General features: G+C 37.1%; 2 protein-coding genes and 1 long non-coding RNA gene across 7 annotated transcripts; all 3 read left to right on the plus strand.

The window, feature by feature from the left end:
• The first annotated feature begins 9,875 nt into the window (after positions 1–9,875).
• On the plus strand, positions 9,876–11,041 carry LOC102729466 (microtubule-associated protein RP/EB family member 1). Its single transcript, XM_081822035.1, has one exon. The coding sequence runs from the start codon at positions 9,927–9,929 to the stop codon at positions 10,731–10,733; it is 807 nt and encodes a 268-aa protein (XP_081678161.1). The 5' UTR covers positions 9,876–9,926; the 3' UTR covers positions 10,734–11,041.
• Positions 11,042–13,714: 2,673 nt separating this feature from the next.
• On the plus strand, positions 13,715–48,113 carry CPSF6 (cleavage and polyadenylation specific factor 6). 5 transcript variants are annotated; one of them, XM_031039525.2, is made up of 11 exons: positions 13,715–13,861; positions 21,493–21,702; positions 23,446–23,549; positions 26,917–27,062; positions 27,963–28,136; positions 28,267–28,377; positions 28,826–29,330; positions 31,676–31,791; positions 32,497–32,650; positions 36,378–36,573; positions 43,277–48,113. In XM_031039525.2, exons 1-10 carry the CDS (start codon positions 13,802–13,804, stop codon positions 36,565–36,567), a joined length of 1,770 nt encoding a protein of 589 aa, XP_030895385.1. In that variant the 5' UTR covers positions 13,715–13,801; the 3' UTR covers positions 36,568–36,573; positions 43,277–48,113. The 5 variants fall into 5 exon arrangements, with proteins under 5 accessions (XP_030895385.1, XP_030895387.1, XP_081678162.1 ...); XM_031039527.2 differs by having other exon boundaries at positions 36,381–36,573; XM_081822036.1 differs by lacking the exon at positions 43,277–48,113 and adding an exon at positions 36,654–39,049.
• On the plus strand, positions 13,869–20,930 carry LOC145721837 (uncharacterized). Its single transcript, XR_014145768.1, has 2 exons — positions 13,869–19,288; positions 19,466–20,930. It is a non-coding gene; the product is annotated as an uncharacterized LOC145721837 (long non-coding RNA).
• Positions 48,114–72,089: the final 23,976 nt, after the last annotated feature.

Raw genomic sequence — 72,089 nt, forward strand, 5'->3', positions numbered from 1 at the left:
CCTGAGGTGAAGGCAGGTGATTAACCGACTGAAGCCACCTAGGTGCCCCAACAGTTCTTTTTTTTAATTTAAAGATTTTATTTATTTATTTGAGAGAGAGAGCACGTGGGAGAGAGCACGAGCAGGGTGAGGGGCAAAGGGAGAAGCAGACTCCCTGCTGAGCAAGGCTCGATCCTGGGACTCTAGGATCATGACCTGAGCCAAAGGCAGATGCTTAACCAACTGAACCACCCAGCCGCCCCTTCAATAGTTCTATCATACTCCAGAACAGAATCTTAGCACAGGCTATTTCCAGCTTTCCATCTTTATCATGCTGGCTTTTGCCCACATTTATTGTCTCATGGTTGCAATACAATTGCTCTAACTCCATTAGGTATCAAGTTTACATTCAAAACAGAAAAAAGGAGAGGGGAAGAAAGGTTATATCTATCCTATTTATTAAGAAAGCAAAACTTTTCCCATATTCTACCGTGGAAATTTCAACTAAGTTGCCTTGGCCAGAACCAAGTCACGATGCTATCCTAGCTGCAAAGAAGTCAGGAAAACTAAGGCAACAAAGTGTTTGTCAATAGATCAGGATTCTAGTCTCACTTTAGGCAAAACTTGAATATGAGTCTTAAAGGGGGAAGAAAATGCATCCCTTCTACCATGTTCTGGAGCAAGTCACTTTCCTCCTTTGTAAAATTAGCACATTGGATTAGATTATCTATATTGGATATTTGTAGTGATGAAGTCTGCATCAGGATAATAATAGCAGAGGGACGCCTGGGTCGCTCAGATGGTTAAGTGTCTGCCTTCAGCTCAGGTCATGATCGCAGGGTCCTGAGATCGAGCCCCCCATGGGGCTGCTTGCTCAGTAGGGAGCCTGCTTATCCCTCTGCCTAAACTGCCTGCTACCCACCCTGCTTTTGCTCTCTCTTTCTGACAAATAAATAAAGAAAATTTAAAAAAAAAGGATAATAATAACAAAATAGAAAGTATTTGAGAAATATTGAAAGGAAGCAGAGCCTGGGTGACTCAGTCAGTTGGGCGTCTGGCTCTTGATTTAGGCTCAGGTTGTGATCTCAAGGTTATGAAATCAAGTCCGCTGTCAGCTCGTGCTCAGCTCCGAGTCTGCTTAAGGTTCTTCCTCTCTCCTCCCTCTGCTGGTGCTTCTCAATAAATAAATAAATAAATAAATAAATAAATAAATAAATAAAATCTTAAAAAAAATTTTTTTTAAGATTTTATTTATTTGAGAGAGAGAGAATGAGAGACAGAGAGCATGAGAGAAAGGAGGGTCAGAGGGAGAAGCAGACTCCTTGCTGAGCAGGGAGCCCAATGCGGGACTCGATTCCGGGACTCCAGGATCATGACCTGAGCCGAAGGCAGTCGCTTAACCAACTGAGCCACCCAGGCGCCCCACAATCTTTTTTAAAAAAGAAATATTTAAAGGAAAATTCAACAAGACTGAGATTGAATGAACCTAGGCTTTTCAACAATTTGCATTTTTTCCCTTTCATTTTTTTTTCAACACTACCTAGTAACACTTATATCTCAGTTCCAATTTCTTTCACTTGTTTACTCAAGGATTTGTGTGGTGGGACCAGCACTGTTTTACCACCAACCTGTTTAGGATTAGGTTTCCTCTTCTGCAAAAAAAAAAAAAAAAAAGAAAGAAAGAAAAAGAAAAAAAAGCCGCGGGGAGGGGGGTACTTGGATTCATAGGTCCTTCTTAGTTCTGAAATTTGTTGACTCTTTTTAACAATTCAATTAAGCCAACATTCATTAAATACCTTATTCAACTAAGGCATCCTTCCAGATGCTATGGAAATATAAAGATAAGAAAAATGTGTTCCTTGACCTCAAGGAATTCAGAGTATAAGAGGTGTGATATAAGGGTTTATCATCATTATTATCACTACTACCATCATCATCATCACTTATGTTCATTTTATTCAAGCCTGCTTCTTCCAAAGCCAATCTTTTTTTTTTTTAAAGATTTTATTTATTTATTTGAGACAGAGAGAATGAGAGAGAGAAAGCACATGAGAGGGGGGAGGGTCAGAGGGAGAAGCAGACTCCCCGCCGAGCCGGGAGCCCGATGCAGGACTCGATCCAGGGACTCCAGGATCATGACCTGAGCCGAAGGCAGTCGCTTAACCAACTGAGCCACCCAGGCGCCCCTTCCAAGGCCAATCTTAACATTGTTGGAGCCTAGTGCAGAGACAGTTTGTAACTTCACCCCAGGTATTTCTGTTCCTGGATCCATGTAATTGGGGTTGTTTCTTGATGAAGGGAGACAGCATACAGAAAACGGAGTGAATAGGAGAATTAGCTTCATTTTAGGAGAGTTTATGAAAATGAAATGGAGTTGGAAATACAATAGCTTGCTAGTCAGAACCCAAGCTCCATAATAGCTTACCTAGCTCGTGAGATGAAACATTTCTTCTTGACTCTGAGTGAGGAGGAGACATTTTTTAAAAACTAGTTATGCTCACTATTGAACAATTTAATCACTGAATTGGCCATGTGGAAAACTTAACCAGAGTTGACTAATACATTTTAAATCTCATCACTTTTGAGCTTAGAATTTAGAACAAGACTGGTTCTGAAGTAAGCCTGGCCTAGAAAGATGCCTTCTCTGAAGTCGCTGCTCTCCACAAAGGTGGATGACAGCTTTTTTTAAGAATTTTTTTTTTAAAAGATTTTATTTATTTATTTGAGAGAGAGAGACACAGCGAGAGAGGGAACACAAGCAGGGGGAGTGGGAGAGGGAGAAGCAGGCTTCCCGCTGAGCAGGGAGCCCGATGCGGGGCTCGATCCCAGGACCCTGGGATCATGACCTGAGCCTAAGGCAGACGCTTAACGACTGAGCCACCCAGGCGCCCCGGATGACAGCTTTTTGATCCCATAGGTGAACATACATGGGAGGCAACATTCGCTCATTTCTATACTTTCTGTGCTAGATATTCTCTTTGCTTCTCCAGACCTACTTCCCACCCTTTCCATCCTGCTCTCTGCTCCAGTGGGTGACCTTTATTGGCCATACCAATAGTACTTCCTCCCCTCTGACTTCCAGTTGGGTTCAATCAGTGGGAGGCCCCACCAGGAGATCTAAGGTCAAGGAAGATGTAATATCAGGATTTATTTTCCAGGATCTGTCCACTGTATGCCTGAAGGCTACAGCTGATTCAGGCAGCCTTCTCCAACAACTACAGATCTCTCTGAGTTTTAGTAATTGATTACTCCCTTATCCCTTCAGGCTTGCCCTACAGTGCTTTGTCATCCTCTATTAGTTTCTCTTAACCCTGTCTGAACCCCCATAAATGGTTACTCCATTACATTCTTCTCCATTTCCCCATTGAGTGTACCATCTCTTTCCTGCGAGGTTCTGACTGACACATTCCCAGAGATTCCAATGTAATACCTGTACCTCTAAGGATTACCAGCTCCCCCATCTCTCACACTGTATATACACTTTCTAATTTGAGTTGATGCTTATAAAGCATATATCTCAGGGGCTGGTGCATAATACTATGTGCTCAATAATTGTTGGCTTCTTTCTATTCCTCTATTTGAGGTAGATATTATGATCTTTATTTTTTTCAACAAGTCCCATTGAAGTTCAGTAACTCTTGCCCAAAATGGCACAGTTGAGTCTCAAATGACAGAGTTGGGTCTCAAACCAAGATCTGTTACATTACACCTTACCATGCCACTTCTCACTATATGATAATGAAATCTTACATTTGTATTATTCATTCCTACCTACCACAGTGGCCCCCATGCAGTAGTTGCATTAAAAACATTTGTGGGATAGTAGAATGAATAAATTCTGTCATCATTTATACATTTATTTAGTTGCTGTATAAGTTGTATGGAAAAAAACGGTAAGATTACTAGTTTTGAGTCCCATTAGCGCCATAAAAAGCAGTTTTTGAGGTGCCCATTGGCTAAGCATCTGACTCTTGATCTCAGCTCAGGTCTTGATCTCAGGGTCCTGAGTTCAAGCCTGAGGTGGGGCTTCACGCTGGGCATGGAGCCTAGTTAAAAAAAAAAAAAACCAGTTTTTGATACTGAAAAATATTTTCACTCATACTAATGTTATTGTATTTTGCTAAAGTCCAGCTCTTCACATGGATTTTATCTTCATCTTCAGTAATTTCCAGAAATAAATCATTCAAAACACAAAGATGAATGCATTTTACATAGCACAAAAAAAGACCACTTGTATCAAACAATACACTTTAAAACCATGGTGAGGGCGCCTGGGTGGCTCAGTTGGTTAAGCGACTGCCTTCGGCTCAGGTCATGATCCTGGAGTCCCTGGATCGAGTCCCGCATCGCGCTCCCTGCTCGGCAGGGAGTCTGCTTCTCCCTCTGACCCTCCCCCCTCTCATGTACTCGCTCTCTCTCATTCTCTCTCTCTCAAATAAATAAATAAATAAATCTTTAAAAAAAAAAAAAACCATGGTGAGAAATGTCTGTTTTTTAAACACAATTCACACAAGTGCTGAAAAATAGTTTATGGCAAACCACAGTGTAGCCTTTATGTTTTTATTTTTCAGTCAAGTGTGTGACTCATTATTATTACAGGTTTCCAAATGTCAAGCTCCAACCTGAGTCCAAGATAATGGCTATACTGCATTAAAAAATCTTAATTTTATGCTTTCTATTTTTTAAACATTTTACTTTTACTTTTTATTGTTTTATTTTATTTTTTTTAGTGGGCACCATGGGGCCTGAACTCACAACCTGAGATCAAGACCCGAGCGGAGATCAAGAGTCGGCCACTCAACCAACTGAGCCACACAAACGCCCCTATTTTTTTTTTTTTTAGGTAAGCTCTATGCCCAATGTGGGACTTGAACTCACAACCCTGAGATCAAGAGTTGCACGCTCTATCGCCTGAGCCAGCCAGGTGCCTCTATGCTTTTCTATTTTTAAAAATAAGGTTGAAATTCTGTCTTGATTATAAAGTTAATAAATACCTGCTGTAGCAATATTAAAAACACAGAAATGTATAAATAAGAAACTAAAAATACTCATAATCCCACTGTTCGAAAATGATATTAACATTTGAACATGTTTCTATGCAGTATTTTGTCTGTACGTAATTGAGATGAACTTTTTTTTTTTGGCCAGTAGCTGATCACCCCGGCAGTGCGTGCATGACCATGTGCTATAAGTTTTTTTTTTTTAGATTTTATTTATTCATTTGACAGAGAGAGACATAGCGAGAGAGGGAACACAAGGCAGAGGGAGTGGGAGAGGGAGAAGCAGGCTTCCCGCTGAGCAGGGAGCCCGATGCGGGGCTCGATCCCAGGACCCTGGGATCATGACCTGAGCCCAAGGCAGACACTTAACGACTGAGCCACCCAGGCGCCCCGAGTTTTGCTTCTTTTACTTGCAGCCGAATGCATTCCAAATGATATATCTGGGTGAAGACCACATATGCAATGCCAACGATATGCCAATGTTAGACAATTTATGACCTATAAAACCTGCACTTTTATATGGTACAGTCTAACAGAATTTGGTAACAGGAAGTGCAGTGCTTGAAATGTGGAACCGGGGGCACCTGGCTGGCTCAGTCACAGAACATGCGACTCTTGATCTTGGGGTCGTGGGTTCAAGCCCCGTGTTGGGCATGGAACTTACTTAACAAACAAACAAAAAAATGTGGAACTGACTGATTCAAGGAGGGGCAGTGAAGGGTGTAATGCCCCATTTCTCTGGTGTTGCAATAAGTCTTTCTTATTTAGCCATAGCAATTGGTTTAACTAATTATTTCTGGAGAATGTACATATATTCATTGGGATATGGAAAGATAATAGAGCATATATTTTTATATTTTTTTATTTAAAAAACTGAAAAGTTAAGATTAACTAATATTTAATATAGGAATAGTGTCCTTGCTCAATTCATATGTCAAATGATTTCATGTTACTAAGGTATGTGGCAGGCATAAATCTAGGTTTCCTGGGGATTGATATATCCATATTTTGGGAGCTTTCTTAAAGAAAAATAACAAAAAATTATGAACATAAGGTATGAAAGCAAATTGTTATTTAGAAGAAGAAAAGAAACACAGGAATTTCAATTTCATGTGATTTTCTCATTAAAAGAATATATAGCAAGTTGAGGGGCACCTGGGTGGCTCAGTCGGGTCATGATCCCGGGGTCCTGGGATCGAGCCCCATATCAGGCTCCCTGCTTAGCGGGGAGTCTGCTTCTCCTTCTACCCCTCCCCCTGCTCATGCTCTTTCTCCCGCTCTCTTTTTCTCGATCACGCTCTCTCTCTCTTGAATAAATAAATAAAATCTTAAAAATATATACATATAGCGAGTTGATATTTTTATATACCCCATTATGTAGTGTTTATGTAGCATTAATGAGAACCAAATCTTTCATTTGTAATTTTGCACGTCTCTTTAGACTAATTTTCTAAAGAATAGTATCTGATTCCATACATTTCAAACTTTGTTTCTCCTCCAGTACCCACATATTTCTATTGCCTAGCATGGTTGGACAGACTCAGATCACCATATGACCTCTGGCTTTGCATTTTCATATCACAGAATCTCTTGGCACAGTGGCAGTAAATATATTTCTGGAAAGCATTCCTATGTCAGGATGGTTAACAATAACTTATACATAAATATTTTCCATTAAATCCAAACTAAATGTAACCCTTTATTCAATTTCCACTTAGATGCAGAAATATGGCTGCTGCCTCACCAACCCCTATCCAACACAAAGGGGAGTATGTATGACAGAGAGGAAAGTGGAGTGGAAATTTAGATGAATTATGGAAGGGTCCCATGGAAGTGAGGGATTTTGAATCATTAACTTTTTTCACTTCCCACATTATTGTTCCTGTTGGGGGTAGTCCTGAGGAAAGAGGTGGACTTTCTCCCCAACACAGAGGATTCTAAAGGGATTCCTTCACATGGGCACTTAATACACTTTACTTGCTGTGTATTATGATACATGGCAGTTTATGAGAGTCCAGTTACATAGACTTAGAGATTTTATTTTCTCACTTTAAGTTAACCATCACAAAATGCCCAGGTGTTTTAAAAAAAATCGTAAGAAACCATGGTTCATTGCTAATACTAATAATGAAAGTACAAGTGAAAGACAAGAAAGCAGAGCCAACACCTACTTCTAGTATGAATTCTTGTCAGTCCCATCATGAGATGAAAACAAGGATGATGTAATCAGATTTGACAAGAGCAGGACCAAAAATTTCAAGACTATTTGAAATATGGATTTATATCCACTAATGATAATATAAGGCCATTATAATAGCCATGCATTTAAAAAATCTTATTTATTGGAGTGCCTGGGTGGGTCAGTCAGTTAAACAACTGACTCTTGATTTCTGCTCAGGTCATGACTTCAGGGTTGTGAGATCGAGCTCCACATCAGGCTCCATGCTCAGCATGGAGTCTGCTTGAGATTCTCTCTCCTTTTCCCTCTGCCCCTCCCCCTGCTTGTGCTCTCTATCTCTCTGTAAAATAAATAAATAAAATCTTTTTAAAAACCTTGTTTATTTCATCCTTCAAAATTATATATTTGCTCCAAGAAATAAAAAAATAGAAAGAAAACAAAATTATATATTTGTATGGGTGTTCATGATATAAAAATGTTAATATAAAATGCCTTATAAAATAATATTTACATTTATGTATATTATGGCTGCATGTTTAAAATGTTAGGGGTATTTTTTAAAGTTTGAGGAGCAGGGGCACCTGTGTGGTGCAGTTGGTTGGGTGTCCAACTCTTGGTTTCAGCTCAGGTGGTGATCTCAGGGTTATGGGATCAAGCCCCATGTCTGGCTCTGTGCTCAGCTCAGAGTCTGCTTGAGATTCTCTCTCCCTCTCCCTCTGCCTCTCCCACTCGTGCTCTCTCTCTCAAATAAGTAATAAATAAAGAAATCTTTAGGGGCGCCTGGGTGGCTCAGTTGTTAAGCGTCTGCCTTCGGCTTGGGTCATGATCCCGGGGTCCTGGGATCGAGCCCCGCATCGGGCTCCCTGCTCGGCGGGAAGCCTGCTTCTCCCTCTCCCACTCCCCCTGCTTGTGTTCCCTCTCTCGCTGTGTCTCTCTCTGTCAAATAAATAAAATCTTTAAAAAAAAAAAAAGAAATCTTTAAAAAATTTTTTAAAAATAAAAGTTTGGGGAGCATAGACCTAAACTATAACCTACAGTATTAGGACCAAAATCATATTCCTATGGAGATTATGGCATGGACTGACTTGAAGTAAGTCAGAATGATAATATGTGTTAAATATTTATGGATTTGGATTTGCCATCTCCAACCATCAGGGCTTTGTCTATGTGCTGTCCTCTAAGAGGGGGGATGCGTTAGACAAGCTTTGGGGTATCTGCTTGGCTCAGAGCAACCGTCTTCCACCGACAGTTTTCTACCCTTTCCTAACTCACAGGGTAGATTTTGTAAGCTGTGTTTTTACTCTGTGACTCCTTCTCCTTAAACTTGATTGGACTAAAAGTAGACTCCTGTAAAAATTGAGCTATCAGTTGCTCTCTTTAGATTTTGTGATTGAAACTAAGACAAGATCACCATTTTCCTGAACGGCGCTTGTTTGAACGCAGGAGCTGAGGTTGCTATTGTTGCATAGACATGTGCATGGAAAAGGAGAGAAAGTTCTATATAGAGAAGAAGGACATATACAGAGACCCTTAGAACATTATTTACCTCCTTCTAACCTCTTTGTTACTCTTCTTGAATATTTTGATTTTATATTGTTTATATTGTTGGAGTGACGTCATTGTGGGAAGGAGGGGGTCGCAGACAAAGAATGTGGGCAGCCTCTAGGAGATGGAAAAGGCAAGCAAATGTATTCACCTCTAGAGCTTCCAGAAGGAATGCAGACCTGCCACCCCCTTGATTTTGGCCCAGTGAGATCCATTCTGGATTTCTGATCTCTCGAACTATAAGATAATGAATTGGTGTTGTTTCAAGCCACTACATTTCTGGTAATACCATTGTCAAATTGCTCTCAAGGCACTCTGGACTTTGAATTCTGTGTAGATTTGAATAACAGGATTTCAAAACTGAGAGGGACCTTCATGGAGGACTTGAGCTAAAGGACTTGTCTAAGGTTACCTAGCTGGTCAGTTGTCAAGTCAGGATAAAAATCCGAATCTCCAATCTTTCATCTATGTACATTAATAACCATAAGATGTCTAACAAAGAGGGTGGTATATAGAAGTACTGAATAAGTATAGAGTTTTTGCTTGTTGTTTTTATTATTATGCATTTTCTTTTGTAATCTACAATAATATTTCATTTCTTGAACGTTGCCAAGTAAGCAGATACCCTGTAACAACATTTTATTTTTTTATTATTTTTTTTGGGGGGGGGAAGAGAGAGAGGGAGAGAACCAGCGCAGGGGTGGGAGGGGCAGAGGGTGAGAAAGAATCTTAAGTAGGCTCCCCGCCCAGCCCAACACAGGGCTCAATCTCATGACCCTGAGATCGAGACCTGAGCTGAAATCAAGAGTCAGACGCTTAACCAACTGGGCCACCCAGGTGCCGCTGTTAACATTTTAAAATCATCAAAAAGCCCGCCAGGGAGTGAGGAATTACCTGGCCAAGATGTAGAAAGGCTAGGCCTATACACTCAGAGTGCTTTTGCATTTCAGATTCAAAAGAGTTGGCTGAGAGGTCACCTGGATGAGGGTGATCTTGTTTATTAGTGTCCGGAGATGCCTTGCAGAAAATAATGAAAATCCTCCTATGGAAAAAAAAATTATCCTAGGACTCACATTATTTCTTCAAGTATTACAATTATGATGTCCAGCACACAAAGATAGTCAGGTAATAAGACAACATGAGTGAGGGGGCGGGTTGAACGAGACGAAGACGGAACCGAAGCCGGGCACAGGCTGTGGACGCGGTCCTGCCAAGAGCTGAAGATGGCAGTGAACGTATATTCAACATCAGTCACCAGTGATAACCTAAGTCGACATGACATGCTGGCCTGGATCAATGAGTCTCTGCAGCTGAATCTGACAAAGATCGAACAGTTGTGCTCAGGGGCTGCCTACTGTCAGTTTATGGACATGCTGTTCCCTGGCTCCATTGCCTTGAAGAAAGTGAAATTCCAGGCTAAGCTAAAACATGAGTACATCCAGAACTTCAAAATACTACAAGCAGGCTTTAAGAGAATGGGTGTTGACAAAATAATTCCTGTGGACAAATTAGTAAAAGGAAAGATTCAGGACAATTTTAAATTTGTTCAGTGGTTTAAGAAGTTTTTTGATGCAAACTATGATGGAAAAGACTGTGACCCCGTAGCTGCCAGACAAGGTCAAGAAACTGCAGTGGCTCCCTCCCTTGTTGCTCCAGCTCTGAACAAACCGAAGAAACCTCTCAGCTCTAGCAGTGCAGCTCCACAGAGGCCCATTGCAACACACAGAACTACTGCAACCCCTAAGGCTGGCCCGGGTGTGGTGCGAAAGAATCCTGGTGTGGGCAACAGGGATGACGAAGCAGCTGAATTGATGCAGCAGGTCAACGCATTGAAACTTACCGTCGAAGACTTGGAGAAAGAAAGAGATTTCTACTTTGGAAAGCTAAGGAACATTAAATTGATTTGCCAGGAGAATGAGGGGGAAAACGACCCAGTATTGCAGAGGATCGTGGACATTCTGTATGCCACAGATGAAGGCTTTGTGATACCTGATGAAGGGGGCCCACAGGAGGAACAAGAAGAGTATTAACGGCCTGGACCAGCAGAGCAACATCCGAATTCTTCACTCCAAATCATGTGCTTAACTGTAAAATAACCCCTTTTATTATTCTTAGAGGACTCACTGGTTTCTTTTCATGAGCAAACAATACCTCTTCTTAAAGTGCACTTTGCAGAAATTTCACCCCTTTTCCAATGAGTTTGAGTTAGGAGCTTTTACCCTGTAGCAGAGCAGTATTAACATCTAGTTGGGTCACCTAGGGAACAAAGAGGCTGACCATGGGGCTCACCGTGTGGACGCTGGTAACACTGATTGCTGGAGAAGGTGTTTTTATGTGATACACTGAGGTGGAAACCTCAGTAGGGAAATGTAAAGACTGATTTGAATTTTAAGCTAATGTGAAATCTTGGCAGAGAATGTTTTAATAAATAAATGCCTTAAGAGTAAAAAAAAAAAAAAGACAACATGAGTGAGAAACAGCATAAGGAACACAAGGAATAGGTGTGCCTCTATGGCTCAGTCGGTTAATCGTCCAACTGTTGATTTCAGCTCAGGTCCTGATCTCTGGGTTGTGAGATAGAGCCGTGCTGGGCTGGGCGTAGAGTCTGCTTAAGATTCTCTCTCCCTCCCCTCTGCCCGCCCCGCCTCTCTCTTTCAAAAAACAAAACAAAACAAAACAAAACCACAACAAATAACTAAAACAAAGAACCAACAATACACTCAATGGGACTCCAGATACTGGAATTAGCAGAGACCCAGATTGTATACCAATGATGACTACTACACTCAAAGAGATGAAAGCCACGACTTACTGTTTGGGCAAAGAATAGAATGCTATAAAAATGAACATAACAGATTTTAAAAAGAATCAAATAGAAATTTTAAGTCTTAAAATTACCAAAAACAAACCACTCCAAAACCAAAATTAATAGCTAAATAGATAAGTTTGACATCATGGGAGAATTAGTAATCTATTTTTTTTTTTTAACATAAGCTCTATACCCCATGTGGGGCTTAAACTCCTAACCCCAAGATCAAGAGTTGCATGCTCTACCGACTGAGCCAGCCAGGCATCCCCATTATTTTTTATTTATTTATTTTTATTTCTATTTGAGAATTAGTCATCTAGAAAATATATCAGAAAAAAGGCTACTCAAAATGAAGCAGGAAGAGATAAAAAAGGAGAAGGTAAGAGAAATAGTAGATAGTAATGATTTAACATACATTTATTGGAGTTATAGAGGGAGAGAAGAAAGAGTGGGGCAGAAGCAATATTTGAAGAGGTAAAGGCTGAGAATTTTCCAGAACTCGTGAAAGGTATCAATGTATTCAAGAAGCTCAGTGAATCCCAAGCATCATAAATAAAAAGAAATACACTTCCAAACATACATAGTAAAAGAGCAGAAAACCAAAGTATAAGAGAAAAAAAAATCTTAAAAGCGGCCGGGGTGGGGGGGAACCCCAATGACCTTCAAAGAAACAGTCACACTGACAGCTGCTTTTTCGTAGGTAATGGTAGAAGTCAGAACCCTGGAATGATTTTTAAGTGTACTAAAAGAACATACACTGCTCCTATCATCAAATCTCCCTTCTCCTGCCTCCTCTTTCACTTATAAGAACACTTGTGATTACTTTGGACCTACCAAGAAATCAAGGATAAGTCAAGCTCCTTTTCCAAGGTTAATAAAGTCACAGGTTCCGGGAATTGGGATATGGACATCTATGATGGGCCTATGGTGCCTACCCAAATCATGAATGGCTCTTGTCTTCTATAAAGCCCCATGGAAAAAAGAAAATCAGTATTTCCAAGAAGTAGAAGAGGATAGGGCATTTTGCATATTACCTCATTTAAACTACCATCAACCTTCAACCTTGGTGAGGTAAATATTACTACCTCAAGTCTGAAGATTCTGAAATTGAACGTGAGAGAGAGGTTAGGTAACTCGACTGAGGTCATCTTACTGGTAAACTGACTAGTAATTGTTATCCACATCACCACATTGGTCTCTAAGACTCCAACTTAAGCTTCTTCCAACATACCAAGTACAGGTGGATATTCTTTGGCTTATCACTGTGCAAAAGATTTCTGTATCTTAGCAAACACACTCTAATTTGGTGGGTTTTTAAATGGGTGAAAAAGAAATAAAGAATGGAGTAAGGTTTCTAACTGGAGAGACATCTTTGAATAAAATCCTGGTGGCAAAAGCGGTCTGTATTGATCACGTGATCCCGGTTAAATCACTTACTTCTATCTGGCCTCCGTTCCCTCATTTGAAAAACAGATGTTTGGACCTAATGACACCTTTTCCAGTTCCCTTCTCATTCAGACATTCTATGGTTCTGAGAAGCCCTTTGCCCCAAGATGCCTCTACCTTGTTGGGTGGGCTCTAGGATGACTGCATTCAAGTTAGAGGCGTTTGAACTATTCAGAGAAAAACCAACTGCGATCCAAGCGGGGGGAAAAAACAAAGGGCAACGAACGGGGAAAGAGGAGATGAAAGGAGACGGTGACAGGGGATAGAGATGCAAACATAAATAGCATGCAAATAACCTAAGTAGCTTGCAAATTACTCAAGACAACAATCAACGGGAATCCAGCGTTTACTAGGCAAATGAAACTGCGGGTCTCTGAGGATGCAGGGATAAGAACGTTGTTTTCGCCCTCAAGGCGCTCACAGAATGCTGGGTTACACTTGTATTTAATCATGGATATAAAACTTCCATCTCTCTAGAAGCCTTGGCTTTGAGAATTGTAAGCAAAACTGAGAATGAAAATATTACAAAACGTTTGAGTGTGCCAGAGACAACGTGAAAACACAGTCTCTGGAAACAGCTGGGACGTCCCCCCAAGCCCCAAGCCTAACCTAGACACACAAAAGAAACCGCCTCTGCCAGCAGAGACGCAAGCTTTTTCTCCGCGCCCGCCGAGCGGCCGGGCTGCAGACGCGCTCGCCGCCCCCAGCCGCCCCCGGCCGCCCCCGCCTCGTCCCTCGGGCCTCGGAAGTGACGCAGCGCGCCCCGCCCCCGCCGCTAGATCCGCTGCTGCTGCCGCGGCGGGCAGACCTGCAGGAGGCGGCGGCGGCCTCGGCCGAGAGAAGATGGCGGACGGTGTGGACCACATAGACATTTACGCGGATGTGGGCGAAGAGTTCAACCAGGTACGTGAGGGCCCGGGCCCACGCCACCGAAGCGGGCGGCGCTGCGGTCCGGACGCTGACCCAGGGCCTGCCGCGGGCTGCGAGCCGGCGCGGCTGCAGACCGTACGCCCTTGCCGCCTGTGGGCCGCGCCGTCCAACCCCGGCGCGGCGCCCCCCTCGCCCCTCGTTCTACCGCGTCGTTTCGCGGGCCGCGGATGCTACTGCCCGTCGCAGGGCCTGGAGCGCGGACGCGGGCCGCCGTGCAGACGCCGCCGGCCCCTCCCTCGCCGCCGCCACCTCCCCATTGTTGGCGGCGGCCGGCGGGCGCTTCCCGCCGCGCTAGGCCCGGGCGGTGGGGCCGCGTGTGCGCGGAGGGGAGAACGGGCTGCCGCCGCCGCGCCCCCTCCCCCGCCGCCGGGTCGAGGAGGAAGCCCGGCGGGCCGCGCGCCGGGCGCCGCCTGTTCCCCGACCCTGCAACTCGGGCTCCGATTCCTCTCGTCGCTCCATTTTGTCTCCCCGGCCGCGCACGGTCGCCTCATGGAAGGCCGCATTCATGGCCCTTTGTATCCCGCGCGCCCAGTTTCCTGGGCTCCTGCTCGCGTTTGCGACAGGTTTCGGCGTGGCGCCTTCTTCCTCCTCTCACGCTTTGTGAAGGCGGCTTCGGTGTGGGCACGTTTGCAACAAGTCCTTTGACTTTTGCACCATCGATCGTGTTTCAAAGTCGGTGCGCGGGCCGTGCCTCGGTGGTTGAGGTCTTGCAGTGCATCTGAGGCCCAGTTGTTGTTGGCTTTTGTGATGAAAATACCTGTGAAGATAGATGGCCTGAGCCAAAAGGAAGACTTGGAAGCGTGTTGGTTGGATGGGGGGAGGGGGGAAGATGGTAGCTCACCGAGAGGTAAGAGGAGTGATTAAAATAAAGAACGTTCACCCGAATTCTTTTAGTATAGTTTAAAAGGTTGTAAATAAGACCCGATTTTCAAAAGCAAATGTAAAATGCCCTCCGAGGGATCTGTTAATTTTCGTTTTGAAAGGTTGGAGAAAGTGAGAATGGAAGGTTTTTCCGGTATCTCTCAAGCCACAGTTGCCTAGAAGAACTAGCCGCGGAGCTGTGATGTCTGATGTTGGGCATCCTTGCAGAAGATCTCGTTTGTTACTAGAGTAGTGACGTGTGAGCTCTAAGCCTGCTGTTCACATCTTTACTGCCTTTATGTAGTAACACATTTTTAAAAATTAAATTGTGCCTAATTGTAGTGCACCTAAAAGCTTGATTTTTTATATTCCAGGTCCGTAAGAGAAGCTTGATACAATTTTAGTGGTTAATGTTTTTTCTTTTTTCTTTTTTCCCCCCACTACATTCAGGACTTTATTTCTGACTAGGGGCTCAAGATTTTTTTAAAATGAGGGAAAGCTAGAAATCCTTAACTGTTCTTGTTTTCAGGAATGACTTTGTGCCTCTGGTTTAAGTATTAGAAAAGAAAAACATTTTTCAATTAGCTTTAAATGGTTGCTACTCCGTTAAAGACTGGGTATTGTAATCAAACGTTAAGTTTTAAAATCTTAATTCTTTTTGTTGTGTTTATATTTTAGAACTGTGATGACTGAGTTGTGTCAGTGGCAAATTAGAAAATTATCTCGGGCACTACAATCAGATGTTAATGCTTTTAAGATCAGTAGACAAAAGACCTCTAGGAAATTTCTTTTTATTTATCAAATGGATATAACATTCCATCCAAAAGAGGGCCATACCTGAAAGTAAAGGAGCAGTTAAATGTTCAAGACTGTCTTCATTAGCTTTTCTTACATTTGCTTTGCCTTTTCCCCTATGATAAAAGAAGAATTTGGGTACAGTTTTAGAATTTGAGCTTTCTTCAGGACCTCTTCATGAAAGATTTTTTTTAGGCTTTCCCATACTTAATTTGGGATGGCCATTTGTCTAATACATATAGCTGGAAGGAGTGATACTTGCTTATCCTGTGCAGTAACTAGTGCTGACTGAGCAGGAGGTGGGAAGAGATTAAAATTTTGTGGCCCTGATGAGGAACTATTTTATAGGGTTCTCTTAAAAATGTAGCTTTTTGTTGACTTGAACTTACAGCATTTTATCTCTCACATGGTTGTATATTTTACCAGTAAAATCTTTATAGTTTTGAATAGATTAATGGGATTAAACAGAGGCTTTGTTTTTGTTATTATTTTACATATCGTTGGCCTTTGTAATCTGCTTGCTGTGGTAATTCCTTTGCAAAATATGGCCACAAAAGGATAGTTGGTTGTTTTCAAGGTCGATCCTCTTTTTTTAAAAATGTTACTGTCATTGAAATACTTTTCTGAAAATTGATCAGAATTAGAAGCAACTACAGAATTATAACTGATGTAATTTTCACTTTATTGTGAGCTGGTGACCTTATTTCTCCTGGTTGCTATAGTAAACTATGACTTACTGTAGTTGAGTAAAGCGTTTTGCTAAGTATAACCAGTCGACTTATTTTGGCTTCTAAACTGCTGTAAACCTTAAAAAAAAAAAAAACAAACAAAAAAACCCCAACAACAACTCCTTGTTCTTTACTGTGAGCTGCAGATTTAATTGCATTTGTGTACTTTGAAATTCTCTGTAGTCTGTATTTTCCATTTTCTTCTATTTTAAATGGTACTTTATGAAGGTTTTTTTTTTCAGGTGTGTATTTTGGTTAAGCACAGACAGTATAAACCTATTTCAAAAAGTATGAGACAGTCAGTTGTCTTAGAAGAAACTTTAATTTGGGGATGGGGTGAGAATAAGTTTAGTGAAAATACAGAGTTCCTTTCTTCACGAGATGAATTTAAGAATGGAGAATAAAGTTGGAGAAAGAAGGCACAAGGGACTTGGCTATTCTTCATGGGTGCTCTTTAGTTCTTAAATTAAAGGTCTTTGGATGTAACCAAATTGAGAACAGTTAGTTGCTCCAGTGGAATAATTTGAACTACTTCCAACGTCTACCTTACTTGAATTTTGAGTTGAGAAGAAAACGATTCTGTTTCAGCCTCTATAGTATGTGTCAGTCCAGTTTGAACTGGGATTTGTACTTTAATGTGGTAGTTAATAACCTAATATTTAATAATTCTAGACTTTTTAATTTTGACCAAGACTAAATAAAAAATTTTCAAACTCAGTTGTTCAAAATACATTTCTTGAATATCTGTTATATGACAACAAGGAGGGATACAAAATTCAGATAGTCTCTACTCTTAAAATGCACTGTAGTGGGGGTGAGAGACATCTACATAATTATAACACTCTGACAGGTCATGTATTATAAAACTCCTTTATGTGTATCTTTATCTGTAGAATTTTTATTGATGGGGAAAGTAAAAAATTCTAGGAACCTCAGGAAAGTTTACACTGTATACATTGAGGTGTGTATTTTGCTTGTTTGGAAATCAAAAGCTCTTAATAGCGAATTTAGTTATTGATCTGTCTAGTGATAGGTCACTGGTAACAGTGCTGATTTAGTAATTTGACCACTGAGTTTTAAAATGAAAATATATATAGGTTATGGCTGGGGAAAAAATTCGTTTAGAAATCTAAGGACCTAGACATCCTCATAAGTCAACTTGCCTTTATTTCATGAGTCATTATACTTTATATTTAATCATTACGTATCTACTCTAGCCAGTTGTCTAGCCGATTTTGGAAAGTAAGTTTCCTGGGCAAATGTCAGTGAAACCTTATTTCTGATAAATTTATGTTTAATAGAAAATCCTCTGAGATAAGGCTGTAAGGTTGAGAATGAGGTAGGTAGAGACTGATTCAGAAACTTTGGTAGAAATATTTAGGGGAACTAGAACTCTTCCCACTCAGTTTTATAATTTATGAGTGTAGTTTATTCAGCTGCCTGTGAATTGTCCACCATTTGTGGTTCATGTGGCATATTTTTAGTAAAGAAGTTGGCTTCTTTACCATTAGTTGATCTTTTTACAGGGATTATAAAACTAATTTTCAAATGTATTAGAACATAAGTAGATAAAAATCAGAAAATGATATATTTTCTATAAAGATAAATATGAATTCGATTATCTTCTGGATATTCCATGCTAGTATTTTTCTTCCTTGGTATAGAATACATTTTGTAAATGCAAAATGTAAACCTCCCCCCTTTATATTTCTCCAAATGGAAATGGATTTTAAGTTCCTTTCTCTTTTTTTTCTTTTTCTTTCTTCTCCTTCTCCTTTTTTAAATAGAGGGGCTTTGAAACAGGTGGCCTTTGCTGTACCATTACTGGTACTCTCGTATAATGCAGGGATGCTATTACAATTTAGGATCACCAAAAGCCATGTTGGGCTTGCCAGGGAGAATGAAGAGTGTAGTACAGTTATTCCGTGGTCAGCCCAGTGATGGTATACAGAATGTATATATAGGACATCTGTTACACTAAAATTTTGTGGGAGGTGATTAAGGAAAATATGTCTAAAAATAAGTCCTTGGTGGGAAGAAGAAACATTGCCTTTAAAAGGGAGCTAATAGGATTTTGGTTATTTTACTATCCGTGTTAATTTTAAACTGTTTTCTCTAATGTGGCAACAGCTACTTGTATATCATGTAGAACGTAATCTTGAAGTGTAAAATCTTAAAAGGATGCCTTGCCGTTAGAATGGTTAGTGATTTAGAATGTAGGGAACGAAAAATATTACTGGATTTTTTTTAACAAATCCTGAGTACTGTTATTTTATTGGAAGTTACATGTAATGTGCAGCTCTATCAGTAGATTAGTTACTATGAGAAGTAGATAGTTAGACTGGGCAGCATTTGACACCTAAAATATTTAGAGGGGCATTGTTGATTTTTGTTTGTTTTTGAATGCCATTAAAATTTCCTAAAGATAATAATTGAAAAGATTCTTTCCATAGTAGAACTTGACACTGTTGACCATTTCTCTTTGACAAAGTAGAAGCTATTTTTTGTTCAGTAGATGTTCAGAGCTCACCTTCTTTGTATATGACCTATGGTACACATTTTGCATAATTTCAGAATATGTGTGTTTCCCTCCTTTTTAAAATGGGAACAGAAAGTAGATGTGTTCTGTATCTTTTTTTTTTTTTTTTAATGTGGAGGATAGATATGATATGCTGAAGCTGAAAAGGAAGAGTACTGATACTTCAAGATATGTGCCTTGAGTTTCATTTTTAGTAATGGCAGCAATTGTATTCAGATTCATTAATATTTTTTCACCACGTCCAAATGCATACCGTTGGGGCTAGAAGTACAGGCTGTGGCCTTGGAACAGAGTGAAGCTAACTAGTCCACATGGAAATCAAACCCCAGGACCCTGGTCTCAATTAGCATCATACTTCAACCAATTGGAAGCAGTCCAACTACCAGACAAAATGGCTGATCCTAAATATTGGTAGAATCATATCAATGTGGAAAATTGGTTGGTGTCAACATAGGAATTCGTGGACGGACAAAAATAGTAAGTGATTGTGATTCACCAGGTTAGTGTAGCTGCGATTATGCTTGTAAATTATTGTCTGCTTAAGTAAACATTTTCCTAGATTTACAACTAATGAAAAATCAAATAATGTGTTAACCTGTTTCATGAAAGTGTAAAATTTAAATAATCCTTGCATTCTTTTTTACTCTCCCTCAGACCATATATTGTGATTATAATCTCTGCTGAGGAGGATGGAAACACAACTCCCTTTGAATAATAATAATAATACCACTTGATGTACAGAACTGGATTGCAAGAGTTTAAAATGCCCACTACCGCTTGTGGGAATCTTTTTAGTATCTTAAGTGTATGGAACCACTGCTGCAACCACGCTACCTGAAGCTTCAGCTACACTGAAACTTCATAACAAAACTCATCCTCCTTTTTTCTAATTTTTACTGTCACTGCAATTTGAGCATGTTACTTTGTTTAACAAAAACTTAGTTCTAAAAGATTATTTTGATATTGCTGTACAAACAAAATAAAATCAAGACATAATGTAGTGAGTTGTGGTCTAGTTTCTGCCCATTGCTAAAGATGGCTTTGTTCCGTGACTTAACCTAGAGTTCCTTATAGATAAGTCGTACAGACATTCTACCTCAAAACTAAATGTTATGTAAAGATGCTGTTATATAATTAGTAAATTGGTTGACTCAGTTATGCAGAAGATTACCTGAAGATGACTTTGTAAATTTCAGATTCCTTTGGCTATTTGTATAATTAGTATTTCCTCTTTTAGGTTTTTTTCTTTTTTAAAAAAATCTTAACTCTGCCGCTCTTCTGGATAACAAAGCAATAGCTATGTTCTCTTGGGGCCTATAATAACAAAATTTTGTTGATCTGTTTATAGTCCTATTACAAATGCTTTCTCTGGGTCATTTCTCTGTCCTCGTAATAGTCCTTAAAACTATTAGAACCTTTAGCTCCTCCTTATGTGCCATTTATGTAACACTTCATCCTTAACAAATTATGAGAGGATATAACCCATTTCTGAGTTCTCAAGTTTGTTGTTTTTTAATTGTAGTTCTTTTATTATCTCAAATATTCTACCTTGTAAGAAAAATAAAATAGTTCACATTGATTTTTTTTTTTCTTTTCCTTTTTTGTTTTACTTTTTGGTTCACATTGATTTAGATACTTAGTGATGGAAATGCAGGAAGATAAAAGTAGTTTTTCTTCTGATTCTGGCTAGTCAAGCCTGTGGAAGGGCAATTTAAATGTTGTTGAGTGTTCTGCCAACGTCTGCGTTTCATTTTTCTTGTAGTTACTTATGCTAGAACCCTCCTTTTTCATTTCTCTCCTGTGTACATTTGTTTCTTTTTTGTTTTCCTTTTTCCCTTGCTTACCATTTAGGCATGTAAGTGGCATCCACTAGCATTGTTTTAACTCTGCTGGTGACAGTGGCAGAGCTTTACTAGATCCTTGTTCATACCACTTTTCTCTTGCTAATTGACTAGATACCTCTTGCTAAATTGACTAGAGATCTAAGAAGTCAGGTAAGCATTAACTCTTTGTTGACTGAGAATAATGAAACTTGCTGGATACTAATTTGGATAGTTTTATGAGTATTTTGTTTATTGTTTCTCTTTTCCTTGTTCATTTGTTATGACATTTGGAATAATTTATGTACCCACATTTCTTCATCCCTTCCCTGTGGCTTAGCTCACTGTGCTTTTTTTTTTTAAAAAAACTAATACCTTTCACAGAGTGGGAAACAAGATCCTGAATACCATAGAAAATAATAGTTGTATTTTTCTGCAGTTAAATATTAAAGATTTATAATGGCTCTGAGTTTTGTTTGTGATATTTTTGTGTCATTTTTTTAAAGTCCACCTATTTGCATTCATGTATTGTTACTTCTACTCTTAAGAGTATTGTACTTCCAAGGAAAGTTTTATATTATTACTTTATTTTGTTTCCATATCGTTCTTCTCTCCGAGGAACATTATTTCCTATATTATATATAAGTGGAAAAATAGGATTTATTGTATAGAAATTCACTTTATAGTTACCATTCAAGAATACATCTGTGGCGTGAAGTAAGAGAAGATTTTTACTGAGATCTTTGGGGCTTTATCTTCTACCAGATTTTTAAAACAAAATAGTTGAATGAATTTGTATTCAAGTCTCTTTAGTGGTTGTCTGACTGTTTTATAATTTAGGGCATTATTTCTGTGTCTCAGGAAGCTGAATATGGTGGGCATGATCAGATAGATTTGTATGATGATGTCATCTCTCCATCTGCAAATAATGGAGATGCCCCAGAAGACCGTGATTACATGGATACTCTCCCACCAACTGTTGGTGATGATGTGGGTAAAGGAGCAGCACCAAATGTTGTCTATACATATACTGGAAAGAGAATTGCATTGTATATTGGAAACCTAACATGGGTAAGTAAATTTAACATATGAATTAAATTATTGGTAGTTGGTTTTGAACTATTCAAGTAGTTAATTTCTTCCAGTTTTATAAAATAAAAATTTGAAGATTTGTTGTTCTGTATGCTTGTTTATGCAATGAGGAGAGAAATTCAAGTACGTTTAAACATTATAAATTCCAAATCTAGTTTTGAATTTTGTGGTCATTCAGCTTGTTTTGGTGGAGATTCCAGTTAAATATAATTCATTTATTTTGAGTTTAAATCAGGTATTCTTTTTACTTTACTACTTCTGCCATCCTAGTTTTACAAAGAAAAATACTCACATAAGGTCTGAAACCAGGATTCAGAACTGTAGGAACAAACAGTTTGACCTGGGGTTTTGAAAAGTTTTCATTATTAGGGCTCGCTCCTGGATGGCTCAGTCAGAAGTGTGTGTGACTCTTGATCTTGGGGTTGTGAGTTGGACCCCCATGTTAGGTGTGGAGATTACTTAAAAAAAGTAAAATCTTTTTTAAAAAAAGTTTTCATTATCTAATTTATATTACAAACTTGTTGAATTTCATTTCTGCTTTTAAATTTAAAATCTCATTTATGGAAACTGCTATATGCATGGAAAATGCTATATGCATTGTATTTTAATTTGGGTTTTTTATGAGACTATGAGATTATTAATTGGGAGTTTCATTAACTGGGTGTTCAGTGTATATTTATTATATTTATGATTTTTAGCATTAAATCTTAAATACTTATTGAAATAGTCCTGTAGAATCTTTACATCTTGGGACGCCTGGGTGGCTCAGTCGGTTAAGCGGCTGCCTTCGGCCCAGGTCATGATCCCAGGGTCCTGGGATCGAGTCCCACATCGGGCTCCTTGCTCAGCAGGGAACCTGCTTCTCCCTCTCTCTCCCTCTGCTTGTGCTCTGTCAAATAAATAAAATCTTTAAAAAAAAAAAAAAAAGAATCTTTACATCTCTACTTAGAAACATTTAGAACGTACATTTGAAAGTTTAAAAATTGTCTAGAAATCAAAATTTGTCATCCTTCTTTCCTTGGTAGCATTTTATTTTAAAATGTTCACATTTTTAAAAAAATTAACCTATCTCCAACCACTCAGTCTGAGCAGTTTTATAATACTGGAGCATTATCAGTGTAGTTGGGGGGAGTAATTGCTAAAGAAGACTTTGAATCGTAGCTTGTCCACTTACTACTTTTGTGATCTTGGACAAGCTTTTTAATTTCTCCATAGCACCATGTGAGAAATGGGAGTAATAATAGGACTTAACAGGATCATTTTAAGAGTTAAATATTTGATATAAAGTACATGATATGTACTCAGTACATGTCAGTGCTTTTTTTTAATCTTATACTCAAACATAAGGTGGAATTTATTTCCCGACATAATTTCCTTTAAGGAGAAAAGTGATAAGTGAGATTGGTTTTATTAAAAATTTAACATCATAGCAGTTTAAAATTGGGAGAGACCAGAAACTCTTTAAGAGTTAAAAAAAAAAAAAATGAATCTTATCTCCAAGGATAATATACCTTCTAATTTCTGAAACTCTTATCAAGGGATGAAGTTATGTCCTCAGGTGCTTTTATACCATTTAAAAATTAAAGACTAACTGGCAGTAACTCTGCTTAGATTTCCACTGAGCATTAACTGTCTCTTGTTTGTTCTGAGTTTACTCTTAAGTTGAAACAGTTAAAATCTTGCATATGTTTTGATGGTTAATGAGGGGGAAATGTCTTGCAGTGGACAACAGATGAAGACTTAACTGAAGCAGTTCATTCTTTGGGAGTAAATGATATTTTGGAGATAAAATTTTTTGAAAATCGGGCAAATGGCCAGTCAAAGGGGTAAGAATTTTAATTTCGTTTTCCCCCTAATATGTTAGTAGCTAGTGATTGTCATTTTGGGAGTAACTATTCTTAATGCTAACTATATGCAGGCTTTATTATTCACATTGGCAGAAGGTTCTTGGGCAGAGATTCCCTTCATTTCACTTATTTTGTCTACCCTGTGATCTTACTTACTAAAACTAGTGAAGCTGGAAGTGTGGGCAGATTAGGTCTATTTAATTTTCCGGAGTTTTCTCCATTTGTGGTTGAAATGATTATTGAAAAGACAGTTTGAAGAAGCATTATTATCCTGTGATTAAGTGATGGGGAAAGATGGGCAGCTGGAGAATAATGTAACATGAATGTTTTAACTATTAAATTATATACACGAGATAGGATTATTAGAGCAACATTATAAAATACAGGTACCCAGAAATAGGAAAATAAAAAGCCACAAGCTCGCCATCCATACATGATCACTCTTAAGTGTGAATATACTTGCAGGTTTTCCCCTAGTGCTCATATAATATATTTAGTGCAAAAAACCTAAAAGAACAGGATTATAATTCACGTGTTTCATAACATGAGTAAAACATTTATCCATAAATTCACATCTTCTCTAATGTCTTAATTCTTTCCATCATACCTTATATGCTACAGTAATTTATTTTACTATTCTTATTTTTGGTTTTTTGAGTTTCAGTCCCTATTATAAATAATGTTACAGCAGGCTTCATTTTATATAAACCTTCAGGTGCAGATTTTGGATTTTTTTAAGATAAATTGCTAGATGCAGAATGATAAGGAATATGCCTTAGTATGCTTGTTTCGTGTTCAGTGTATTAACTTACATTAAGAATATTTTCTAAATGTATGTGGAATCCGACCACTTCTTATGAACTTCGCTTCTGTTACCTGGTCCCAAGCTACTATTATCTCTTACTTGAACTTTTGTAATAGCCTTCTACCTGGTGTTCTTGCTTTCACCCTAAATCCCCTACAGCTTATGTTACTGCACAGTGTAAACGTCGGAAAAAAGTGACATCAATATTTGTCTGCTCAGATCTTCTTCTAATGGTCCCCTATCACTTAAGAGTAAAAGCCAGAATCTTACTGTGGCCTAGAAGGTACTATGTGATCTATTCCCCACCACTTGTCTGACCTTAAATCGTACTATTCTTTGCCTTCCTTATGCTGTTTCAGCCACATTATCTCTGCTGTTCTTCAAACACATTTCTACATAGGATTTTTACACTAGTAGTTTCTTATTCTTGGTGTTTCCCCCAGATATCCACGTGGATCTCTCTTTCACTTCATTCAGGACTCTGTTGAAAGAGTTCTCTTTCCTCATCATCCTTTGCAAAATAATTACCTTCTGCTCCTTTCACTCTGTTTCTTTATTATAGTATATTTTACTTACTGGTCTTGTCTCCATTAGATTGTAAGCTCCACGAGAGGAAGAATTTTGTTTTGTTCACTCTTGTGTCCCTAGCCTTGGATTGTGTCTGGCATGTGGGTGATAGTGTTCAATAAATATAGTTAAATTAATGAATTCATTAAATTGTTTCTAAGTGTTGTGACCCAAGATAATCTTGAGTCACACAGCAGAATTGTTTGTTGACTAGAATGAGGGATCTAGTTAAAGAGCCATTTTGAACATTAGGAAGAGAAGGGTTCTAAGTTCCTAAGAGCCCTTCTGAGAATAATCTAGAATATCCTATAACTATATGAAATTGGAGCCATTCTTTTTTTTCTCTCATTTTTTTCTTCTTTCTTTCTCTTTTTCTTTTTTTCTATTTCAAATTTATTTTTCTTAATTGAGATATAATTCACATCCATAAAATTTACCTTTTAAAAATATTCAGTCTGGAACACCTGGGTGGCTCAGTTGGTTCAGTGTCTGCCTTCGGCTCAGGTCATGATCCCAGGGTCCTAGGATCCAGTCCTGCATCGGGTTCCTTGCTCAGTGGGGAGCCTGCTTCTCCCTCTGCCTTCTGCTCCCCCTGCTTGTGTGCACACATGCTCTCTCCCCTCCCAAATAAATAAATAAAAATAATTTTAAAGATAAGTAAATAAAAAATAACAATGTTCAGGTTGATGGTTTTTAGTATATTTATTATCACTTTTTAATTCCAGAACATTTCATCACCCCCAGAAGAAATCCCATACCCTTTAACAGTTTATTTTTATGGATTTGCTTATTCTGAACATTTCATGTGAATAGAATCACACAGTATGTGGTCCTTTGTGCCTGACTTCTTTCACTTAGTGTAATGTTTCCAAGATTCAGCCATGTTATAGCATGTATCAGCATTTAATTCTTTTTATGGCTGAATACCATATGGATGTACTCCATCTTTATTCCATCCATCATTTGATGGACATTAGGGTTGTTTCCACTTCTGCTGTTGTGAATAATGCCCCTATGAATATTCTTGTACCAGTTTTGTATGAGCACATATTCAGTTCTGTTAGGTGTGTGTATGTGCGTGTGTGTGTGTGTGTATGTATATGTATATACACACATACGTACACTCGATATTGGAGTTATTGGATTATATGTCAACTCTGTATTTAACTTTTGAAGGAATTGCCAGATGATTTGTCAAAGTAACCACAGCATTTTACTTTCCTATCAGCAGTGTATGAAATTTTTAATTTCTCCACATCCTCATCAACACTTTTTATCTTTTTGATTATAGCCATCCTGCGGGATATGAAATGGCATCTCATTGTGGTTTTGATTTACATTGCCCTGATAGTGATGTTGGGCATCTTTTCACAGGGCATTATTCATAATAACCAAGAAATGGAAACAACCCAAATGCCCACCAACTGATGGATACTTTTTAAAATGTGCTATATCCATATGAAATACTATTCAGCCATAAGAAGACATTAAGTAGTGATACATGCTACAGCATGCATAAACCTTGAAAACATTATGCTAAGTGAAAGAAGCTAATCACAAAGGATCACGTGTCGTATAATTTCATATATATGAAATGTCCAGAATAGGCAAATTCATAGAGACAGAAAGTGAATTAATGGTTTCCTAGGGTTGGGGGGTGAGAGGAAATGGAGTGACAGCTAACGAGTATGGAGTTTCATTTTGAGATGATGAAAATGCTCTAAAATTGTTTGTGGTGATGGTTATAAAGCTCTGAATATACTGAAAAAACACTGGATTGTACACCTTAAATGAGCAAAGTGTATACTATGTTGATATTTTGAAAAAGTTAAAGATGAAAGTGTGAACTTGTATCATTTTAAGAAATATTTTCATTTTTCTTAGATAAAGGTGAAATCATACCATTTCCTTTTTAATAACAGTAGCTTTGTTAATCTCTCCTCACCTACCCTCACTCCTTTAAACATCTTTTAGGTTTGCCCTTGTTGGTGTTGGATCTGAAGCATCCTCAAAAAAGTTAATGGATCTGTTGCCTAAAAGAGAACTTCATGGTCAGAATCCTGTTGTAACTCCATGCAATAAACAGTTCCTGAGTCAATTTGAAATGCAGTCCAGGAAAAGTAAGCAATCCCTCAGAGGCCTTTATTAAAAGATGTGCATTTTAACCAGTGTTGCTAGTGTTTGTTAGATATTACACTAGAGAAGTCATCTTAATATTTAGTTCATTGGAGAATCCATTTTAGAAAGTCTATCCTTTGAATTAAATCTGGTTTGTGACTATGGTCCAGTGTACTGAAAACCTAGTCGCATTTTTCTCCACCTGTCTCAGACCCAGTATTATATAACAGTGTGCAAGTTCTATAGCCCTGCCATTCTTGTCCTGTCATTCCCATCCTAGAGAAAGGAGGAAACTACATTCTAATCCTTAGATTGAAGGAAGGTTATGTGGATGTGTGTTGTGGTGGGGGAGAAACAACTGGTAACCAGAAAATACTCGTTGATTTTCTGCTTGGCACCAAGACCTTCCACCACTTGGTAAAGTGAATTATAGAAAAGATTTGCCATTACATGCTTAATGAATGCTGTCACTTAAAGAGATAAGGTGGATGATCATGCAATTAACAGAAATTCAAGTGGTTGTTTTTCATTTAATGTTCTAGCACTTAAGACTTAACTGAAGAATATGATACAAAATTAAAGTAATCTATGCTTACTGAAATTCAGATTTCTGTTGGGAGAATTTTAGTCTTGGCTGCTGTAGAGTACTGGTATTTTGAAAGTAACTCATTTACTCACTGGAAATACATTTAAGTCTGGATATTTGAGACTTCAAAAGAACTTAACTAGATGTGAAAGTTTTTTAACCAATACTTCCTCATGTAGTGTGGATAGGCCCAAGGCATCTGCAAGTTAGCCTATAGCATACAGAACTTTGAAATAGAGTTGTTTCTAATAGCAGTGGTTACATTTCAGAGGACTATTTTAATAAATGCTATTTATGAGTATTTGGATATTTGCAGCTACACAATCAGGACAAATGTCTGGGGAAGGTAAAGCTGGTCCTCCAGGAGGCAGTTCACGTGCAGCATTTCCACAAGGTGGTAGAGGACGGGGCCGTTTTCCAGGGGCTGTTCCCGGTGGGGACAGATTTCCTGGACCAGCAGGACCAGGAGGGCCACCCCCACCTTTTCCAGGTAAAATTTTTCTTAAATTACCATGGATAAAATGTGTCTACCTTAATACCTCTTTTCCTTTTCTCTCTTTTTCAAGTAATGCATTATTAATGTGACTTACTCTCCTTGTTATGCTATTTTTGGAATCCAGGAAATTTGATCAAGCATCTTGTTAAAGGAACTCGGCCTTTGTTCCTGGAAACTAGGATTCCATGGCATATGGGGCACAGCATAGAGGAAATACCCATTTTTGGCCTAAAAGGTCTTTATTTTTCTCCAAACTTGCTTGACTTATATATAGAATATTTACATCCGTCTTATTTTCTTACCTCTTAAAAAATCCTTTCAAGACCATTTTTCCTTGTTTCACTTTCTAGCTTGGCATCAGAGTAGAATATAAGGTGGGTGATTTCACTGTAAGAAATGTGTGTACGCTGAAAGGTGGAAACTATCTCTAAGCATTATAATCTTCTTTATTAACGTTTTTTGTTTCAATAATTTTTCTTAAGCATAAATTGAACTAGTTAAATTTGTAAAGATATACTTCACTTTTGTAGTTGTTAGTGTAGCATTTACCATATGGGTTTCATTTAAAGAGAATCTTGGTCTATGAGTTGTGCTTTAAAAGTATAATCTTGGCATAAAGTTTACAGTACCTTATTGAAGTGGTTTTTTTTCTCTCTCTCTCCTCTCTCTCCTTTATTCTATAGCTGGACAGACTCCACCACGTCCACCTTTAGGTCCTCCAGGCCCACCTGGTCCACCGGGTCCTCCACCTCCTGGTCAGGTTCTGCCTCCTCCTTTAGCTGGGCCTCCTAATCGAGGAGATCGCCCTCCACCACCAGTTCTTTTTCCTGGACAACCTTTTGGGCAGCCTCCATTGGGTCCGCTTCCTCCTGGCCCTCCACCTCCGGTTCCAGGCTACGGCCCCCCTCCTGGTCCGCCACCTCCACAACAGGGACCACCTCCACCTCCAGGCCCCTTTCCACCTCGCCCACCTGGCCCTCTTGGGCCACCCCTTACACTTGCTCCTCCTCCGCATCTTCCTGGACCACCTCCAGGTGCCCCACCACCAGCTCCACATGTGAACCCGGCTTTCTTTCCTCCACCGACTAACAGCGGCATGCCTACTTCAGATAGCCGGGGTCCACCACCAACAGATCCATATGGCCGACCCCCACCATATGATAGGGGTGACTATGGGCCTCCTGGAAGGTAAGTTAGTATGTATCTATGACGGTAGACTTGGTGTATTTGATTGGTAAAAGGTACTCCACACTGTCATCACTAAGGTTTTTGTTTTTTTTTAATTATGACCTTCCCCCCAGATACTTAATTTTCTATATTTTCTCTTGTTAGAAGAGGCAGTATCATATGGTGAAAGACATACAGAACTGTTGGGAATAATCCACCTCTGCCACTTAATAAAGCTGCATGATTTAGAGCAAGTCACTAAATCCTGGGGATTCATTTTCATTATTTTTTAAGTTAAAAGAGGTTAATAAAGATAATTTAAGTGAGCAAATGGCCTTAAGCTACTTTTAGGATTTTAAAATGAATCTCCTTTACCATTGGTGATAATACACAGAGCACTAAAGTTTCTTCATTTTAGGAATTAGATTAGTTTGTTATATAAGGTACTGTTGATTATCTCATGCTGATCAGGAGTTCTGAGTAGCAAATTACCAACTTTTAATTAAAACGGGAGCATTCAATAATTTACAAATATATTTGGGTAGATGAAGGCTTGTAAAACACAGTTGTTGTGGAAATTAAAATAATTAATGGTGATCCTTGGAGAAGAGCTGGGTGGAAATCACTATTGAAGTAAGTGATCTCTTACCCCCTTTCGAAAGTCCTTTAAAAACTATCTACTCAAAACATAATTTAGAGAGCTAGGTTTATAATCTTTTGCCCGCTTTAATTTCTTCTGAGTTTATATTTTTAAACTATAACTGTTAAACTACTTTGTATTTCATTTTGTCTGATAATGTCCTAAAGGAATGGATTTGAGCTGCCTAACTCCATGCGATTGCACAGGCTCATGGCAATAAATTTGATGTTGTAAGCAAAGCCCATTGACCATTTTCCATTTGTTGAGGTTGCATCTATATGACTATCAAAAATGCTGTTCTGGAGCACCTGGGTGGCTCAGTTGGTTAAGTGTCTGCGTTTGGCTCAGGTCATGATTTCAGGGTTCTGGGTTCAAGCCCGAGGTTGAGCTCCCTGGTCAGCAGGGAGTCTGCTTCTCCCTCTCCATCTGCCCCACCCCCTACCCCACTCATGTTCTCTCTCTCAAATAAATAAATAAAATCTTTTTTTAAAAAATGCTGTTTTCTTTAGAAAACTGTTAGAACTGCCAAACTAGTATAGCTTCTGTTCACTTTAATTCCAGTGAGTGACTTCATATTAAGTGTTCACCTTTAGTATATGAGAGTGGATTACGTGACTTGGTTTGATTATTTAAAATTTGAGTTTCCTATCCTTTTCCTTACATAATAGAATTTCTGCAGTATTAGGTTTTCATGAATGGGGGGATGGTTATTAATGACTGATTTTTTTATTGAAAATTAGAGAAAACTATCTCACGTGGGATTTTTTTTTTTTTTCTTTTAAGAGGGATAAGATGGGCACAAGTCACAGCATTTAGTTGAAAATGTACCTGTATTTTGAACAACTTGTAATTTGCTCAGGGTGTTTATAAAGTTTGGGGAATAACAGTAATACCTTAAAAGCATGCACAAGCTTAGATTATCTATTTTCTCATTTCATTGGAATGAACTGCTACTGTGTCCCTCAACTCAGTGTCTTATCTAGTAACTAGTAACTCAGATGGGAAAAAATTTTCCTTTTCCTATACTGTACATGTACAGTTTTTTCTTTTTTTATTGAAGTATAGTTGACACAGTGTACATGTACAATTTTTAAAGTTGTGAAGCAGCTTTAGAAAATTTTGGCACTTAATTCATTTTTTTCAACAGTTGTTTACACTTACTATATTTGCCAGATACTCTTCTGGGGATTCAGTGGCAAACAAGATGGTCTAAGATCTTGTCCTTGCCTGAAGTTCTGTTAATTAATCAGACATTTGTTCTCCTTCTGTTGTGAGTTGGGTCCTGTGCCTAGAGGATCCAGACATAAATGTAACCAGATTCCTTACTTGTGTAGGGCTGTACTTTTTGTTCCCAACATTTAAAAATATATATAAATAAAAGATATAATAATATATGATTATCTTATATATATTCATCAGAACAATTTATTATATCTGTTTTTGTATGACTGAAAAATATTATATTGCAGATATCTAAATACATTATTTCTGGCCTCCAGAAAGGCAAGGTTTCTAAGTTGCTACTTTATTTCAGCTGAAAGATAGTGGTGTAAGAGAGTTTTGCTTAGACTTGTCTTTGTAGGATAAATAGTATGCTCCACTCTGGAAAAATAACTACTAGCTCTGAGGCACTTGTCAAAAGCAACTAATATGAATTGTTTTATACTATTACGACTAACTTAGAAAATTTGTTGAGTACAATTTAAGGTTTATTTTTATTTTACAGGGAAATGGATACTGCAAGAACGCCATTGAGTGAAGCTGAGTTTGAAGAAATCATGAATAGAAATAGGGCAATCTCAAGCAGTGCTATTTCAAGAGCTGTGTCTGATGCCAGTGCTGGTTTGTATATATATTTCTTCCTGATTAATATTTCTTATTTATGTTATTAGGAATGACCTAAAACTATGTGCAATCTTGAAGATTGGTCATTTGCATTTAGTACTTATATTCATATCCCCAAATTGTACTTTTGTTTATTTAAAAGACATTGAAGGAAGCTATGTGTCACAGTAATGAAAAGATCCATAATTTTAAATATTTAGGTGTAGATGTAAATTTTATTTTATTTTATTTTAAAAGATTTTATTTATTTGTTTGACAGAGAGAGATAGTGAGAGCAGGAACACAAGCAGGGGGAGTGGGAGAGGGAGAGGGAGAAGCAGGCTTCCTGCTGAGCAGGGAGCCTGATGTGGGACTTGATCCCAGGACCTTGGGATCATGACCTGAGCCAAAGGCATATGCTTAACGACTGAGCCATCCAGTCTCCCTAGATTTAAATTTTAGTCCTTATATTTAATGACTTAAATTTGATTCTCATATTACAAATTAACCTGATTTACACAGCTATAATAATAACAAATTGTGCTAATTTCATGCACATAAGAGCTTTTTCCAAATGGCAAAACACTAAAAAAATTAAGATATCTTCTGTAGTTATTGTAGTGTTCTTCTTTTATAAAATGCTTTATTACTCTTACCCCAAGCGGTTTGGTGGTATTTTGGAAACAATTTATTTGATTTCAGTCCCTCTCCTTTCCCTCATAGGTGATTATGGGAGTGCTATTGAGACATTGGTAACTGCAATTTCTTTAATTAAACAATCCAAAGTATCTGCTGATGATCGTTGCAAAGTTCTTATTAGCTCTTTGCAAGATTGCCTTCATGGAATTGAATCCAAGTCTTACGGTTCTGGATCAAGGTAAAACTTTCCTGTCTCATGTCTATTTAAAACTGTTACTTTACAAATAGAAAAAATACTGTGTTGGGGACTTTAAAATAGGACTTTGATTTTACTTATTACTGTTTATGCAACAGCTAGAGTGATTTTTTTTTTTTTCTTTTTTTACATTGAATCAAATGTCAGGTATTTGCTTGCTTTTAAAACCCTTCAAAGGTTTCTGGTTACTTTTAGAATAAGACTGTAAACATTGAGGCACTGTGTGATACCTGCCTGTCTTTTCAGCCTCATTGTGTACCTCACCCCTTGCCCACTATTCTCTAGTCACAGTGGTCTCTCTTTTCTTCCTCTTGATACATCAATACTTAATCACCTCACTGTTTTTATACTTGATATTCCTTCTGCTTGGAGCCCTTTTCCCTGGCTCTTCACATAGCTGGCTTCTTACTCTTCATGCTCAACTCTATCTAACTTTTAGGAGAGGTCTTCTCCCAGGTTATTCTGTCATGTTCTTTTTATTTCTTTCATAGTACTTAACCATATTCATCGTACTTACCATAATCTGTTTTTTTTAATATTTTATTTATTTGAGGGGGAGGGAGAGGAAGAGGGAAAGAATCCCAGCCAGACTCTATGCTGAGCTCAGAGCCTGCCATGGGGCTCGTTCTCATAACCCTGAGATCATGACCTGAGCCGAAACCAAGAGTTGGACCCTTAACCAACTGAGCCACCCAGGCGCTCCTGTTCCTTATTATTATTGCACATTTCTTTTCACTAGAACATATGTTGGAAGATGGAAGGGGCCTTACGTGTCCTGTTCACTGCAGTATTTCTAATGACTAAACAGTGTTTGGTACAGAATAGGTGCTAAATAAATATTTCTTTGAACAAGGGAGTTAATGAATGAATGATCTATTCTTCAGTTTTCTCATTAGGTAATTCCTTTTTTTAGCATTGCAGCTAACCTTGAAATTTTCCATATTTTTGAAAGGTAGATTTTTAATCTGTACATGATATTCATAGATCTGTCTTCAGTGTACTTTATCTGGTGTTAAAGTCTTCATTAAGATAAGGGAAAGGAGCTTGTCTTTGTCATGGTTGCCAACTTCTAGTACCTTTCTGACCCAGTGTAAGTAAGGATCTTTGTATCCAAACAAATTTATCATAGCCGAAGACCATACCTTACATAGTATTCTTTGTAATTTTTTAAGCTCTACTAATAAGAACTTCTACCTTGATCAAGGAGCTTAGCATCTAATAATGTTTGCTAAGTCTAGCTGTCTGGTGCAAAAATACAAAATAGATACTTCAGCTTACAGGCAATTGTAATTTCCCTATTGTGAATTTGAGAATTTAGTAGAATTTCTTTTTCTTTCTTTCTTTTTTTTAACATTTTTTAATTTAAATTCAATTAATTAACATACATTGTATTATTGGTTTCAGAGGTACAGGCCTGTGATTCATCAGTCTTACGTAATATCCAGTGCTCATTACATCACATGCCCTTCTTAATGTCCATCATGCAGTTACCTTATTCCTCCACTCCCCTCCAGCAACCCTCAGTTTGTTTCCTATGAATAAAAGTCTCTTATGGTTTGTCTCCCTCTCTGGTTTCATCTTGTTTCATTTTTTCCTCCCTTCCCTTATGATCCTCTGCCTTGTTTCACTTTTTGAGGAACCTCCATACTGTTTTCCAGAATGGCTGCACCAGCTCGCATTCCCACCAATAGTGTAGGAGGGTTCCCCCTTTCTCTACATCCTTGCCAACATCTGTCGTTTCCTGACTTGTTAATTTTAGCCATTCTGACTGGTGTGAGGTGGTATCTCATTGTGGTTTTGGTTTGTATTTCCCTGATGCCGAGCGATGTTGAGCACTTTTTCATGTGTCTGTTGGCCATTTGGATGTCTTCTTTGGAGAAATGTCTGTTCATGTCTTCTGCCCATTTCTTGATTGCATTATTTGTTCTTTGGGTGTTGAGTTTGGTAAGTTCTTTATAGATTTTGTATACTAGCCCTTTATCTGATAAGACATTTGCAAATGTCCTCTCCCATTCTGCCGGTTGTCTTTTGGTTTTGTAGACTGTTTCCTTTGCTGTGCAAAAGCTTTTTATTGTGATTAAGTCCCAATAGTTCATTGTTGCCCTTGCTTCCCTTGACTTTGGAGACATGTCTAGCAAGTTGCTGCGGCTGAGGTCAAATAGGTTGCTAGCCTGTGTTCTCCTAGGATTTTGATGGATTCCTATCTTACATTTAGGTCTTTCATCCATTTTGAGTCTATTTTTGTGTATGGTGTAAGGAAATGGTCCAGTTTCTCAGGGGCGCCTGGGTGGCTCGTTGGTTAAGCGGCTGCCCTTTGGCCCAGGTCATGATTTCAGGTTCCTGGGACCAAGTCCCGAATTGGGCTCCCTGCTCAGCAGGGTATCTGCTTCTCCCTCTGTCTCTTCTTCTCTGTCATGCTTGCGCATGCATCACTGTCTCTCAAATAAGTAAAATCTTAAAAAAAAAAAAAAAAAAAGAAATAGTCCAGTTTCATTCTTCAGCATGTGGCTGTCCAGTTTTTCCAACACCATTTGTTGAAGAGACTGTCGTTTTTTCCATTGGGTATTCTTTCCTGTTTTGTCGAAGATTAGTTGATCATGGAGTTGAGGGTCCATTTCTTGGTTCTCTATTCTGTTCCATTGATCTGTTTGTATTTGTGCCAGTACCATACTATCTTGGTGATAAGGCTTTGTAATAGAGCTTGAAGTCCAGAATTGTGAAGAATTTAGCAGAATTTCTAAAAGTATTTTAAGCAGTATACTTTGGTTAAATTACCTGCTTTTTTGTTTGGTTTTGGTTTTGTTTTTTTTTGTTTTGTTTTTAAAGATTTGTTTATTTGACAGAGAGAGAGAGAAAGAGAGCATGCACACAAGCAGGGGGAGAGGCAGGCAGAGGGAAAAGGAGAAGCAGGCTCCCCACTGAGCAGGGAGCCCGATGTGGCACTTGATCCCAGGACTCTGGGATCATGACCTGAGCTGAAGGCAGACGCTTAACCGACTGAGCCACCCAGGTGCCCTTGTTTTGTTTTTGAAGGCAGCTCATGAAACATTTCTTTTTATTGAATAGCAGTGTGAATTGTATCTCAATATTTTCAGTGGTCATAAGTGCTAAGTTTTGAACTCTGCTTCCCACCATGCCTCCCAGCTCCCCACCACACACCCCTGCAGCAAACATATATAAGAAAGTTTCTTAGTGGAGTAGGACTCATGATGAATCATATTTGGGATAGTTACCGTATTTGGGATAGTTATAAATGTAAAATTGATACTTACATATAGGTTTAGATCACCTTACATATAGGTTTAGATTACCAATGGGTGGTAATTTTTATGTATTTAAGTCTCATAATTTAATGAATTTTATGTCCAAAATAACTACCTTCTGTACATTTAGTTTGAAACAACATGTCCTTTGAAATTTTTTCTCCTTTACCTTTCTGTTTTTCTTTCAGTTACTACATGTCTATTTTAGGCTATTAGATGTTACAGATGATAAGATGTATTGCCCCTGTGTGTCTGGTTCCTAGTTTGGGGGTGAATATTTTTAAAAATGGAATTTCTAGTTCATGCTTGTTGGTGAGTTTGTATATCATTATTGGAAGTTCAGAATATCCTAAGTCTAAACTAGATTTGTAAAGAATTTTTGCCTCGGGTACTTTTAAACACTGCTGTCCACTTATGGAGAGCATTAATCCAGTAATTTCTTTTAGAAGACGTGAACGATCAAGAGAGAGGGACCATAGTAGATCACGAGAAAAGAGTCGGCGTCATAAATCCCGTAGTAGAGATCGTCATGATGATTATTATAGAGAGAGAAGCAGAGAACGAGAGAGACACCGGGACCGGGACCGAGATCGGGACCGAGAACGGGACCGAGAGCGCGAGTATCGTCATCGTTAGAAGAAGGTGGGTATTCCTTGTTCCTGTTATATTTAGCATATGTGTTATTAACAGTAATTATAACTCCAAGGCTATTGTTTATACAGTATATACCTACATTTTAAATGGTCCAACTACTTGTTCTGAATTTAATCTTCTGGAAACATCTGAGACAAATGACAGGTGAGTAATGACAGGTAAAAAAAAATTTGACCTTTTATCCTTGAATATTGTATTGCTGAGTTAAAACTTTGAGATTGTTAATGGTCTTAAGAAAGCAAGAAAACAATCAAGAGGACTCATGTCTACTTCTAAAATCTAAAAATTGGAATAGTCTTAATTGCAATAGTTTGCATGTAATTTGAAACATAAAATAGAGGAAGTTAATCCATACACATATATATATATATATAGTGCTTGGACTTTTAAAAGTAAATTGAAAGTTTCCCTTCTTGAACTAACTCCCTAAAACTTTTAAAGAAAATCTAACACTATAATAGCTTATGATACAGGAGGATGGTTTCTCAGCATTGAAAGACCTTTTGTACTTAAAAAAATATTCTTTAGAAGAGACACTTTTCCTGGCATCTGGTTTTTGTTTTAAAATAAAAGAAACCGTATCCTTTAATTTGCAAAGAAGATATGAAACTTAATTAAAATGGGTTCAGGGTACTCCATATCTAAGAATTTTAAATTGTATCAAATCATGCATCCTAGGTAGAATAACCTTGAAATAATTTTATTTGATGTTTCATTCATAAACCATAATCATTTGTCTTTTTTTCTGTATTTTAAAACTATTTCTTGTGTACATTTTTCATAAAGCGGGAAGTTGTCTGTTTATACTTCATTTTCACGTGTAATTTTATTTTTATATTTGTGAACAGCATTTATTCATGTGAAAAGTAGGGGGAGGGCACTGTGAGGCTTGTGCATGTGACACAAAGGTTATTCTGTAAACAAATAATTTTTCTTTATATGTTGGTGGCATATCCAGATTAAATTAGGCTAAAACAAACCCCTTATCAGTAACTACTCTTTACTCAATTATTTTCCATAATCATGGGAAACACTGAAAATTTAGTCATGGTAATTGTTAGTATTTAAATTGTTATGGGCAAAAATTAAAGACTATCAAGTGTATGTAATTCTGTGACAGAATAGCAGTTTCTTTAACTATAATAGATAATATTTTAGCAAATGAGATCCTTTTTGAATAATACTATTTATAAAATAAGCATGTAAATCTTATTTTTATGGTACATTAGCATTTACATTATTTACAGTTTGATGGGCTATTTTAAGTGAAAGGCCAGTTTTAATACTTTCCTAGCATTTCGAACATGCATCTTAAATATTTATCAAAACTTTAATTTTAAAAGTTTTCCATGTATTGTATTATAGAACTTAATATAAATCTCAAAACATTTAGTATTAAGCAGAACATCTCTCACTTTAAAACTGAGCTTATTGAAATTAATACTGCTTTTGGATGTAAGGATTAAATGTTGTGTCATGTAAATCTAAACACTAAATTTTAAAGTTGTAGTTTTTTCCCCCTTGGGTTGAATAGATCTTAATCCCATCTTATGAAAAAAATTCTCAGTGTGCGTTAGTTGTTTAAGGTGAATTGTGGCCAACTTATTACTTGAAATGCATAACTATATCAGTCATTTCATTTATAGTAAGGTACAGGTTCTACAAGTTATATTTTTATTTAGACTTTGCCATTTATCAGTAAGCTTCTAATTACTGAAGGCATGATAACAAAACTTTCATACATTTTTACGTACATTTTTAATCATCTCCAAGATTGGATATGCCCATCAAGGGGCTTCTGAACCAGATTATACCCAAAGTTAATGAGATTTCTTCCTGGTTTTAGTTAAATTAGCATAGTCAGCCAAGTAAACTCCTTGAAAAGTCCTTTGTTAATTTTAAATACTTTGAATTAACTAACATTACATTCCAGTAATGGGTACACCTAACTGTATCATGGCTTGAGTTTCATTACATTCAGACATTAACTATAAATTCTTAACTTGCAAACTATTGTTGACATTTTTTCTTAATCACTGATGTGTACCATACCAAAATTCCCATGTTTTCTTTGTACATTAATCAGAATTGAGTTGTAATATTGTTATGGGCCTTCATCCAAGCATAATTTTACATAAGCATTTCTAGGGCAAAAAATTCTGTTATCCTGGAATATTGTACCTTTGTTACTATACCAGACAGTATTTATTGTGGATGTAGATGTGAATTTACAGGGTTGGGGGCTAGGATTAAGTATATTCAAGTGAAAAACTTTTAAACAAAATAACTATTTGCACATTTAATTATTATCATAATAGGGTCTGTTGACCTTTATAGAAGTTTTTAAATGAGTCCTTTTGAGCTTTCATGTAAATCTTAAATGGACTAAATGGAATACAAGTAACTTGGAAGCTAACGTGAATGTCAGTAAGCGTGTATATAAATAAAACAATAATGTAATTTATTATTAAAGTGATGAATGGCTAAAAGGGCAAATTCTTAATTTAACTGGAAACTTAATGATGTTGGCAAGCTGTTAATGTCTGTCCCATCTTAATTTTTTTTGTGTTTGAGCTGTTGGTAATGTTAATTGCATTCTCTCATTTAAAATATGTATTAATTTTTCTAAAAGCATTCAGTATCTAAGTTCAAGTAGGTAATATTTTAATGGGAATATCAGTATTGTAAATTTTCAGTATGTAAATACATTGTATTTCATATTCTGTAATTTCTGCCTCTATTCTCAGACCACTCTGAGCAAAACAAAAGTAGTTCAGTGTTTTAAGATTGTACACTTCTTACAGAAATAATTTTACTTTCACAGTTATTTTCTTTTAGATTGCATTCCTCTTATTGTTTGGAACAATGCCACACAGCAAATTTCTGTTAATGATTCAGTTTTTCTTTCTGTACAAAGAGTAATGAATCCAAATTATTTTTTAATATACTCTTTATTCATGCTTTTTCTCTCCCTGAAATACGAGGTTTTACGTATTTTCAAATCATTGTCCATTTCTTTGATAAAAATTTTAAGCATCTTGTATTGAATATGGATTAAATAACTACACTTCGTTGTAAGACTTACCATAGATATCATAATCTTAGGTTGTGTTATTGCACAAGATTTAGGGTGGTTTGCATTCTTTATTTAGTTTATAGTTTTTCAGTAATTTGGGAAAAACAAAAAAAGGCAAAAGAATAAAAAGTTCTTTTTTTATATGCTATTTCATCTCCTTAAGATTTAGTGTTACTTTGAGACCAATGTGAAAATTAAGTTCTCTTAATTTCCAATGAATGATACTGGTGGTAATGATATTTAAAAATTATTTTTGCAACTCTTAGGTCATCTGAGATCTGCCTAATATTATCCAGCCTTGTGTTTGTGTTTTCCCATATATCCTAACTGCTGTGCTTCATCTGGATATTCTAGTTCTCACTTCTTTTGCTCCAGGTTTCCTTGCTTTTAATATTTGTAAAACCTGACTACACCCAGCTATCTTAATTGAAGTGACAGAGGAGGGTAGGAAGTAATCCCTTGAATGGATGTATAGTGTGTTTTTTGCTCACTGTGGTTTAAGAATGGGTTTTGTTTACAAATGATTAATGTTCCCTGTTAAAAGAGAATTCAGTGCCAGTATGAGTCACCTTGCTCTCACCTTCATCTCAGTGTGAAATTTACTGCCATTGTTTTAGTTTGTAAATTAGATCACTTTGAATAAGCAATGTTTTGGATGAATATTTAGTTAGCATTGTTTTAAAGAAAACCTAATAACCAAAAAGGGGTAAGTGTGCCATATATGCTCTCCAAATTTACTAATTTGTCTTCTGTGGTAGGGTGTTTTAATCCTCACAGGAAATTCTAAATCACATAAACAGCTTATTTTGAAATGTCCATTTTGTGAAATTTGGGGGACAAAGATGAGTTTTCCTTGACTGTGGTGAAGTTTATTTCTATAGTGAACTTCCTATCTTGTATATGTTTTATAGTGTAATGAAAGACTTTAGTTAAAATGAGGTAAGGTAAGTACTATGTCCACAGGTAGAAAGAAGGAAATAACCTAATGTTGTGGTAGTAAGGGAATTTTTGCAAATATCTATAATAAACAGAATTTTAATGTACTATGTTTTAGTCAACACAAGAAGGAAATTTGATTTACAAGAGTTGACTTACATTCAGAATCTTCTATTTCTTTTGCCCACTCCATCCCTGTTTCTCTCAGTAAGGAGAAATTTTCAGGAAAGAGAAAAGTGAATTTTATTTCACTGAGTTAATAGAAGCACATCTCTGAAAGTGTGTTAGAATTCTTTCAATTCAATATTCAGTTAATTCTTTTAATTCAGGATTATTGTGAAAGAGCCATATCAAATATATATTTGAATCTTACTAGAAAGGTGAATTGGCCATGAGCTTAGAAATACTGATGCTAACAAATTTACTTAGATAAGTTTCCAATATGAGAAATGCTCATAATTTGAGTTGTTAGTATTGGCTTGATCTTACGTTATCTCAAAATACAGGTGCTTCTCTGTATTGAAATTTTACTTAGTGCTTCATTAAAGAGCTGTAGATTCCATTTGTCTTAGTTTTTAAACAAGTGTTTACATAGGTCTTCCTTTTATAACTAATAGCTAAAAACAAATAATTGTGTGACTTTGACATTAACATATTTGACTTAAATGGTATTCTGAAAACATGAGCATTGAATGTATTTGTCACTTTTAAGCTTTTTTGGTATCTTTGTTTATGTAGATGTCTACCTAGAAATTTGAGAGTATAATATGGGATTGGGTTATTGGAAATGGGTTGTATTGCCTTCAAATTTGCTTCCGTTTGAGATTGTAAAATTTGTATTTCCAAATGGATAAATGTAAAGTGTTTAGAAAGAGAAATAAAAACTGTCAGACTACCCCCAGATTTTATGTCTGTATGGTGAAAATGAGAGACTTCTTAATAGTAAAGATCTATGAAGTATAATCAAGCAAAAGATAAGTACATTTGTCCTGCAAAAAGATGTGTGTTACAATATCACAAACAGGATTCTCTACAGAAAAAGTAGTAAAATTCTCCTTTGGAGTGATGAATAAGTTGCAGTGTATGCCATATGTTTTTTTGGGAAGGATTGGGTATTTTTTGTTCACTGTGACTTTAAATAATTTTTCCCTCTTTAATGACCAGATCTCTCGCATCACAACAAAAAGGTTAGGGAGATAACATACTTTTGCAGTAAGATTTATGAATTTCCCAGTAGTGCATCTTTTCTGGTTAGAACACATTCCTTATCTTTCTTTAATACTTTAATACCAGTTTTTAAAAATACATTGCAAGGAATAAAAATAAAACCCATGAAAGCTGCCTTTCTAGATTTTTTTCCATGAAATAATTCCACCTAAAGCTTCAGCAACATAAGATAAAGGTACAATAAAAGGTAACATTAGAGATGGCTTAAGTATCGCATTGAAAAATACGGGCAAATAGAAACTATTTAAAAGAGAAAGTTCAGGATTAAAACATCTGGGGGTTTTTTTTTGGCTTTTTGTTGTTGGGTTTTTTTGTTTGTTTTAGTTGTAAAATTTAGGTTTTTACTGCTAGGCAATGTGAATGCATATGTGTATTGATGCTCTTAAGATACTTACAGCCTAGTTGGGGAGGAAAGGACATAAAATATAATATTTATAGTTGTGACAGAATATTAATTACTCTTAATTATAAAGCAGAAAGTGTTTTCCAATTACTCTGTGGCAAGAATATCACTAAATATTGTGCCCTTTACCTCTTACTACATCATCTTATTAAAATGCTCTCTTGGAATTTATATTTTAAATATCTGGTGTTTCAGTGATCACTTAAATGCAAGTTAATTGAATGTTTCTTTTGTGAACCTCTACCTGAAGTTTGCATATTTTTGTATTCTTGAAATTTTAGTTTATCAGATTTACTGTTTTTTTTTTCTTTGTGTGAGTTTTCAATGAAATTTATCATTGTAGATTCTTATTTAGCTTGTTTTTGGTTAGCTTATATACTACATTAGTTATTTCAGTATAGGTGGAATAGAGTGAAAGTAAAGTAAATGTTTTAAATTTGTATTATGTCTAAAGATTTGTATGTGGATGTCATATTTATTTAAATGTGCATACTGAGCTATATATAAATTTTATTTATAAATTTTGTAACATGAAACAGTTTGATTTATAACATTTGCAGAAGTTCCTGTATGCTGTCAAATAAATACAACTAATTTGTAAAATAATTTATTGCATTTTATATTCAGTTCACATTTGTTAATGAGTTCTTTAGAATTGATATGTGGGTGAATGAAAAATATTTACATTAAAATCATTCAAGCATTTTCCCATTTATTTTTGTAGTATGCATACTTTAGAAAATGACTTATAAATGTTTCCATCATCACAGAAACAGCAGCTGCTATATTTTCATTTCTGTTCCAGTCATTAATTTAATAAGGCGGTAATAACTAAGAAGAATGAAATCAATGTCTCAGTTTTAATCATCACATAAATTGGGAGCATTTCTCCATCATAAAGGCAGCTACTGTTTCAGTTAATGCTTATTGTGTTAGAATACGTAACAGTGAAGTAGATGCACGACTTGTGTATGTATAGTTAAGCCAGCGTTTTTCTGTGTATTGTGGGGAATAGCAAAATCTACATCACAAATTTTGACACATTACAGCTGAAGGAAGAGGAACACCTTCCAAGACAAAACAGTCTTCATGGGGGAAAAATGACGCTTGTCCAGCAGTTTGCTTCTTGTGATTGAACTGAACCTGTAAGGATTCATGGATAAAATGAACAGGAATAGATCTGAATAAAGCAAATCTGCATAAATGGTAACCAGTAGCTCTACTTTTACTTTTTATGTTGCTTAACTGTTTTATTTGAAGGAAACCTGTGTGATTTAAAAAGTTATAGCTTTTGCAACTTTATTACTGGTTATATACATTTGGCCATTATAATGTGCAAGCAATTGGAAAAAACGTCAAGTAAATGCTTGTTTTTATAGTAGTTTGTTCTTGTTAAACATGTTCATATGATAATGTCTGTAAACAGCACCACTTTGATTACAGTAGATGTAGTGTTGTAATAAACTGTTTAATGGGGCTGATGTGTAAAGCTGTTCAAGTTATTTGATGTTTACACCTCAGGGAAAGTCTTGTGTTCAGCAATATCTAAAGATAATGTTACTATGACATTTATACTGTCCTTTAAAAAAGCATTGCAATAGCGTTTTTGGATATGCACCAATCTAATCTTGCGTTCAGTGAATTAAACATACTAATTAAGTGTCTCTTGCCCTTGATTTTGATATTAGAATAGGTGATTACATGGATATTTAATATTTCTATATTCTGCTTTTCTAGCTGTTTTTACCTAGTTAGCTTGTGATTTTGCTGAATGGTATGTAAACTTGTAAAATTTCACAGACATAGCAATCCAGTCAATGTGTTAGGGGTCAAAAAAAATTTTGTGGTTTTAACATTTTAGTAAAAACCCAGACGTTATTTGCCACAGTAATGCAGCTTAATTACAACACAGATGTACTGAAACGCTTAATTGTAAACTGCTAGCATTGAAGAAATATTTTGACTATTCTGATTTGATGCGGCAGTTATTTGCTGTTTTATATTAATAGTGCTTATGGTTTATTTTTGAAGCCATAGGCAGTGTAAATACAGCCGTGCAGCAGACAAATGTGAGTAAGGAGAGCATTAGTTTTATTTTCTGGTTACTGTAGATTTTGGAAGGGCGTGATGCTTACTAATAATGAGTTGTATTCTCCTGTATGTGTAATGGGTGATTATAGGTGTACCCTGTCACCACAGTTTAAGGAATCTTGTGTGTATTCATGCAGCCTTTTGATTCATGCTAGAGTTACTTAATCAAAGATTTTTTCAAATCTGCCTTGCATATAGGCCCACGTTAAAAGCACTTGGCTAGCATGTGTTCTTAATTGCAAAATTAGCATAGGCAGAGTGTCAACTTGATTAGATACTTTTATAGGAAGATCATTCGGAATCACTATTTCAGAAATGAGTTGAATTCCTAAGCAAGTTAATTTGTTTTTAAGATCTGATTATTTTTGAGCAGTCTGGTAATACACATTGGTTTTTTAAAAATATACCCAAATTTTAGGGCAATGCTTAAAAGTATTTAGGTACCCTGGATATTATGTCATGTGCAACTTGTAGAAGCCCTCCAGAGATATGCACTGCAGTTCTTTCATTTTGTCCGCTGTCACACTAGTTCTTACAAAATTAGCTGTTTCAAGTTATTCATGTTATTACTAGTTTTATTTTAAGACATTTTGTGATTTAGAGTATTTGTGCATGGGATCACTGGTGTTTTTAAGAACTGTTTGCTCTCAGAAATTTTTCAAGTGTTCTATCTTGTTGAAAATGCAGTTGCCTTTTTAACATCCTTTGAGAGTTGTATCAAAATCAGTTTTCTTGTTTTGTGTATAGGTGTTTTGTCATTCCTTAGCTTTTTTATATTTTAATTACAATGCCCTAATGTGAAGAAGTATGGACATAAATATATTTCAAGGGAAATTAGTTAATAGTAAGCTTAAAAGGTAAGTAAATGCCCATGAGAATAAGATACTCTCTGACCGTTTTAAAATGGAATTCTAAAAATCTAACCACTTGAACTTGAGATGAAACTGGAAATTTTGTACTAATTAAATCATTTATCTTTTCCTTTTTTATCAGTGGAACCCTTTAATTGCTCATTCTATATCACTCTTCTCCCTACATGGCTGATTTCATTACGTAACTTTTGTTGCAGACAATGTGAGTGTACTAGAATTGTTTGCTGCTAGTCCGTTATTTTTAAGTGTTGTCAGAAGGAAATAACTTTTTGGTTTAACATTAATTCTTACAGTCTTCTACCTGATAACACACGAATGTATAGCAGTAAAGGTGAAAATTGCAAGCCTTGTTTTATTCTTCATATCCCTCTGTTGTTTATGAGCTAATGTTATTTGAAAACTTTTTTTTAACATGTAAAAACAATCCAAAGAGATAAATCATTACATAGACACCAAAAACAAAAAAACACAGAGAAAGAGAGTTTCAGAGACCTTTTCATTTCTTTTTACTAATAATTGTAGTGGAAGTGAAAACAAATTTGAGTTTAACTTTAAACCATAGGCATTTATTAGTGCTATGCGGTCACATTCCTTTCAGCCAGTAGTTATGAATGAGTGAGGCAGCACCTCAGTGGTAATGCTTCCAGAGCAACACTTTGAATCGATTGTGCTGCTTTTAGTTAAAGGACATAACGTTTTGGAAAGGATATTCCAATGTAAATTTGGAAGTGTTTATTTTGTCAGTTTTCATAAGCAAGATTTGGAGTAAGTTGCAGTGGCTGTTGATCATAGTTTATAGCCCATTTAATGGCCCCTTTACCTAGAATATTCTTAAGCAGTTAACTACAATTTGGAGTTCACAGATAACTTATGGATTGTAGCTTAAGGTATTATTTTTCATTTAATTCTCCTGTGGAGAATATTGCTTTGTTTTTTACTAGTTTAAGGTCAGTTCTTAAAATAAACACAGGATTTTAATGAATGTTGTATAACATTTTATAGTGAAAGGGGAAAATTGTTGGAAGGGTAAAGACTTTCTCTTTCCCTTATGTATTTAAATGTGCCAATAACCTAAATACATACTGTTTTATACAATGAAATGCTACTATGAGACTTTCTGTTGGAGTGCTCTCAACATTTTGGTTCATACCTGAATGATCATTGCATTTTCTGTATTTTATAAGATGGCTCCAATTTTGTGTTTTAAGCTTCAGCCTGTTATTTTAAGAGGAAGTTTATGTTCTGATTCTTTACTGAGAATACAGTATTCAGAGTCTTACTGTTTTACAGATAACTGCCTTTTAAATTTTATTCATTAAGTTCATTTGCATCCCATAGCCGTCTGTAAATGTTTCCTGCAGTTGTATGTACTTAAATGCACGCTTATCCATTGTACATATTAGACATTTTTGTGCTAAAATATATTAAGTGGGATTTTTGTAGCAAAGCATTCTATTTTTCTGTTCTTACTCTGTGTGTGTGTTGTTTTCTTACATTAACCTTCAGTTTAAACACTGGAGTATTTATTTCATTTTTTTTAGCAACTTGACTCTTAGAAGCCTTAGACTAATTTTTTAATAAATATTCAACCAAAAATTATAAATTTCTTAAGATGTGGCCTTACATATAGCATTCCTTATGTTTGTAATGTGAGATTTTTGATTAGAGAAATCAAAAGATTCTGGATTAAAGTTTAATTGTAAGTTGAAAAAGAAAATGTGTTAAAATGTCTAGGCTTCTGGGAGGAAGTTCTTGTACTCTTCTTTCTCGGCATTAGAAAGAAGCAATATGAATTTTTCAAATATTCAGGCAATTGTGTCCAGTTTAGATTGATTTAGGTTTGTTTTAACCAATGTTTCTTTAAAATTTCAGGTTGTTGGCATTCATTCTGAGTATGCAGCTACTGTGGTTTTTGTATGGGACATATAAACATTTGGTTAGGTATAGACAGATTTTAATGTTTTAAAGACTTCCTGATATATTAACATATTGTAATAGGAGTCTTAAAATGTTAGGTAGAATTTAATTGAAGTCACACAAATCCTGAAATGGTATCGGCGGATAGTAAATACCATAGAAAGTTTTTCATGTGCGAGCATCCTAAAATTCTGCCATGGGTGTAAATGTTTTGCATTAATTTCATAATTGGACAGACCCTGCATTTAGTAAAAACATTTCATTTTGAAGATGTGTTCTTTTTGTCACACTGTTACTGCATAACACTTCTCAGCATTCTGTAAGTTAAATTATTTTAAAATACAATGGTGAATTCATGTTTATTTTTTTACTTTGAAAATTGTAGTACTCAGGTGGTATTTAATGGGAAAGGATCCTTGGGGTAAATCATAATGTATTCTAAGGAATGCATCTATAACATTGATGACTTTAGCCTTAAAAAAAAGGTCTATTCTTACTCTTCCTCTTCATCCCATGGTATATTAGCAAAGTAGTTTACAGCCTTGTACAGCCTTACAAAGTTGTTTTACAATTTTTAATGGAAAGCCCTTAACAAAAAAATTGTATCATATTACCAGTATCCATGAATTAACTAAATCAAGGTTTGTAAATAATTTGTCTAATACCAGAAGGCCAAAGAAAGTCTTAAAATTTTAGCTGTTGACTCTGGTGACTTCACAGTAAGATTTCTGTGCAAAAGGTAAGGTGATATTTGATCAAAAAGACATCATTTTGGTGTCCATGAGAACTAGACTTCCGTATTAGCTTCTATTAAAAAGCTCATTCCATTTTATTAAAATGTTTGTAATTGCAGTTTTGTGTTTAATGTTTACTTTGTCTTTTTTTTCTTTAGCATTTAGGTGACTGTTCAGCAGTTTGCTATATGGCCATTGTTGGCCCTAAACTGCACTAGTAACAAGCATGGTATTTATCTTGTATTGAAAATAAAAGTTTTGATAATACTTTACAGTTTGTCTTTTTATTTGGTTCATAATTTAACCATTGTGTATGGTATGAATAAATCATATCTATTGGCAATATACAATATAACAGAAATTGGACTGTTGTCTGTATGTTGTCTTTAAGCCAGTGGCTATTTTTTCTTCCTCCCCCCCCCCTTTTTTAAGATTTTTATTTATTTGACAGAGACACAGCAAGAGCAGGAACACAAGCAGGGGGAATGGCAGAGGGAGAAGCAGGCTTCCCACGGAGCAGGGAGCCCGATGTGGGGCTCGATCCCAGGACCCCAGGATCATGACCTGAGCCAAAGGCAGACGCTTAACGACTGAGCCACCAAGGCGCCCCCGCCAGTGGTTATTTTTTTCTGCACTGAATGTTGATGGTCTTTAAAGCAGATGATACCGAGCTTAAAATTAGGCTTTAGAAACCTAAAACAGTTCTAGGCTGTTTTATTCTCAAACCTAAGGTTCAGAAAACATTTGTTAGTTTTAGGGGATTATTAACCTTAGTAGACTTGAATCAAGTAAAAATATTTCTAGATTACAGCAAAAATATTTCACCTGCTAGCTTAGAAACAACAGAGTACTTTTAAAACGGTAACAAATTGTGATTTCAGTAAGGATTTGTATGCCAGCTATTATAGTCAGGCCCAAGATTTCTCACCTGTAGGCTTCAAAGTATGGTGAAGGTAACAAGTCTATAAACAGTAATAATCATATGAGAAATAATAAGTTATTCCTAGGATCCCTTTCCGTGACCCACTGAAATTGTGGTTCAGGTTTTGTTAGTTTCCCTGTTACTCTGTTACATGTTTACATTTTGAAGATTGCATTCATTGATCCACCTTTCATTGAGTTAATTGAGACTCTTGCAGAGAGTATTTGAAAGAAAGATTATTAGGAACATTTTTTTAACCAGATGCCACACATGACTCCATAGCAGTCAGTCAAGACCTGATTTAGTGAAAGATGGACTTTTTTTTATAAAGGATTGGTAGACAGAATCTACCCAGTAACCATTACCATGAAACAGGAAATATTGGAAATGGTTTCCAATGCTTCTTGTTTCCATCTTGTGTCCCATTTATATTTCACTAACAGAGCTGTTGGATTTTTATGTTATATCAGTTCCTGTCAGCTGCTGTTGTCCATGCCCAATAAAGGATAAACACACATGATCTTAACTTTCCAAAAATCTGTATTCAGCTTTATAGGAAAACTTCAGGAAATAGAGTTTACTTCTTTAATGATAACACTGAGACCTGAAGAACGAGTAAGACTTGATGAAGAGGGAAAGGAGGTACCTGCTAGTGAGAGACCTTTGCATAAAAGGGCTTTTGTGTCAGGAGGGAGTGTATTGATAGGAATTGGGAGAATGCCAGTTCGAAAAAGGCAAAAGCCAAGACTAAGGGCTTATAAATCACTTTAAAGATTGCCCCAAGAGGGACGCCTGGGTGGCTCAGTCGTTAAGCGTCTGCCTTCGGCTCAGGTCATGATCCCAGGGTCCTGGGATCGAGCCCCGCATCGGGCTCCCTGCTCTGCGGGAGGCCTGCTTCTCCCTCTCCCACTCCCCCTGCTTGTGTTCCCTCTCTTCACTGTCTCTCTCACTGTCAAAAAGATAAAATCTTAAAAAAAAAAAAAAAGATTGCCCCAAGAATGATGTGGAATCATCGAAGTGTGTGAAGTGTCAATTGCTAGCATTTCAAGAAATCTTTTTGGCTGTAAGTTTAAATCAGGAAAAGAATAGGGTAAACCAGTGAAACTATTAAAGGAATCTTTGACTACAGGGAGATAGGTTAATAGACATGGAGAAAAGTTCATTTAGTGAAAGACTTGTGAAGCTAAATTGCAAATACTTACTGGATGTTTGGATATGAGGTGAGAAAGGCTGGCTTTTAGAGCTTATGTAATGATATACCATTGCCCGAGTCAGGAAATTTTGGGAAGAAAACATGGAGATAGTATGAATTTTGTGCCTTTGAGATCCAAGAAATAGCAAGTAGTAATTAGTTACATGGTCTTGGAGTTTTGAAGATGTGGGTTAAAGTCATAACTTTGTAGTAACAGTTAAAATAGAGAAGAAACCATCAAAACATGGGGAGGCAGGGGAGGTGAGGAGTCTGATACAGCTTACAAGTTTTTTGTTTGGGAAAAAATGCTCATATATCAGTAGTATGAGAAGAAAGAGCTTTGGAGACTTGGTTTTTTGTTTTGTTTTAAAGTCCGCTCTATGCCCAACATGGGGCTTGCACTCATGACCTGGTCATCAAGAGTTGCATGCTCTATCGAATGAGCCAGCCAGGTGCCCAGAGAGGAAGTAGCTTTGGATAGAAGAGAAACACTCCTTCCTCAGGAGGGAAAATGTAGATAGACAAAAATACATGGAGGTTTGTGGGCTGAAGGTAGGTGGTAGTTTTAAGTCATATCTAGTGACTTTAAAACAGCTGAGGGCATTGTGGTTTAAGTTTGGGAGAATGAACTGATGATAGGTTTGTTGGGACTTGGTTAGTCTAGTGAGAGTAGGCTCCATTTTTGTGGTGGCAGTCCACTTTAATAAGTGGTGACACATTCAGTCACCCAGAAGGTAGGTAGTTAGATCAAGCTCCCGGATGGGGAAGGCATTAATAATTATCATTTTTCTGTTTAAAACCCACCTACAGAATATAGTCACCCATGCCTTCTAGATGGCTGGCTGTTTTGATGGTAAGGGAGGGGTGCCATCAGCATTTTTTTAAATTGTTGTCATACCTATTTTCTCTGTTTCTTAAATCACCCAAAAGAGGGCGCCTGGGTGGCTCAGTCGGTTAAGCGACTGCCGTCGGCTCAGGTCATGATCCCAGGGTCCTGGGATCAAGTCCCAGATAGGGCTCCCTGCTCCGCGGGGAGCCTGCTTCTCCCCTCCCCCTCCCCCTGCTTGTGTTCCCTCTCTCGCTGCGTCTCTCTCTGTCAAATAAATAAATAAAATCTTAAAAAAAAAAAAAATCACCCAAAAGATAGTATTCCCCTTTATCAAGTGAGCCAACAGGCTCTGAAGAGTTAGAGGACTACTAGCAGAATGATGAGTCAAAGTTAGAATGTGTTTAAGATTCCACATCTGCTTTTTTCTGTTACTTGCTGAATGTCATTAAACTAAGATCCTCCCACCCCACCCCACCCCTGTTGTAAGTGCTAACTTACCCTCTATTGATACCTGAACTGTAAGCACTTAGGAATATATTACCTTAAAATGTTACACTTCCACAAACACTGAGCATGTCTAAAAGATACTGTGCTGGATACTTCTGTGTTAGGCCTTAGCAACTTAGTGGTATTCTTTTTTTTTTTTTTTTTAATATGTGAATACTTGGGGGTGCCTGGGTGGCTCAGTTGTTAAGCGTCTGTCTTCGGCTCAGGTCATGATCCCAGGATCCTGGGATCGAGCCCCGCATCGGGCTCCCTGCTCCACGGAAGCCTGCTTCTCCCTCTGCCACTCCCTGCTTGTGTTCCCTCTCTCGCTGTGTCTCTCTCTGTCAAATAAATAAAATCTTTTTAAAAAATGTGAATACTTGCATGGGTTCTACCTCCGTAATTATTATAGCTATCCTATTAGATATGAGAGATGAGTATAACATTTATGGAAATGTTAACATTGTGGAAAATTTGGACATTGACTAAGAAGTTGGGCTTTACCCCAGTACAGTATAGAAACTTGGATACATATCACTGTGTATCACTTTAGTTTTTTTTAATCCCCCAAAGTGTCTAAATCATTTTACATTATTGCCTCTTTAGATTTCCCTGGGTAGGGGGTGGGTTGGATGGGGAATCACTTTAAATGAAAATACGAGCAAAAAATTTTCCTAAGCATCTAACCTATCCCAAGAACATGCTCAATATATTAGAAAATGATTTGCAGAAATGTGAAGCCTAGAGCTAATTGTTACTCAGTGAATTTAGTGATGGCTGGCTTTTCAGTTAATAGTATATCCATTGTAAACACTTGTCTGTTCAAGTTATTTTTATACAACTCGGAAGTTATTCCAGGATTGCTGGCAGCCATTCTACCCCAAATATGTAAAGTTATGGGGCTCCTGGGTAACTGTCGGTTAAGCACCTGAGTTCTGCTCAGGTCATCATCAGGTCCTGAGTCTGCTTCTCCCTCTCCCTCTGCCCCTCCCCCCACTTGTGCATGTGCGCGTGCGCTTTCCCTTTCAAATAAAATCTTAGATAAAAACCACAAACGGTAATCATAAAGGTAAAAAATAGGTAATTATAGCCATAATAAAATTTAAAACTAAAAAAAAAGTGTAAACTTAAGCTCTTTCATATTCCACATTACTTGTGAACATGCTGTATCTGTGCACCGTGGGAGACTGCCTATCTAAAGCTTATAGCAATCTGTTTTATGTTGTCCCTGACTTTCTAAATGATCTGAGTATATGAATGGACACGAAACGGAGGATGGAGATAAATGGCACAACTTCTCTCTCATCTCAAGGATACCGGGGCAGTAATCTACCTAAAGTTACCTTCTACCAGTTGTTATCCTGTTTACTGAAATACTGAGAATGGAACATGCCCTCTTATCAGCTAATGTAAGTAGGCAGATAAAGTAGGGAGTTATAAATGATTTTTATTTACATTTTATTATTCCCTACATCCTTCTTAGTCTCCTTTGCTGTTTTTCTTCCCTAGATTTTTAATTTTGGGGTATTCCGAGGAGACTTAGCCTCCCTGAATGCCTTGGTGCTCTTTCCCTGTCTCCTGGCTTTAGGTATTAATATGCTTTCGGTTTCTAAGTTTATATTTCCAATTCAGACCTTTTCCCCAAACTGTCTGTTAGACACCTTAAATATCTAATAGGCACATCAAACAACATGCTGAACTCTTTTCATCCTCTCACACTTCCCCACTGCTAAGCCCACAGTCTTTCTCAATAGCTGACACCCAGTACCATCATTTCAATTGCTTAGATCCAAACTTTGAAATCACCCTTGACCCTTCAATACCTCACATCCAATACATCAGGAAATCTTTTTTTTTTTTTTGGTCTATCAGAAAATACCTAGAATCTGACCACTTAACTACTTCCACAGCTTTCATCATTTGCATGTTAAATTACTGCAGTAGGGGTGCCTGGGTGGCTCAGTCTGTTGAGCATCTGCCTTTGGCTCAGGTCATGATCTCGAGGTCCTGGGATTGAGCCCCGTATTGGGCTCCCTGATCAGCAGGGAGCCTGCTTCTCCCACTCCCTCTGCCCCTCCTCCCTGCTCTCTCAAAAAAACTTTTTAAAAAAAAATAAATTACTGCAATAATTCCTATAGGCCTCCCCATTTTCTGCTCTTGCCTCCCTACAATCTTTCCAGCACAACTGTCAGTTTTTTATTTTATCTCTTCAAAATCCTGCAGTGGCTCCCCATTTCTATCAGGAAAGCTCCAGTCTTTAAAAGGTTTCTCCATGATTTGGCCCCTAAATGTTACCTCTCTGACCACATCTGCCAATACCACTTTCCCCTCCCCGCTGATTACATTCCAGCCACTCTGGCCTTGTTTTTTTCAAACAGACCAGGCATACTTTTGCCTCTCAGGCTTTGCAGGGGCCATTTCCCCTGCCTGGAATGCTTTGGATATCTGCATGACAGTGTCATCTTTTTTTTTTAAGATTTTATTTATTTATTTGAGAGAGAGAGAATGAGAGACAGACAGCATGAGAGGGAGGAGGGTCAGAGGGAGAAGCAGACTCCCCGCTGAGCAGGGAGCCCGATGCGGGACTCGATCCCGGGACTCCAGGATCATGACCTGAGCCGAAGGCAGTCGCTTAACCAACTGAGCCACCCAGGCGCCCCAAGGACACTTATCTTTTTTTTTTTTTTTAAGATTATTTATTTATTTGAGAGAGAATGAGAGAGAGCACATGAGAGGGAGGAGGGTCAGAGGGAGAAGCAGACTCCCTGCTGAGCAGGGAGCCCGATGCGGGGCTCGATCCCAGGACTCCAGGATCATGACCTTAGCCGAAGGCAGTCGCTTAACCGACTGAGCCACCCAGGTGCCCCGACAGTGTCATCTTAATAAGGTTTATTTTCAGCTTTCTCTTGAAGAATGGAACCTGGTAAGTCCCTTACTCTGCTTTATTTTCCCAAGTGCTTATTAACACAATATATGTTACCTAACACAATGTATGGTGTGTTTGTTGTCTACTAGAATATACAGGGCCATTGAAAGCAAGGATCCTGTTTATTTTCTAAGTCCTAAGTTCCTACATCAGTGTATGCTACATAGATGTTCAATAAATGAATGAATGTCTTTTAAATTAGTAGCTCTACCACATTATCTTGATAGCTTAAGCTTACACAGTTATCCCGTAGTTTTCAAAAGTTCGCATTTATGCCACTTTTATGAAAGACATTAGTGCCTTGTTTTTGCTAACCGAAGGAAATTTGAAGAGGGTTTTTGCTTTTATGGAGAAAGCAGGAAGTAAAAATAGTGTTAAGCACTTGTACAGCCAGCTGTTACAGAGGCTGTGTGTACCCTGAGCAGTTGAGTGGCACCACCAAGCTCCTTCCCTGGAAACCACTCAGCATCAAACCACCACGGCTTTGAACTGTGAGCATCTGTGCTTTGTCTTGATTTATTTTGTACATCCCTTAGCAAAATGTGCCCTAGCGTATTAGAAAAGCCTGAGGTTATTTTTTGGGCCTGGGAGTGCTCAAAAAGTTTTCTACGTAATTTAATGGTAATTCCTTCACTTTATGCCATTATAGCTCTACTTTTGGTTAGCAGGGAAACCTGTAATACTAGTTGTAAGAGCTAATTCAGCAGCGTCTTTTAGAGGGTAAAACATTTTTAAAATGTCATTTTAACCATTTTTTAAATGTGTATTTCAGTGGCAGTAAATACATTCACAGTGTGAAGCCATCACCACTATCCCTTCCCAGAACTGTTGAATCATCCCAAGCAAACACTGTACCCATTAAACAATAACTCCCCATTCCTACTTCACCCCCAGTCCCTGACAGCCTCTACTGTACTTTCTATGAATTTGCCTATTCTAGGTACCTCATATAAGTGGAGTCATATACTATGTGGTCCTGTGTTACTGGTATATTTCACTCAGCATATTTTCAAGGTTCATCCATGGTGTAACATGTATCAGAATTTCCTTTTAATGGGTGACTCATCCATTGTATGTATATACCACCTTTCATCCATTCATCTGTTGATGGGCATTAGGGTTTTTCCACCTTTGGGCTATGGTCAATAATGCTGCTGTGAACATTGGTGTACAAGTATGTGTCCCTGCTTGCAATTCTTTTGGGTATATACCTAGCAGTGGAATTGCTGGATCTTACGTGGTGATTCTGTTTAAGTTTTTGAGGAACCCCAAAACTTTTCTACAGCAGGTGCATCATTTTATATGCCCACTAGCAATGCATAAGAATTTCAGTTTCTCCACATCCTCACCAACACTTATTTTTCATTTTTCTGATGGTAACCATCTTAATGGGTATGAAGTAGTGTGTCATTGTCAACTGATTTTTAAAGTGACGCTTTATTGAGTCTCCCAAATATTAAGTTTAGTTTAAAAAACAAAAACAAAATATTAAGCTTAGTTTTCATTGAACCAATTCTATTTATACTCATTTCAATGGTTTATATAATAGTCATGAGGGGCGCCTGGGTGGCTCAGTCGTTAAGCGTCTGCCTTCGGCTCAGGTCATGGTCCCAGGGTCCGGGGATCAAGCCCCATATCGGGCTCCCCGCGCTTCTCTCTCTCCCACTCCCCCTGCTTGTGCTCTCTCTTGCTGTGTCTCTCTGTCAAATAAATAAAATCTTTATATAATACTCATGAAATCACAGGAAAAAAGCACTATTGACATAGTTTAAGAGCAAACACAACTGAATAGTAAACATATAATTAGTAAGAGCAGAAGTTCTTGGGTGCCTGACTGGCTCGCTCAGAAGAACACGTGACTCTTAATCTTGGGGTCACAAGTTCAAGCACTATGTTGGGTGTAGAGATTATTTAAAAAAATAAAGTTGATTTTGGACATGTATGTTATATGAATAAGTCTTATAGAGAAAATGTATAGGTAGGTTATATGGGGGCTGTTTGAGTGCTAACACAGTATCAACATTTTCTTATTAAATGGTCTAAAAGCTTACTACTAAAAACGTGGTCTATAGCCTACCAATGTGAGCATCATGTTAGTGGGAACTTGTTAACAAATGCTGAATCAGGGGCTCCATCCCAGACTTAGGGAATCAGAATTTGCTTTTGGACAAGATGCCCAAGCGACTTATGTACAGTAATGATCAACATATTGGGGTTTTAAGCTTTTAATGGCTACCTGGTATTTCAACTTAGAGTTTTAATCAGTTCTTGTCATTGGGTATTCAGGTTATTTTACTCGATTTTTTACTAGTATGAAGGATACGGCAGTGAATATCCTTGTAAATAAATGTAAATATATATCTCTGTTTTCCAAAAAGTAGCTTCTTAGAGTGCTTGATTCAATGAATATGAACATTTGAGGTTTTTTGACACATGATGTTGCCCTCTGATTTACCTTCACCCCAGCTGTATGTGAAAAATCACATTTCTCCACAAACTTTTCAATAATGGTTGCTTTTAAAATACATATATCCATTTTGGAGGTAAAAACTGGCATCTTATTTTTAAATATCTTGTGATTTTTACAGTGACTTAAATAGTTTAAATATTTTAAGTGTTTAAAATATTTTAAACACTTAAAACATTTTTAAAAGTATGCTGCCATCTAGTGATGGCTTTATGTAAGAAAAGGGTAAGTCATGATTTAGTAATTCCATTTTATAATTGAGCTCAGTGTATGCATTCAGGCCCAAACTAATACAACCAATAAAGGGCAGACACAAGAACTGAAAGATTGAAGCCAAGTTCCAATATCCAAGAAAGATCTGAAAGATTCTTTTATTATCCAATATCTCTGGTAAGTCAGCACAGTATAGTCAAACCAGAATGAGATAATAAAAATAATACCGATTTTTCTGATGGAATCAGTTAATAAAACCAGTTATTCAGTTAAAATCTTTTTTATTTCCATGCTTATACTGAAAATATTTCTGAATTTGCTCAATGCATACAGTCATTGGAAGGGATTTTTTTTACCTGCAAATTTTGTACTTCTACAGAGACTGTTACTTTAATTAGAGAATATAGTTAACGTTTCTTTGTTTGAAGAGGTGTATATAGTATCCTAATGTTCTGAACAGAATTCTCATTGTAGGTGTAGCAGTGGGCTTAACTTTAGTTATATAGTACTGTTTTTGTTTTTAACCCTAGGTGAAAGCCTATCTTTTTTAGCATTTGAGTGCCTACTCTCTGCTAAGTATGGGATTCAGGAATGAGCTATAAGCCAAGGAATATTCTTTCTGTTTTTGGGAGCCAGGAAATAGAATAATTTCTATTCAGTGCATACTCAAAATTATTGCAATACCTTGAGTATAAAAAAAAAAAAAACAATGTGCTGTCTGGAAGAAAAGAGTTGATGAGACTAATACATGCTGGCCACTTCCCATGTGTTATTTCAAGTAAGTGTCAAAACAGTATTATTGGGGTTCCTCATTTTACAGATGAGGAAACAAATTTAGAAAGATTCAGTAGCAAAGCAGTATTATTTGGGAGTCAGAGGAGCCACCCTAGAGAATGTAATCGTGGGTCTTGGTGGTCATTATTTACAGATGATAGGAGATGATGTGAAAGACTGAAGTTAAATTATTAGAATTAATAGGTTAGCAAGCTCTGTGAACACAAAATACAGAGATCAGATATAAAGTACCTAGTATTAAATTTAATAAAAGATGTGGAAACCTTCTTTGGGAGAGTTTTAAACCTTTATTGGAAGACATTAATGTAGATCCAAATTAATGGACATACCATGTTCATGAATAAAAAGAGTATTATAAATATGACAGTTCCCCCAAACTGATCTAGCATTAGTACAAATTCAATTAAAATTCCAAGAGGTTTGTTTCTTTTTGTTAATTGAGCTTGAAAATCTTTTTCTCAACTTTATGTGGAAGTTAAAGGCAAATGATAAACAAGAATGAGATGGGGGAAGACGCCCATCAGGCAAAACTTGTAGTGCAATGTAATAAGTCTTAGTGCAAGAATAGATAAACAGACTATGTAACAATATAGAGAGGCCAAAACCACATATATGAAAGCTAGATTTATGCTAGAATGGAAATTACTGTGGACTATACTGAGAAAAACTAGGATTTTTACCTAATGCTATACATAAGTACCAGTTCTAGGTGGATTAAATGTGGACTGAATGTGAGAGGCAAAGTTAGAAAATACAGGAAAACATAAAATCTAGAAAATAATTTTATGACTGTGGATTAGAATTTCTTAAGGCAAAGTACAAATCAAAGGGAAAGATTGATAAATGTGAATACATTAAGAACTTATGCTCATTAGAAGATACCACAAAGACAGTGCAAAGAGAAGCTGCAATCTGAAAGGACTAGGATCAAGAATATAAAACACCAGATCTATGAGAATGACAAAAACCCAACAGAAAAATGGGCAACATACATGAACTGACATTTCACAGAACATTCCATAAGTATATGAAATGATTTCTCATTTCATTAGTAATTAAGAAATGCATATTAAAGTCACAGGTGCCATTTCATATCTACAAGATAGGCAAAAAATGTTTAATTGGTTCTAAGTATTGGCTAGGATGTGATGCAATGAAAAATACTGCTGGAAGGGGTGTAAATTGGTACAACCACTTTGGAAACCAGGTTAGCCTTACTTTGTAAATGTGCATATATACACTAGGAAAACTTGTTATCTCTGCACTAGGAGGCATTTACAAGAACGTTTATAGCAACATTTTTAATAGCAAAAAACTGGGAACAGCTCAGATGTCCACTGACAATAGATAAATAGGACATTTGTACAATGAAGTACTAAAGCAGTGGGGCTGCAGCAATGTCCACATTAGCCAAACTATGGAAAGAGCCCAGATATCCATCGACAGATGAGTGGATAAAGATGTGGTGTATATATACAATGGAATATTACACAGCCATCAAAAAATGAAATCTTGCCATTTGCAATGACATGGCTGGAACTAGAGGGTATTATGCTAAGCAAAATAAGTCAATCAGAGAAAGACAACTATCATATGATCTCACTGATATGTGGAATTTAAGAAACAAGGCAGAGGATCATAGGGGAAGGGAGGGAAAAATGAAACCAGAGAGGGAGACAAACCATAAGAGAGTCTTAATCTTAGGAAATAAACTGAAGGTTGCTGGAGGGGAGGAGGGTGGGGGATGGGGTAATGAGGGCACGTGATGTAATGAGCACTGGATATTATATAGGACTGATGAATCATAAACCTGTACCCCTGAAACAAATAATACATTATATGTTAATTGATTTAAGTTAAAAAAATAATAAAGCAGTGGGGCCAGGTGAGATCATCAAGCAGGTGATGATAGAAAAGGTCGGCAGACTGAACTCTGGGGTGCTTCTATGGCTAGAAACAGGGAAAATGGAATGATACAATGAAGAATACTGAGAGGGGGCAGCCTGTGAGGTGAAAGAACCAAAAAGGGGAGAGAAAGAAGGAACAGAGGAAGGAAGGAACAAACAGGAGGGTGTCTCAAGCCAAGTTTCACAACAGAGGTTGTGGAGTGTGTTACATGCTACTGAGGGGTTCAATAAGATGACTAAATCGACCATTTGATTTGACAATCCAGAATTCATTGGTGTCTTTGAATGGTATGCTTTAGTGGAGTGGTGAGTGTAAAAAGATTAATGGAGTGGATTTGGAAGGGAATGAGAGGAGAGAGAGGAGATAGTCTATTTTTTTTAATTTTTTATTTTTTTAAGGAGATAGTCTTTAAAAGAATACTGTGAAGAGCAAATAAATGGGAAAGTAGTTGCGTAGGGATGTTATTAATCGATAGGTGTTTAGACTGTTGCACAAATCAAGTGTCATGTTGATTTATTCAGAGTGGCCAAGCCCTCTGCACTTGTTTGAAAAGCCCTCTTGCACTTGTTGCCTTATGTAAACTTGAAGCCCCCAAGAAGTACACAATTTTGCAAAATAGGTATTTTCCAATGAGCTACTACTGGTCAGGGAATAGCAGAAGTATCTAGAGTTGTGACTTCATTGAGACTTCCATAGTCCTAACAATGGAGCTTCCCATTTCTCTCACATAGTGAGACTGTGTCTCACAGGGACTTGGAGGGAGGGCATAATGGACTTTTACCAGAACTTATTGTGCATCTACTAATAGAGAGCCTTTGTTCCCAATAATGCAAACACTTAGCAAGGACACAAGCTCACAGTAACTCAAAAGCCTTCCATATTGTAGTCACACTTGTACTGTGGAGAAGTTCATTTGCCTCCATGTATGAAAATACTGCTTGTATATATTTATTCAGGATCTTTTGTAGGTTAGTATGCAGAACAGGAACCCATTCCTTATGGAGTAATCATTAGGGAATTCTAGTGACAGAGTTCTTTTGTAAATGTGGAGAATGGTGGGCAGTGAAATTTGTGACAGCTTAGATCCAAAGTTCCTTCCCCCTTCTAGACACAGACCAAGCAAGCAGGCAGGAGGACAGCCTGTGTATTATTTTCCTAGCCCTGCTGTAACAGCATACCCACAGTACAACAAATTTACTGATTCACAGTTCTGGAGACTAGGAGTTTAGAATCAAGGTGTTAGTAAGGTCATGCTCCCTCTGAAAACTGTAGGGCAGTCCTTTTCCTAGTTTCTGGTGGTTTGCTGGCAATCTTTGGCATTCCTTGGCTTGCATTTGCATAACTCCAATCTCTGCTTTGTTATGACATTCTTCCTGTGTGTCTCTGACTTTTCATGACTGTTTATAAGGACACCAGTCATGTTGGATTAGGGGCCCACCCTACTCTAGTATAACTCAGCGTTAAGTAATTCCATCTGCAGTGACCCTATTTCTAAGGTCACATTCTGAGCTACCTGGAGTTAGGATCTCAACATATCTTTTTGAGGGGGGCGTTGCAGAAGGGGACAGGCACAATTTGACCTGTAAAACTGGATTATAGATCAAAATCCACAAATGACAAAAGATGTAAGTGGTATTGAAAACAAGTGCGAATGGAGACTATTGGAGTAGTGGGGGAGGAGGGATAGATAGCAGCTTTTAGAAAGAGCCAGCAGGGATATACGGTGTGAAGTATTTGGCATTGCACCGATACAAACATACTAAAGAAAAAAATGCGAGTAGAGCAATAAAACTTGGCATCAGACAAAAAAAAAAGTAATCAGAAAAAACTGTGTGCAGAAGATGAAAATTATAACCAAATTCCGGTACCACCCATAGATCTAGACAAAAGGAGTCCCTGTTCTGGGTCCCACACTTTAGAGGGACCCACATATCACAGGCACGCAAATATATTAACACATAGGCAGCACTGTCACTTTTACTCCGATGCTCAGTGCCAGCACAGTGCAATTAGGAACTCTAAACTTCTGCTCTTGTGAATAACCACATTCAGACCCTAGGGAAATGCTTCTCCATATCCTCTGCCTAGTATCTTCAAAAGACAACTGTGTCCAAATACCATGCAGGTTTGTGGGTTGTGCTGCTACTTACATTGCTTCATAGAATAGAGCAAGGAGGATTTAAGTGTCCGAAGTTTGGGGACACAGAAAAGACTAATTGTCAAGTTCTTCCTTAGCACAAATGCAAAAGATACCTGCATAACAAAGCAATTTCCCACTAAGTGCCAAGCATTGAATTTCTTCTCCTTATGTTCAAAGTGTATACACCTCTGTACAAATTTGGTGTACTTTGAATAAGATTATGTTTAAATTTGTAGTCTTGAAGATTGTTACTGTCAATGGAATGCAAATTATGTGAAAATAGGATAACATTATTAATGATTGTGCCGAAATAAAGGCAAAAAATAAAATTCATAAGTAATATAACTTATGAAATAATGTGCTTATTTTATGCTGTATGCAAGCATTGCTGGTCCCTCAAGAGAACACCTAGACATGTACAGTAATAAATTTAGTTGTCTAATATTTACTGAGTTTCAATCATATAAAAACCGTAGCTTTACACATCTTTCGTTGTTTTGAAGGTATATTTGTCGAGGTAGAATGGCTGAATATATTTTATTTCATCGTTTTAAAGTTTAATAACTTTTAAATTTAGACATGGTTAGGGGCTCCCGTTTATATTCTTCCCCAGATCCTGCAAATGAAAGGAGTCAACCAGTCAAACATTTGCCATGCATTAGAAGTTGCAGACAATGAAGCAATTACTGCTATGGTAGAAGAAAACAGCGTCAAATACAAAAATATAGATAGCTGGATAACAGAAGATGAAATATGAAATGAAGGACTGAGGAAAGGAAAAAAGAAAAACCATCATAGAAATGAAAATAAAATTGAAAAGGAGCACAATAAGATAAGTTGTTTTTTTAAAGGTTTAAAAATTACTGCTATTTTTAAATTATGGGAATAGGAGGAGGGCAGGCAAAAAAAAGCCTAACATAATTGAAGTTCTAAATAGAAAATCAGCATCATTTTCTGAGGTGAAGACTCAAATCTCTACATTGAAAAGGCACACTGTGTACTAGGTTAGTACAAAGAGAGTTCTGTTTCCATTGACGGCAGAATGAATGGCTTAGGCCTACTTTCTCACCTAAAACAGCTGGGAAAGCTGGAGAAGTTATGTATCTGTTTGAAAGCATCAAAAGCACGCATACATGAAGAATTGCAGGGTTGAAATCTAGGAAAGGAGCTAAAAGTCAGGCATGTGAGATTCTGAAAAATAGTCTAAAATTTCAATTCTGAAAGTAGAGGCTAAGAGGTCTAGAAGCAAAACACAGTGCGCCTGGGTGGCTCAATTGGTTAAGCGACTGCTTTCGGCTCAGGTTGTGATCCCAGGGTCCTGGGATTAAGTCCCACGTCGGGCTCCCCTGCTCTGCGGGGAGCCTGCTTCTCCCTCTGCCTCTGCCTGCCACTCCTCCTGCTTGTACGCTCTCTCTCTCTCTCTCTGTCAAATAAATAAATAAAATCTTTAAAAAAAAAAAAGCTAAACACAATCTTTAATATGCATGGGGCTAAAGGGACACAAATTAGAGTTGAGGGCTGCAAGGAAAAAGTATACACATCAGGTTTTCATTTGGGACCCCAGAGAGCTCATCCAGCTTCAAAATCCTCTTAATCCCTGTTTGGATTAAAGGTACTGCAAGTGAGTCTACCTGCCTGGCAGAAGCAGAAGTGAGTTACCTGGAGGAAGATTAACATCATCCAGAGTTTCAAACTATCTACAGTCCTTCGAGTGCAGTTCTGTCACTCAATCAAAAATAACCTGATTTACCTACTAGAAGACAAGATAATGGACAAAACTTAAGAGAAATGACAGGTAATGGAAACAGACCTATAAGAGATCGAATGATCTAAGCCAGGGGCCAGCAATATACGGCCCACTAAGTCAAATCCTGCCCTCTGCCTGTTTTTGTAGATAAAGGTTTATTGGAACAGATCTACACTTATTCATATATGTATGTTTGTGGGTGCTTTTGTACTCTAACAGCATAGTGAGAGCTACTCTATGGCTCACAAAGCCTAAAGTATTTACCAAAAATATTTACAGAAGTTTGCTAGCCACCAATCTAAGCTACTTTGATAAGATACCAAAACCAACAGGAAATTTAAAAGAAATAGAAGGCAATTATAGAGATAAAGGCAGAACTTAGTAAATACTAAACAGAGAATCAACATAGTCAACAATTGGTACTTTGAAAAGGTAATTAAAAAGTTAGGCCCCTAATGAGACTGATAGAGATTGAAAAAGAGAAGGTAAAACTACCCAGCATCAGGAATGAAAAGGGGAAAATTAGTTCAAATTTCGACAGGCAAAAACCAACTTATCAAAACTGAAATGAGAAAAGTGAGTAGTCCTTTGTCTATTAAAGAAATTGAGGGGCACCTGTGTGGCTCAGTCGATTAAGGGTCCGACTTTTGATTTTAGCTCAGGTCATGATCTTGGGGTTGTGAGATTGAGCTCCGCATTGGGCTCCAGGCTCAGCGCAGAGTGTGTTTGTCCCTCTCCCTCTGCTCCTCCCCACCTCGTGCTCTCTCTCAAATAAATAAAATCTTTTAAGAAAAAAAGAAACTGAATTTCGTAATTCCCACAAAGAAACCACCAGATGAATTCTTTCAAACATTTAAGGAAGAAATAACACCAATTACATAAAACCATCCAGAGAATAGAAAAGGGTGTCCTGGTCTCACCTGAGCAGGGTGAAGAGGGAGTCCAGGGTAGCTGGTCTAGTGTGTGGTGTAGAGCCAAGCAGGGTGATGAGGCTGCCCACATGGGGGCAGCCTTACATAGACCGTTGGAGCCCAGATGGCATTAGCAGGGTGTCTATATGGAAGGAGTAGCCTGGGTGGGGTGTGTGTGTGGTGCAGGGAGGTAGTCAGGTGAGGTTAGAGTCCACAGTGCCCACATTGTGGAATGGCCTTTTAGAGTATTACAGCCCAAAGTAAATGAGGAAAAGTTTCATGATGGGCTGCACCTTGGCATGGAGAGTCAGATCCTGAGTAAGGTGAAGAATGCCTATTGTGGGTTGCCACAGCCTGTACGGTTAGGAGGGCATCCATGTATGGAAGTAACCCAACAGGGGGAGTCAGAGGCTAAGCAGGTATGAGGAGGGCATCCATACAGGAGTGTGGCCTGGTGTAGAGTGGTAGAACCCAAGCAGGGAGAGGAGATAGTCATGTGTATAAGAGGGTAGCAATGGAGATGGGAGATTGGTTACATATGAGGGAACTGAGTAGAAAGGAAAAGGGAGATAGAAGACAGGTTTCTCACTTTCTGAGAAAGGAATTAAAAATATAGAAAGAATGAAAAATAGAATGAACCCTGTGGGTTTTTTTTTTATTGGAGTTTTATGTAAATATATTTCCTATATCTATCCACTCCGAGGGCCTGGGAACAGTGACACTTTAATATCAATGAGGATATCTAGTATCTAGATCTTGACTTCTAAATGTTATATCCACTAAAAGGCATTAGGGCTGCTTAGAGAAATGGCTGATTTTGATGCTGTCACAGGCAAAGTGAATAGTAACAGAGTAGGGGTGCCTGGGTAGCTCAGTTGGTTAAGTGGCCGACTTTTGGTTTCAGTTCAGGTCATGATCTCAGGGTCGTGAGATTGAGTCCCACGTAGGGCTCGGAGCTGAGTGTGGAACCTGTTTAAGATTCTCTCTCTCTCTCCCTCTGCTCCTCCCCACCCCTGATTGCATGCACACACACTCTCTCTCTCAAAAAAAAAATAATAATGACAGAACATCTTGTTTCAGAAAGCAAGTAAGTTCTCAGAAAATGGAAACATATCAAAATGACCCAGAAGCCAGTAAGAATGGGTGCTCACCTGGCCAAATTGGGAACAATTTGGCAACAAAAAAAGTGATAGTACAGACACATAGACCAATGAAACAGAATAGAGAATTCAGAAATAAACCCTCACATATATGGTCAAATGATTTTTGACAGGGTGCCTAGACCACAATGAGGAAAGGACAGTTTATTCAACAAATGGTATTGGGAAAGCTGAATATCTACATGCAAAAGAATGAAGTCGGACCCTTACCTTACCCCATATACAAAATTTAACTCAAAATGGATTAAACGCCTAAAGTTAAGGCCTAAAACTATAAAATTCCTAGATGAAAACTTAGGAGAAAAATTTGATGGCATTGGATTTGGAATGATTTCTTGGATATGACACAGAAAGCACAGCCAACAAAAGCAAAAATATATTAATGGGACAACATCGAACCTAAAAACTTTGGCACATTAAAGAAAACAATAGAGTAAAAGGGCAACCTATAGAATAGGAGACAATTGCAAATCATGTGTGATAAAGGGTTAATATCCAGAATAAATAATTCTAACAACAAAAGAGCAATTAACCTGATTAAAGCATGTGCAAGGGACCTCAATAGACATTTCTCCAAAGCAGATATGCACATGGCCAATTAGTATATGAAAAGATGCTCAACATCACCAATCATTAGAGAAATGCAAATCAAAATAACAATGGGATATCACTTCATACACATTAGGATGGCCACTATCAAAAAATACAAAATACGAATGTTGATGAAGATGTAGAGAAATTGGAACCCTTGAGCACTGCTGGTGGGAATGTAAAATGGTGCAGCCACTATGGAAGTTCCTCAAAACACTGAAGATAAAAATACCATATGATCCGGCAATCCCACTTCTGAATATATAATTAAAAGAATTAAAAGAAGGATTTTAAAGAAATACTTGCACACCCATGTTTATTGCAGCAGTATTCACAATATCAAAGAGGTGGAAGCAGCCAAACGTCCATCAACAGGTGAATGAAGTGTGGTGTAGATACACAGTGGAGTATTATTCAGATTTTAAAAAGAAGGAAATCCTGTCACATGCTACAACATGGATGAACCTGGAGGACGTTATACTGCATGAAATCAGTCAGTCACCAAAGGGCAAATACTGTATGATTCCACTTACATGAGATATCTAGAGTAATCCCCAGTCACAATCATGATTCCAAATTTCCAGTTAGAATTGTGGAAACAGTAGAATTGTGGTTGCCAGGGCTTGGAAGAGAGAGAAATGGAGAGTTGTTTTTCTGTGTGTATAGACTTTCAGTTTTTCAGTTTTGCAAGATGAGAAAATTCTGGAGGGGCACCTGGTTGGCTTAGTCAGTAGAGCATGTGAGCCTTGATCTCAGGGTCATGAGTTTAAGCCCACATTGGGTGTGGAGCCTACTTTTAAAAAAAGGAAAGAATTCTAGAGATCTGTTACACAACAGTGTAAACATAGTTAACTCTACTGAGCTGTACACTCAGTTATTATACTATGTATTGTACAATTTTTTAAATGCAAAAAATGTGATAAAAGATTTTACCACATTGTAAAAATAAGAAGAATGAGCCTATACAGATACAAACAAATAAGTTGAAGGGTGATTTGATAAAGAATGGGACATTTGCATCATTTCAAATATCTCCCCACAAATTACTTACTAATTATAAAAGGGAAAACATTATTTTTATAGTAAAGATGCCTTGTGGACACCACCATAATCAAATGATCAAGTGGATATTATTAGTAATTGGACAAATGGATACCATGTGCTACCTGATAGGATGCATTGAGAAGAACACAGCCTCATATCTGTAATATTCCTGCCAAAGATACATAACTGGAATCTAGTCATGAGGAAAAATCAGACAAACCAAAATTGAGGGACATTTCTACAAAATAAGTTATCATGATTTCAAAATTGTCAAGATCATAAACATCAAAAAGGACTAAGGAACTGTTCTAGCCTAAAAGGACTAAAAAGATGGGACAATAGAAGTCAATGTGTGATTGTAAACTGAATTATTTTGCTCTAAAGGACATTATTGGGATAATTAGTGAAACTTGAATGGGGGCTGAGGATCAGATTAACATATTAGTGTTAATTTTCTGATTTTGGTTGTGGTGATGTAGGAGAATGTCCTTGTTTGTAAGAATACACTGAAAGTGATGGACATTAGCTCAGCAATTTATTCTCAAATGATTCAGGGAAACAGTTTTTATAATATTCTTTCAACTGTCCTATAATCTTATAATTATTTAAAAGGAATTTAATGGTGTATTAGAGCTTTATCAGCTTTTAGGAAAAAACATGTTGCATCTTCTTTATGATTCGGTTTCTCTTCAAATCTTTGAAAATATATTTTGGAGTCCTTAAAATGTTTTGGAGCCCATGTTGCAAAGTTTGAACAGCTTCATCATGGGCAGATCATCTAGTTGGCAGGTATCTTTAAAATACTTCATCTGTGAGATGAATCTGAAAAGAATACAAATAATAGTTGCGAAATGTTGAATTCAAGTCAACAAATCCTAGTAGCGAAGAAGCCATATTTTCTCCAATGAGATTTTAAAGATTTGATTTATTTATTTGAGAGAGACAATGAGATAGAGAGAGCATGAGAGGGGAGAGGGTCAGAGGGAGAAGCAGACTCCCCGCTGAGCAGGGAGCCCGATGCAGGACTCGATCCCGGGACTCCAGGATCATGACCTGAGCTGAAGGCAGTCGCTTAACCAACTGAGCCACCCAGGCGCCCTCTCCAATGAGATTTTAAAAAATAGCTAGACAGAGCACATATTGTGTGCTTATTCATGTTTTTAAAGGACACTTTGTTCACACCTGTCATCACAACTGTTGTTATACAACTGATCACAAATGTCATTCAACAGTAGGTTCATATCATCCAGATCTTGCTTCACTTTGTTGAATAAAGCCACAGCTAGATAGTTAAAAATTATGCCTAGGATTTTTTATCATAACTATATTACATAATAGTCAGCAGTTGAACAGGGTTGTCATATCAGAAAATCTCCAATAATTGCTATTAATTCCTGCTAATTTGTTTATTTTTAACCACCTAATTTTATACCTACTTTCCCATTTTAAAATTAACTCTTAGTCAAGTTTTTTAGATAAATGCTAAATTTGCTTTTCTCATTTTAATATTTTCTCAAACGCTCATAGGTTAAAAGCAGCAATTATTTTGGTGACTTTCATGAAATTTAAGAATGCCACTGTTCATTATGAACTCTGAAGGAAAATTCTCTATTTTTCTTTTAAAATCTTAATAGTCACAACTATTAGCACTTCAGAATAATGCTTAATGTTCTTTCTTGTCTGTGTTATAAGGCTATTTTGTAGTAATGTACTAATGTTAACGTTAACATCTTACATAACCCCAGTTTGTTTGTCAAAACTAAGATATTAGCATTAGGGAAACCGGGTGATGGACTTCTCTCTTCCATCATTGCAGCTTTTCTGTAAATATAAAAAGTGTTTTACGGGCACAAAGGCAATGTATAGAAAGGATAGCTTTTTAACAAATGGTGTGTTGGGACACTTAGACATCCATGTGCAAAAAAATTAACTTGAACCCATATATCACACCATATAACTAAAAAGAGTTCAAAAGGGATCACAGACCTAAATGAAAAACCTAAAACCATAAAAGTTTTAGAAAAAAAAAAATAGGAGACAACTTTTGTGACCTGGGTGTTAGGCAAAGATTTCTTAGAGCACAATCAAGAAAAGGACAGATAGACAAATGGAACTTAAACATAGTTTAAATACTTATGATGCTTTTTAAAAGACACTGCTATGGTAATAAAAGATAATGAAAAGGCTGGGAGAAAATCTTTACAAAGCATATACATGCTGAAGGGACACAAGGACTGTTTTGGAGGTGAAGAATATGTTCACTTTCAACTGTAGTGATGGCCTCATGGGTGTATGCATATGTAAAAACTTACCAAATTGTGTAATTTGTTATCTTTATTTTTTTTCTTGTTAATTTTTTTCTTTATTCAGGACAAGAAGGAACCATTAATGTTTAATTTTTGAGAATTCCAGATGTATTGCATTTCTAATCAATAATCACTTCTCAATTGGTATCAGGTGAGGTACCATGTGGGGCTTGTTCCTACTTTATCAGAATTAGCAACTAAGGCTCAATTGAGAACAACAGGGGCTGAGCATCCACATTCTTAGTTTCAGAGAACCATCAGGTATCAGGACCAGCTACTCCCTTGAGCACTATACACCTTTTTTTTTCAAAAAAATTTAAAATTTTATTTTATTATGTTAATCACCATACATTATGTCATTAATTTTTAATGTAGTGTTCCATGATTCATTGTTTGCGCATAACACCCAGTGCTCCATTCAATACGTGCCCTCTTTAATACCCATCACCAGGCTGACCCATCCCCCCTCCCCCTCCCCTCTAGAACCCTCAGTTTGTTTCTCAGAGTCCATAGTCTCTCATGGTTCGTCTCCCTCTCCGATTTCCCTACCTTCATTTTTCCCTTCCTACTATCTTCTTTTTTTTTAAACATATAATGTATTATTTGTTAAAGATTTTATTTATTTGAGAGAGTGAGCACGAGCAGGTGGGAGGGACAGAGGGAAAAGGAGAAGCAGACTCCCCGCCAAGCAAAAAGCCCAACACGGAACCAGATCCCAGGACCCTGATATCATGACCCAAGCCGAAGGCAGACGCCCAATCAACTGAGGCACCCAGGTGCCCCAAAGAGAGTCTTGTCAACAAATGGTACTGGAGTAACAGGATATCTCTATGGAAAAAAAGTGAACCTCTACTCTCATACCATATATAAATACTGACTCAAAGTACATTCTAAACCTAGATATAAAAGCTAAAATTATAAAACTTCTAGGAGAAAACATAGAAGAAAATATCTTCAACTTTAGTATAAGCATAGATTTCTTAAATAGGACACAGAAAACACATTAAAAATTGATAAATTTTACTTCATAAAAATTAAGAACATTTGCTCTTTGAAAGACACTGTTTTAAAAACAAGGCAAGTTACAGGCTGGGTGAAAGATTCACAATACATACATTTGGCGAAGGGGTATTATCAAGAATTCTTTAAAAACTAATCAAAAGCAGGCAAAAGATTTGAACTTGCACTTCTCAAAAGAAGATATATGAATGACAATACCTGAAAAGATGTCTTATCATTAAGAAAATACAAATTAAAACCACAATGTGATACTATAATATAGACACTAAAAAGGCTAAAATTGTGAAGTCTGACAATATGAAATGTTACAGAGTTGGGACTGCTGTTGGGTGTGTAAAATGAGACAACCACTTTGGAAAACAGTTTAGCTCTCTGTTATAAACATACACCAGTGAACCAACAGTTCTCCTCCTAGAGGAATGAAAATAATATCCACACAAAGACTTGAACACAAATTTTTGTAGCAGATATATTCATAATAACTAAAAAAAAATGGAAACTATTCAAGTGTTCATCAAAAGTTGAATGGATAAATTATGGTATATCCATTCAATAAATTACTACTTAGCAATAAAAAGCAATGAACTACTAATACATTCATCAACATGGACAAATCACAGAAGCATGCTGACATAAGGTAAAGAATCCAGATATAAGAGTATCTGTAGTATGACTCCACTTCTAGGAAATTCTAGAAAAGAAAAAACTATCCATAGTGACAAAGAGCAGGTCAGTGGGTACCTGGGGCCAGGGTCAGAAGGTATTGACTAGAAGGGGTAGAGAGAACTCTTTTGGATGATGAAAATGTTTTCTATTTTCATTGTGGTGATGATTAATCAGGTGTTTACATTTGCCAATACTCATCAAACTGCATTTAAGATGAGTAAATTTTATTGAATGCAAACTATGTCTTAATATAATTTAGAAAAAAGAATAGTAGAAAAAACCTTTACTTTCTCAGGTTTCTTTCTCTCTTCAATTCACTTCAGCCTGGCTTAAATCACCACTACTCCCTAAAAATTAATCCGACAAAAGATCACCAATTGCTTCCCAATTGCAAATTCAATTTCTTGCCTTCCATGACACCACATTATTCTCACTTACGTATTTTTCTGCTCAGTCTTTCTCAATCTCTCTTGAGAGTTCTTGATAATAATCTGACTGGCTATAAATTCATGCTTGCCTTAGTTACCGAAGTCTATAAATTGCCCTCCCATGACTACATCCCAGCCCTACCTCTTTTCCAAATCATCCTTCACACTTCAGCCAAGGAAGCACCATACCTGACATGTAGTAAACCCACACAAAAGTTCTTGAGTGAATGAATCATGTAACTTGCTCTTCCATGGTTACTCATGACAGTAAGGATAATAATAACCTTCAGGGGATACTGGACAATGAGTGAAAATTATGAACTCTCTCCCTAGAAAAATGTACATTATGCACATATAATATTTTGCATATAATTTCAAAGTGGTTCATGAAACTCCTGAAGCTCATATAAAATTAAGAACATTATAGGATAAAATGGAAACTCCTTAGCCTGACCCTTCATCATCTGACCCTCCTATATTTCAGTATCTTTCTCTAG

Source organism: Leptonychotes weddellii, chromosome 5 (genome assembly GCF_054177405.1).
Source record: "Leptonychotes weddellii isolate Sample4059 chromosome 5, ASM5417740v2, whole genome shotgun sequence".
NCBI classification, from domain to species: Eukaryota; Metazoa; Chordata; class Mammalia; order Carnivora; family Phocidae; genus Leptonychotes; species Leptonychotes weddellii.

Excerpts from the sequence above, each read along its gene's own strand:
- CPSF6 (XM_031039525.2), top strand. The coding sequence starts at position 13,802 with ATGGCGGACGGTGTGGACCACATAGACATTTACGCGGATGTGGGCGAA. Across the intron at positions 27,063-27,962 it reads TGAAATGCAGTCCAGGAAAA|CTACACAATCAGGACAAATG; the intron begins GTAAGCAATCCC and ends GGATATTTGCAG. Across the intron at positions 29,331-31,675 it reads GACTATGGGCCTCCTGGAAG|GGAAATGGATACTGCAAGAA; the intron begins GTAAGTTAGTAT and ends TTTATTTTACAG.
- LOC102729466 (XM_081822035.1), top strand. The coding sequence starts at position 9,927 with ATGGCAGTGAACGTATATTCAACATCAGTCACCAGTGATAACCTAAGT.